Consider the following 71,930-nt stretch of genomic DNA (forward strand, 5'->3'; position numbering starts at 1 on the left):
AACAAAAAAATGGCATGTTTTTATTTTTTGTTTAAAAATTAAATTATTTCATTATATTCTCATTTTTAAATTTCATTACATTTTAATATGCTTTATTATATTATAACATTTCATTATTCTACTCATTGGCAATATGGGTTACATATAGTCATAAATAAATATTAAATTCTGCATGCAGCCCTTAACAAGTTTTTATTGGGAAATAAAGCCCAGAAGAGCTAAAAAGATGGACACCTATGTTCTGGAGGGTAGTAATCAGATAAATGCAATGCTTTCTTTTGACATAATATTTTCTAATTCTTATCTATCATCTCAATCTCATTCTCTTTCTCTGAGATTTAACCCATTTTAAACAAAACTCTGATGAGAGACTATACTTTCCATCTTTGGTCTGCCATTTCTTGTCCCTGACATGAGCATTCCCATTCCCATTAGCCTTGCTTCTTTTACTTGTGCTGTTACCATCAGCTGCCCTTCTATTGCCCTCCTTGGAAGTCCTTAAAAATAAAAATTTGTCTCTAGCTATTATTGGATCAAATTATTCTCATTTTTCTCACTATAGTAATATAATCTCTCTAGGACAATTAATGATAACCAGACCAGTTTGACCTGGTGCTATCTTTGTCCTCCTTCTGAGTGTTCTTTGCCTCCTTATATAATCCTATAAGGGGAAAAAATGGATTTTTAATGAAATGAGGGACTTATAAGCATTACTGATAAGAAGACTACAGTTGATTAGAAATTTTGAAGTTCAAAGACAAGAGATAAGAAAAACAACCAAAAAATTAAACAGGAATGAATAATAAAAAGGGACTAAACAAGGACAAACATATTCTAAAGTAGGGAAATATTACATGTGATGCCTCTAAACTATATCATCACCAGACCTGAGAGAGGGAGTCTAATTAGACAAGGTCTATATGTGATTCTTTTTTGTCTTGAAGATCTTATGAAAAGAATAGAAAGACTAGGGAAGTGAAATCCACTAGACAGGGAAGGAAAGAAAGGTTAGAGAAAGTAATCTTATATAATCATGGTGTACAAGAAGACATTATGCAAATAAGGCTGAGAGTATGTTGGGCAATCGAACCTTATTCTCCTCTGAACAAGTAAAAAGAGGAAATAATACACATACATACACAGATATAGTCACAGATGTAGATACACATACATATACACATATACACATGAAAAGTTGGGTACAGAAATGCATTTCACTCAAAAGGAAAATAGAAGGGAAAGGAAGAAGTAGGAAGAAATGGAGGAGTTATTGGAAAGGTAGATTAAGCAAAATGAACTCTAAAGATGTACAAAAATACAGCTCCTTTTGAGGTGTCAAAGAAGAAGAATCTGAGGGAGTGCTCATCAACTGGGAAATAGCTTAATCAGTTATGAGATATAAATGTCATGGAATACTATTGTGCGGCAAGAAGTGATAAAAGGGATAGTTGCAGAGAAATTTGGGAAGACTTGTATGAACCGATAGCTGATACAGAGTGAAGTGAGCAGACAAGGAGAACAATTTACATAATGACAACATATGGAAAAGACAAATAACTTTGAAAAAATAGACCCTCTGATTACCATAATGACAAGTTATGAGTCCAACTATGATGAAATATGCTGTCCATTCCCTTATAGAGAAATAAAGAATTTTGAGAGCAGAATGAGGCATTTTTGTGACAGATGTAGAAAATTGTTTTATTTGATTATTAATATTTGTAATGAGGGTCTTGAGTTTCATTTGTTCTCAATTATAGTGGAGTGGGAAAGTTAAGGTGAAAGCAAGAGAAGATAAAGTTTTGTTCAGATGCAATAATGAATTATAATTTATAAAAAAGGAAAAGTATGATGCCTGGAGAGAAAATGTGTGTGAGGATTAGCAAGAACAATGTCACTTACTAATAGAGAACATAAAGAGAAAATGTAAGAGGCCTTAAAAAGTAGAAGAAAGTCAAGATGTGAAATGCTTTAGAAGTCAGAGTATTTTATATTTGATGCAATAGGGAGTCATTCGAATTTACAAAGTAGGAAGATAATGAGCAGAGGTCTCCTTCTGGTCACTATTATGTTCTCACACAACCTTGTCAGTTAAAACCTGGGGTTTAGGGAGGGGGAGGATTTGGCTGAAGGATGTAGAAAGGAAGGAGAGGATCTGTGTTGATAAATAAACCTGGAAACTGACCTGGAAATGTGTACCATTTGTCTTCCAAATTAAGGCAAAAACATGGCTATGATTTTTCCTCAATGATTCATTATATTGCATAGAATCAGAGAAACCTGGAGAGAACACCAGATTTGAAGTCTGAGGAAAGGGTTCCTCTTGAATTTCTGCTAGGTACTTCTCCATTTGATTTAAGACAAATCACTTAACTTACTGGGCTTCCTCCTTTCCTCATTTGAAAATGAGAACATTGGAATAGATGACCTCCAAATTTCATCAAATAGATGACCTCCTTACATTTCTATATCTATGATCCTATGATTCTTTATCTTTAACCTAGTGAAGAGCGGTTATTATAATTGCACAGAATTGTTGTCAGAATCATTTTATAAATGCTTTGCTGGCATTTTTCTTCCTGATAATACTACCTTGTTCCTACTTTGAAGTAACCAACCAACTTAACCAGCTTTGGTGCTCCATTTGCTTGATTGTTGTCCTTCATCCCAAAGAGGATCAAAATGACATCAGTATGTTAGGGCTGGTGATGATGTCTATCCTTTGATCCCAAAGAATACCATGAATGACATCAGAGAGGTGATACCATGACTAGCACATGCATTGGATTTGAGTGAGGGGATGCTGTACTAAGACACCAACATCACTTTCTCCTCTGGGCCCATCTGGGGCCAGTGACCACAAATGGATCAGAATGCCTAGAGATGGCCCTGGATGAGGGACAACTATGGTTAAATGACTTGTCCAAGGTCACACTGCTAGTAAGTATCAAATGTCTGAGACCAGGTTTGAACTCTCATCCTCCTAATTCCCAGGACAGTTAAGTCACAGTGTATGTGAGCATGGCTAATTAGATCAATATGAGTCAGAATGCTCTCTCACAGGACGAGCACAAATAGTCCATGTGAATATCTAGAATGTATAAATCTGTGCATCTACCTTTGTTTGTGAGCCACTTCAATTGTGCTTTGCCCATAGAGCACAACAGCTGCTCTGCTGAGGGTATGCCATGCTGTTTGTCCTGTGCCAGTGTCTCCCCTATCACACAATCTATTAAGAAAGACCCAAGGGGCAGCTAGGTAGTGCAATGGATAGAGCACCAGCCCTGGAGTCAGGAGGACCTAAGTTCAAATTTGGCCTAAGAGACTTAATAAGTACCTAGCTGTGTGTGACCTTGGGCAAGTCACTTTAACCCCATTGCCTTAAAATAAAGAGAGAGAGAGAGAGAGAGAGAGAGACTCTGAGGGGGTCCTTGTATTGCTTCTTCTGATTGGGTATAAACACTTGTCCTGTATGAGTTCTCCATAAAATAGTCTTTATATATATATATATATATACACATATATATATATGTATATATACATATATATATATGTATATATATATATGTATATTGGCCGGAAGAGTGTTAGGCACCCCTCCTGCTACTATGCTGAATACTGGGACAAAGTATTTGACTTCAAATAGTGAAACTTAGCTTGCTGAAGAGGACGAATTTATTAATGTTTCTTGCAAGATATGGGTGCCCTCTAGTGAGAGCCGCCCCAAATTATATATATGTGTGTGTGTGTGTGTGTGTGTGTGTGTGTGTGTGTGTGTGTGTATGGTTGAGAACAGGGTTGTCCAACCTTAGGTTATCTTAGGGCAGCATTAAAATAAAATAATTATTCAAGGGCTGCACCTAGAATTAAAAAATACAGTACACTAATAGAATTAATTCATAGTCTTACCTTAGGTTTAGCAAGCACTCCAAAAAGGCATGGTACCTTTAACTTCTTAGAAAGTTGGGGAATGGGCATAATCAATAAGAAAGGCAAAGGAGCCAAGAGTGAAGGCAAGCATGAAACAACAAAGTGACAACACAACAGTATAAAGGTAAGCTGCATAAAATCACACCGTGGATCGAATGCGCCCCCTGGGCCTTATTTTGGACAGTCCTGGGATAGGAGACATTTTCCCCTCCCTTCTGAGACCTGATAGGCTTTCTTTATTCAGAGTACAATCTAAAAGATACCCCCACCCCATGACACCCCTAAATATATTTGCCCCATCCTGGTCCTATGAGGCATGTTATGCTGATGAGCCTCAATCATCACAGTATAGTAATATGCATAGACCTCAGTAAGCAAATGCACTTGAAAAATCAGAGACCCATAGTCAACTTCTGACTGGTTGGAGCTGGCTAAGGTACCTTCATGTCAAGTTAAGGGACCTCTTTCAGCTCTGTGATTGGCCTAGGTCATTTCTTTGATCACCCTCCCCTTTGTTTCACCTCCACATTCCTAAGGGTAGTTTGTATCCTTTTGGTCTAATCAATAATCAGACTTTCCTGCTTTTGTAATGTATAGCTTTTACAGATATCTGTGAAATACTAGCAACTCCCTCTCCTAAGGAAAACAAAAACACTCAATAATTTATCTCAATAGCAAATGTACATTTGACATTCATTGGTCAGTCCACTGGAGTTGCAATACCCTGATGAAAATTAGTAGGTAAACCAAAATGACAGAATAAATTTTGAGGGGATGAAAACACTTTTCTTCAAAAACAAGTAAATGAAGCATTTAATATTGATTGGCTATGATACTGCCACTGTGAAAAGCTAGCAAATAATATTCATTACAACTTGGGTCTGTACTCATTAAAATGACTGAAAATTCCATATTTATCACTTTCCTTATTCTTATAGATATATAGATATTCTTGTAAATAAATAAAACATTTTGTCTCATAAAGTAAACATAAGAAAAGATGTTGACATTTTTTCTTCAACTCTTTTGTCCTGTTAGAAATTCACTGACTTCATAAGGCAGATAAAGGATTTAAAAAAATCATGGCTCACAATTATTTCAAATGAAGTCAGAAAATATTTAATGGTATATATTGGTATATGGCACACTATATATATATATATATATATATATACACACATATAATCTATAATATATTCATACATAACCATGTATCCAATTGACTGAAATTCCTGTAATCTGTAACATTAGTATTTATTAAATGCCTGCAATCTATAATACTAATGCAATACTAATCAGAGCCAGATTAGATTGAAGATGCCAAGGCCATTCTCTGTATGCTGGACAATTGCCAGTCATCCTGACTTTTGTCTTTTATAAATTACTTTTTTACTTTTATAAACTAGAAACTGAAACAAACAGGGCTAAGTTTGCCATAGTCACACAGCAGGTTAGTGTCTGAAAACATATTTGAACCAAGGAAGATGTCTTCCTCTCTATCCACTGCACCATCTAGCTGCCATGTTTATGAACATGTATGTTATCAAACCCTGAGGGAGTTATGATGATGAATGAGACACAGTTTTTGAGCCCCAGGAAACTCTCAGTCCACCAAGGGGATGAATAAACTCTAACCATAATATAAAGTAGAATAAAATGTATCACAGGGGAGAGAAATATAAAAGGATCAGCAGAGGGATGGTCCAGGGGCTCTACAGAGCCCATCTTTCCCCAGTACCTAGGACTGAAATACTCAAAAGACTGAGGATATGGAACATCAGGGAAGAGAAAGGCAGAAGGTGAGAGGGAGTAGAGTTTCATTTCCCTTATATTTCTTGGCTTTATTGTGGAGTTTGTTGATGAACACAATTTTCATAATGAAGAACCCTAATAGGAGCAGGAAGGATAGGGCAATAGTCAAAATGACGAATTTATCCTTTTCTGAGACAGAGACAAAAAGACAGACAGAGAGAAAGGAAGCTGAGAGAGAGAGAGAAGAGAAGAGGAGAGGAGAGGAGAGGAGAGAGGAGGAGAGGAGAGGGGAGGGGAGGAGAGGAGAGGGGAGGAGAGGAGAGGAGAGGAGAGGAGAGGAGAGGAGAGGGAGAGGGGAGGAGAGGGGGGAGGGGAGGGGAGGAGAGGAGAGGGGAGGAGAGGAGAGGAGAGGAGAGGAGAGGAGAGGAGAGAGAGGGGAGGAGAGGGGAGGGGAGGGGGAGGAGAGGGGAGGAGAGGGGAGGAGAGGGGAGGGGAGGGGAGGAGAGGGGAGGGGAGGGGAGGGGAGGGGAGGGGAGGGGAGGAGAGGGGAGGGAGGGGAGGGGAGGAGAGGGGAGGAGAGGGAGGAGAGGGGAGGAGAGGGGGGAGAGGGGAGGAGAGGGGAGGAGAGGGGAGGAGAGGGGAGGAGAGGGAGGAGGGGAGGGGAGGGGGAGGGAGGAGAGGGGAGGGGAGGGGAGGGGGAGGGGAGGAGAGGAGAGGGAGGAGAGGGGAGGAGAGGGGAGGAGAGGGGAGGGGAGGGGAGGGGAGGAGAGGAGAGGGGAGGGGAGGGGAGGAGAGGAGAGGGGAGGGAGAGGGGAGGAGAGGGGAGGAGAGGGAGGAGAGGAGAGGAGAGGAGAGGGAGGGGAGGAGAGGGGAGGGGAGGGGGAGGAGAGGGAGGAGGAGGAGAGGAGAGGAGGAGAGGAGAGGAGAGGAGAGGAGAGGAGAGGGGAGGAGAGGGAGGGGAGGGGAGGAGAGGGGAGGAGAGGGAGGAGGAGGGGAGGGGAGGGGAGGAGAGGGGAGGGGAGGGGAGGGGAGGGGAGGAGAGGGGAGGAGAGGGGAGGGGAGGGGGAGGGGAGGAGAGGGGAGGAGAGGGGAGGAGAGGGGAGGAGAGGGGAGGAGAGGGGAGGGGGAGAGGGGGAGGAGAGGGGAGGGGGAGGAGAGGGGAGGGGAGGGGGAGGAGAGGGGAGGGGGGGAGGGGGGGGAGGAGAGGAGAGGGAGGGGAGGGGAGGGGAGGGAGAGGAGAGGGGAGGAGAGGGGAGGGAGAGGGGGAGGAGAGGGGAGGGGAGGGGAGGGGAGAGGAGAGGAGAGGGAGGGGAGGGGAGGAGAGGAGAGGGGAGGAGAGGGGGAGGAGAGGGGAGGAGAGGGGAGGAGAGGAGAGGAGAGAGAGGAGAGGAGGAGGGAGAGGAGAGGGGAGGAGAGGGGAGGAGAGGAGAGGGGAGGGGAGGAGAGGGGAGGAGAGGGAGGGAGGAGAGGGAGGAGGGGAGGAGAGGAGAGGGGAGGAGAGGGGAGGGGAGGGAGAGGGGAGGGGAGGGAGAGGGAGAGGAGAGGGAGAGGGAGGAAGGAGGAGGGAGGAGAGGGGAGGGGAGGAGGAGGGGAGGGGCGGGGAGGGGGAGGCGGGGACGGGGCGGGGCAGGAGCGGAGAGGGGCGGCGCGGGCGCGGGGAGGAGCGGGGCGGGGGCGGTGGCGGGGCGGGCGGCGGCGCGGCCAGCGGGGCTCGGCTCTGCACGGGGCGGCGCGGCTCGGCTCGGGGCCGCGCGGCGCGGTGCGGGTCGCGGCGGGTCGGGGCGGCGAGGGGGCTGCACGGTTCGGGGCCTGGAGCGGCACGTTGGGCGGCGGCACGTGCACGGGCCGCGCGTCGCTTGCGGGGGGCTGGTCTGGGCGAGCGCTTGCTGGTGCGCTGCGCGGCACTTTGCTTCTCTGCTCTTTCTTGCCTTGTCTGTTCGGTGGCGTGGGCTGGGCGGGGCGGGGCGGCCCGCCCCCACCCCCCCAGAGAAGGCTCACCCATGTGGAAGCAGTGGATGCTGTGACTTCTGAGCTGGGTGGCATTTTGGCTTTAAGAGTCTCCTCTCCTCTCCTCTCCTCTCCACTCCTCTCCTCTCCTCTCCACTCCTCTCCACTCCTCTCCTCTCCTCTCCTCCCCTCCCCACCCCTCCCCTCCCCTCCCCTCCCCTCCCCTCCCCTCCCCTCCCCCCTCCCTCTTTTTTTGCATTTTGCTGTGTGTGGAAATTTTTTTTAAGTTTTTTAGAAATCATTTGAATGAATTTCATACTAGAAAATGTCATAGGGAGACTCTAAGATTTTAGGAAAAGGGGAGATGAAGAAATCATTGAAGAAGTGTTTCTTGATCCCTTTCTCATCTTTTCCTTTCTCATTGTTCCATTAGCTGCCATTACACTGAAGTTATATATTTCACTCGAGCCCCAAACCAAGGTCAAATACAAGATTCCTGTCTCTTTTTGCCATGGGTTTTCTGGTAGTCTTCACATCTAACATGAGAGATGCCAGAGTATGAGAAGAAAAGTCACTTCCTCTAACAGCCCATTGCAAGTGAGGAACTCTTGCACCACATCTCAGAGAATTCACAAATATAGGTTTTTTAGTAGGAGTTCTTCCCCTCCTCTCCTTCCCTCCTCTCCTTCCCTCTATTTCTCCCACAAGGACTCTCAGAGAATAAGATATAGCAAGGGAAGATTCAGTATCTTATCCCTCCCACCACCTTCCCAGGTTGCAGACTGAGATGTGAGGTACAATGAGCTCAGCCCCTAGTGCTTGAAGAGGTCTAGGATGGTCAGCGAAGCCCCACTGCTGCTGATCCTGCTGTCACTGGGGATGTTAACAGCAAGTATGGAAAATAGATCTATCTAATAGGGAAGAGTTACAAAAGATAACTAAGCTGAAGAAGAGTTTTCTGTTACAAGCCCCAGTAACAGGCTCTGTCTAATCAAGGGATATCACATCCCCTCTTTCTACCTTGCATGCTCCCAGGATACTTTTCATAAGAATATGGGTTCCAATATAATGAAAATGCATTAATAGGTGCCACATTTAAGTATAACTGAAAGCTCAAGAATAGTATAAACAACTGTACTGAATAATCATTTTAGAACTACACTTGTCCAGTAAGTAATTTGCAACAAAATTTTGTATTTTAACTTTAGTCATATTTAGATTGAACAAAAATCCCAGCTGAAGGATGGATCTCTCCTTTAAAGCAGTTTAAAAAAAATAGATCAATAGGCTTTATCCTGATATAAACAGCCATATGGATATTTCTTTTCCCTAAAGTAACTTGTGATCAAGAGTCACATTCTATGTTAAAAAAGAAGCCAAGATGAAATACTTGTCAATTAATAAAGATACAGAAGATAAGAGTTCCAATGGCTCACTTTCATACTTGATTATTGTATACCTGGCATGATTATGGCAATTTGCTATTAAAGAGCAGAGAGGGACATGAGGACATGTTCCCTTGGGTATTAAATGTCCTTTACAGAGGTTCCAGACAATCCTTTTCATTGAGTCAGAGTCTAGTCTGTCAGGTTAGGTCTTCCCTTAAAAGAATCCTATCTCAATTGAAGTTGAGATTGTTCTCTCAAAGGGCATTCACTCCATCTGCAGTATTAAAATCAAGCCTCATAGGTTTAATGGCTTCACTGGCATGTTGTCTTTCTATTTTAAAATACCTGATGTCAGACAGATCAATTATCAATATATTGTAATATAGCAATTACCTATAACCAGAACAAAAGAAATCAAGAGTGTGCCAGGCTGTAATCTGGTATAAGAGAGCCAGAGAAAAACCATAATTCAATTGTTGCTTGTGTACATAAGGACAGTGCTGTAAATGAAATACTAAAAACAGAATTTGAGATGTAAAAATACAAGAAATCCTAATTCACATTTAGACCTGGATTTTTATAAAAACAACTTTTTGCAATGAATCCATTTAGCTATTAACTAAGTTTAAAATAGGTACATACATATCATTGCTTTCAGAATTCTTTCAATCCATTAGAACATCTTAGGTGACTTTAAATTTTCAACATGTGTAATAAATACAACAACTTCCAAAATTTACAAAACAATATTTCCATTATTATATTATACATTATTTAGTAATATTTTGGAATCCTAGTGGTGGCCTTGGTTTTGATATTTCCCTTTCATAATCTTTACAATACTATTACAGTATTCAAATAGCTTATATGTGCATAAGAGATAACCAAATAATTGTAAGACTACAAAAGCATTTCACATAACTGATATTTTTCCACATCTTACTTATAGACACCCCCCACATCAGCAAAACATCCCATAATCAGGATATCCTTTCCAATTTCCTGTTCCTCTGTCTGTGATTTACATGAGGAAAAAAATCTACAATTTTGACTTCTTTAAATTTATACATATAACTGCTAATTTACATAAATTTACATTAAATCCACATAAAGTACTTAGGCCACACATTTCATTCCCTTAGAACAAAATCAAACAATGAAAAGGTTTTTTTTAACTTAAGGCAGATCTTATAACTCAATATCTTTTACAATTTGTTTTATATGCGTATAGACTGTGTCACAAATAGCCTTCTATTTATTTTTTTAAAAAAGAAAAGAGAATGAGAATTCCCAACGATTCAGTCTTATACATGTGATAATTTTTAAACCCTCAATTAACTCTAATTTACCACAAACTGATACTTTTTATTTTCAAATAACAGATGTTAAGTACATTTTACTTTTAGTCTTTATACACGAACATACACACACACACACACACACATAAACATGTGATGAGAGACAAAATCATTACAAAATTTATTCACCAACAAAAAGCCTTGTGAGCTTTGACAATGTATTGTCAATATTAATTTAACAGCAAAATAAGTCAGTTTACAACATTTAGTACAGTATTTCTCTTTCCCAAAAGACTCTCCAATTTAGTAGTTTTGGTATTTAAGCACAAGGTGGCAACCTTTCCTATCAAAAGACTTCCAGTCCCTTTTAAAGTATCTTGTAGGAAGGATGTACGAAAAGAATTTAGCACTTATTTCCAGGACAAATGAAACAATAAGTCGACAATTAGCTACATTTTTCTAAAGCCAAGAGAATGTTTAATTAATTAACATAGGTTAAATACAGCCATCAATCACTATTAGACTAACAAAAACTTAACTTACACATTTTCAATGTAAACACAGATTGTGGTATTTTTTCCTAATTTAAACTTGATTTAAAGGAAAAAGATAGTCTTTGCAATTTCTAACTGAGGTCAAATAGTATTAAGATACTCCAGTAAGGAGGTTGGCTCATATCTTATTGATTACTTAATTTTAAATTAGCCTTTTTAAAAAAACAATTAAAGCTGAAAATCCAAAATAAAAGGAATAACATTTAACTCAGATGTCAATAAAGAGCCATTTCAGATCTGAATTACACACACACAGAGGAGTTTTAGACATAGTGACAGAGACAATACTTTTGCAAAAAGGTTATATATTTACCAAAGTGAGATTTCAATGAAGGCTCGGGCCAGCTTTACCAAAATCTCAAATATAGAAATATTTTCCCATCTCTATAGATACGTGAAGAGGTGTGAAAACATCCTATTGATTTTTTTTAATATACACCTAGGTGCATATATACAAATATTTATATTATTAATTTTTGAATCATACTAATTAAGACCAGTCAAAAAATAATTTTTAGACTCAATTAGAATTTCTTGAAGAACCACATTTGTATATTAAAATTTTAAATAGCCAATCGATAGTTAAGATTATTTAATATAGTTGAATGCATTCTTAAGTTACTTTACAAAGTTCAAATTCAATTACTCTATTACAGAGAACTTAGTTATTAGCACAGGCTTGTGTAAGATGAATCTACCTACTTAAATAAAATTCAGAGATTTCTCAAGGTATGAAGAGAAAAGTTTCACTCAATTCTTGAGAACTGGACCCCTTACCCCCCCCCCCCCCCCCCCCCCCAAGGAGGGGGAGGTAGGGGTCCAATTCTTGAGAACTGAATAAAACTTTTCTCTTCATACCTTGAGAAATGTCTGAATTTTATTTAAGGGGGTAGATTCATCTCACAGCTGGGGACTTGTCTTGGAGATTGCATGCCCATTGAGGGCCATTGCCCTCTCAGAACCTGGCAAAAAGGCGCCCCTGCCCAAATTCATCAGTTTGCCATTTTGGGGGAATCTTGGTTTCCCCTCTGTGCAAGTGACCCGAAGCAGAGACTTGGTAAGAAGAGAATAGCAAATCCACAGCAAAACTGACCAGTCAGTGGAGACATCAGCCAGTAACTTTGTGTATGAGACCCAAAAATAAGGTAAGACCTTGGAATCTGCTAGATTCCTGGAGTATCGGGGTTGGGGGTGACCCCGCCATATTGGTGTAACGGACTTGGATCTAAAGGCACTTAATCCTGGGAGGTCTGTCAATATTTAAAATGGGAAGAGCTCAGTCCCAGCCTTCCCCTGCAGTAAATAAGCCTAAAATATAAAGGGAAAAGTAAGAAGGAAATGATTTAGCATTGTTGTCTTGTATGGGGAAATAAGGATATAGGAGAAGGAACTCATTTGATCTGCCTTTGGGAGGGAGAGATTATCAGACACTATGCTGAAATCTCCCCTTGTGGCATTCCTGAGACGGCAGGAATTTGCCATTGGACTGTGTTTGTTGATATATGTTGAAATTGTCAGTCAGAAATTTTGTTGCATTTGTGAGATCTCAGTGCCTTGTCTGTCTTTATGTGTTTAGATTGCCTATTTACTTGTGTTAGATTCCTCTAATTGATTTGTTAAATGGGGGGGAAAGTTCCCCTAAAAATTTTCTTGGGTTGACTCATTTAAATTGCTGCTCTTTATTTTTAGGCAGTATTCATCTAATGCCCTTACTAGCTCTCAAGACTCAAGGAGTCTGCTTTTCTGCCTGTGAGTAATATGATCCCTCCCTCCTCCCCCTTGCATTGTCTATTGAGAACTTCCAAGAAGAATTTAAAAAAAAAATTATTTAAAAAGGGAATGGATTTTGGTTAAATTAACTGAGACCAAACTACTCACCCTATTATTTTACTATTATGAGAAGCCCCCCCCCATCCTTGTTTATGTTCCCTTTTCTTCCCCATTCTCCATGATTCTGTGCTGCTAGAATGTTTCCCCCTCCCCCTTTCAGAAGAGAGAGTTACTTCAGGAAGAATTAGTAAAGTAAGTGTTAAAAGGGACCTTATTTTGAAATTAAAGAAACAGGAAAGAGACAGTGAATATTACCAAATATGTTAAACAAAGAAATTATAGAAAGAAATGCTATTTTAATTTGAAAAAAGGTTGTGGGAAAATAAATTTCAGAAATACAAGAGAGTCAGGTTAATCCTAAAGTATATAATGTGGTTAGCAAGATATGCCAGTATAGGGGAAACTAAATAGTTAATTTTTTCCAGAATGATATGGTAACATTAGAGCTTCAGGAGTTTATCAATATAGATTCTGATAATGTTAGTTATTACAAAAAATTATGCCACATGTAAGGATTTAAGAATAGAAGATCAACCCCCCCCCCCAGGATTGTCCCTCTATAAAAGTTATTCTGTTTACTCTATTTGAAGAAGGGGGTCAGGGAATATTCTAATTAGGCTAAGGGATTTTTGAATTATTGTTTGCCTTCTCTAAGGTTTTAGCAACTATAATCAAGAAGTGTTAAATATTAAAACCTTGAAATGGAAAATGTATTGTGAAAAGTGGAATCATATCTGTGGTTTATATAGCTGTATAAGCTATGTGATCCTAGTTCAGAATAGTATGAATTGAACTCAAAAAGAACTAATGAAAAGGAATGGTGGAAAAGTATATTGAGGGAAAATGTGAGCTGTATAGTCTGGATCAGAGGTTTGGAAAGAACTGGAAAGAAAATCCAGACATAGAGACAATTGGGGTTTTTGAACTATTTGTTAAGTATGGAAATTGGTAAAAGTATGTTTGGTAAATTGGTAAAAGTATGAGCAGGTTTGACTTTGTATACAAAAGATAGAATTTGGGAACTTTGGAAACTTGTGATTTAGAAATGATTAGAAATCATTGTAAAACAAGAGAAAGTATAGAACTGTAAGTCTATAGGGTGATATGTGTTTATATGAGGTTGGGGTGATTTAAAAATTGCATTAAGCTGGTACTTTTTGCAAGTTTGGCAGTGAATTGATTGGAGAAGTAATAAATTCCATAAAGTGAAAAGTTTAATACGAAAGCAGTTGCTAGGTATATGTTAATTTTATTATGTTATTATTGATTCATCTAAAGATACATGTAAATTGAATTAAGGGGTTTGTAAAAAAAGTTTTTGATTCTGATGTGTTATGGCCCCTCCAGAGTCATGGGAGTCAGGACAGACTTGTGAGTTACAGGCTTAATCAAGCTTTAGAATAACTAAAAAAGGGGAAGGTAATATTTTACAATGATTGGGTTGTAATCCATGTCTTTGGGAAAAATCTGGAGTGAGTGAGTAATGATAAACACTAAAGGTAAAGAATTAGGACATATTACTTTGATATCTCAAATTGTGGGGAATCTCCAATTCCCAGAACATAGAACATTCTAATATTAAGAAATGTTGGACAGTGAGAATAGAAAGCTCTTACAAGTGAAAACATTGAGAAGTTAGAATTGCCTTGATGAAGATAAGAAGAATTTGCAAACTTTTTAGGCTTTGAAAAGAAAATGATTTAAAGCTTGCTCGGGGACCTGTCCCGAGCCTTCGCCTGGATACATACCTTTCCCCGGTCTTCGCACGTCACGGACCCGTCGGTCTTCGGACGCACGGACCCTCCTTTGGGGAAGGAGGGCAATAACTGGACAGAACACCCGGTTTCAGTCAAACAAGCAGGTCTTTATTCCTTACATAGCAGCGAAAAAAGCCTCTCCTCTTCCCCAGTCCCCTCCCTTATCTAGTCTTCTGTTCCTCCCCTGTTCCTCCCTCATGGGCGGAGCCACTCCTGTTACTGGGGCGTTCCCAGCACCCATGTGGGCGGGTTCACACCCCCAGGCGTCTCCTAACCCATAGGTGGCCAAGGTCCAGAGCTGGGTCCAGAGCAAAAGCTAATTAGACAGCTAGGTGGCGCAGAGGATAAAGCCCGGGCCCTGGAGTCAGGAGTACCTGTGTTCAAATCCTAGTCTTAAACACTTAATAATTACCTAGCTGTGTGGCCTTGGGCAAGCCACTTAACCCCATTTGCCTTGTAAAAACCTAAAAAACAAAAAAACAAAAAAAAATTGAAGCTAATTAGAATATGACTTTTGGAATTTAAGAGAAGTATAAAGAAAATCTTGTAGTTATAAGAAGGGGTTTTTTTTTTTTAGCAACAATTGGTCTTAAGAATTCTTTGTATTTTAGGGGTGGTTAGGTGGTGCAGTAGATAGAGCACCGACCCTGGAGTCAGGAGTACCTGAGTTCAAATCTGGCCTCAGACACTTAATAATTACTTAGCTGTGTGGCCTTGGGCAAGCCACTTAACCCATTGCCTTGCAAAAAAAAAAAAAACAACTAAAAAAATAATTCTTTGTATTTTAAAGTTTTAGGGAGTAAAGAAAACATACATGTAATTGAAATATGCTATGTATAATCAGTAAACTTTGTATGAGGACTTTTTGAGACTTTAAAATTATTTTTGTAATAACAAGTTATGAATGAATTGAAGTTTCATCTATCACATTTGTAAAGATTTGTTATGAAAAACAAACAAAAAAACTAGAGAACATCTTGCCAACAAGGTTATATCTCTCAAGGTCTTTTTGGCCCAGAAAATTTGTGAAAGGCTTTTTTTTTCACCTCATGTTTAAAGGGAATGTAGATATGTGAGATCAATGTAGATTATTCATTATCCGTTAAAAAGAGGAAATTATACATATAACTGTAACACTCATGAGTAATAAGTGTACCTTGGGCTCTTGAAATTATTGTGTAAAACTAATGTTGATAAAGGATATTATTTTCTTTGAAAATAGAAGTGTATTTGGAAGAAGAGATAAAATAAGCTTATAAAGCAAAAAAATTCAGAAGTTGGTGTGCAAAATACTTAATTATAAGGTTAACTTTAAGCCTGTTTTTTTATGTTGCTTTAAGAGAATGAGATATCAGCATATTTCATGTAGGTTAAGAATTTAATGGTTACATTATATCTTAACTGCAAGATACCCTTTCCAATGATGTGGAATAAATGTGAGGGGCTTTGGAAAATGATTAGGAAATTAAAAATTATGTAATCCTAATTATATGACTTATCAATGAGTAAGATGTTGAAGGGTGTTATCAAACATGTGATCTACTTTTGGAAATATAAACTATTTTACTGTAATGACATCAAAACTGGAATTAATGATTGTTAATGAGGGAAATTATCAAAGGTCATGATGCTCTGGGTTCCCTGAAATTTAAAATGATGTGTTGGACCTTGCTTTAGATCTGTTGGTCCAGGTATAAATGTAATAATGGAAAGATTATTTTGTGAAAGCCAGTTCTTAATGTGTTACACTTATTACTGTTTGTAAGTTTAGAGATCTCAGCCCCTGAATTCTCAAACCCCATTCCCCACCCCTGTCACCAGGGTCCTGTCTGTTCCCCCTCAGAAGTTTCTTTGCTGAATAAAAGGGGGAGAAGAAGGCAGCAGGAGGATGGTGGAGAATTGGCAGAAAAATTCTTATCCCAGAAACAATAGAAATGCCTGCATGAAAATGTCAGCAACAGGTTTTGAGTATCTCTTGGTTTTTGTTGACACATTTTTCAGAATGGGTAGAAGCTAATGAAACATCCTTGGAAGTAGTTTTAAAAAATTCTGAATTTCTCAATTTGGCCTCCTGCTAGGAATCAGGTCAGACAATGGCCCTGCCTTTACAGCTAAAATCTCTCAAGGAATACTCCAGATGCTAGGAAAACTTGACTACTTTTTGAATGTTTAGAAAGTTACCCTATTTAATGTATTCTGATGAGATGATAGGAACACTCAGAATAGATAAAGGTGATATATGTGTAGGGAAGGGAGCTGATTGATTGTTACACCCCCCCCCCCCCAAATTTATATTGTGAAGTGGATTCACTTGGAGGTCTAATTAGATTAAAAACAACTATTTTAGATCACAGGACTTTTAATCAGATACCAGGATGGTCATCAAAAGAAATTGCTCCTGGGTAAATGTAATGTTCCTGCAGCCAAGGAAGCCAAGGTGTCAGGTGACAGGGATGTGCAGCCAAAGAGGCAGCTTCTCAGTATGGCCTGAGGTTGGACCCTTTTGACTTGATTTCCCAAAGTGACATTTGGATAATGTCTCACCTGGAAGAATAAATCTGGCCTAAGACATTTGACTACCCACATGACATCTGCCTGGACACTGATATTCAATACTTAATATCTATAAGGGAATTTTCCTTTGATGTCCTGGATATATATGGCTACTAAGCAAACCAGAAAAAGAAGTTTTAGGTGAATTGGATCTAATAGCCAGAGATAGGTTAGGTGTGTTAGGTGTGTGGCTCTGACACCTGCTATATGTTAAGATAGGAATTAAGTTTCTTTAACTATAATTTTAAGGTCTAGTTTAAGGAAAGGAATGTGAGTCAGATAAGTATATCAGGAAAAGGAAAATCAATGGTATATGTGGGAATATTTTGAAAATTTTCATTTTGGTTAAGGATGTTTGAGCCATTATTGTAATAAGAGCAAAGGCTAAGATTGTTTTACTTTTAAATCATATGTTGGGCACTCTGAACTAACATGATTGTTGAATATATGTTACAAGCTTAAGTCAGTATGATAATTTTCATTGGGAGTTTGCTCATATAGTAAAACACTAATGAAAGTTTATTGTGTTGAAGTGAAGCATGTACATTAATATAGCAATAAGGCAAAATATGAATTGTAATAAGCTCCAAAATCTCATTGTCTTATGATGAAAACATGTGTTTTGATCTAAGTAAAATGTTAAGCAATTTCTTTATCAGAAGACAAAGTCTTAACTAGTCACCTGAACTGGAGAAGACTTTTTGGAACAGATTCAGAAGATGCAGAAGGATATCTGATGTCTACAAGAGAGAAGAGAAGAGAAGAAAGACACTGGACCAGTTCATCTCTATCATTTCTCACCTATGTATACAATGTGTAGCTGGGGATCTGTTTTTGTATTGTTTTTGATTCTTTAAATATTGACACCCCTATTTATGCCCTTTTCCTTATGAAAAGAAGGAGGAGAGGCACGGTGCAGATGTTCTACACTGAAAGAAAAAGAGGGAGATAGTTGGGTGGCATGATTATATCCTATCTAAAGAGAGTCTTATCTCTGATTTAACTGGTAGTCATTGATCCTTAGGGATATAGTTCAGTCTTCTCATTTAACTAATGAGGAAATTGAATCCAACTGTAAATGACTTAAAGCTATGTCACCTAATACCAGTGTAATGTATAATTACTGGCCTCGGAGTCAAAAAGAACTGAATTCAAAACCCACCTTAAACAAATATTAGTTCTATTACTTTGAGCAAATCATTGAAATATTCTGATCCTTAATTTCCTCATCTGTAAAATGGGTAGTGCTTACCTCACAGGTTGTTATTAAAATGAAATCAAATAATGTTCATAATTCATTCTGTATACATAGTATCATATAAACATAGAATATTATTAGCATGATCTGATACTTGAAGTCTGCTGCTTAAAAAAATTAAAATAAGGAAGGAAGGGGGAAGAGGAAAAATAAGATTGGAAGACTTAAAATTCTCCTGTTTTCAGTGTTATGTAGTACACTGAAGTTAGTAGTCTTTGATGGATCAAGAAAAAATGATGAGGACTGTTTAGTGCTCCTCAGTAGCTTCCTGTGTCCTGAGCTACTATGATTTGTGATTAGATTCATTTCTGACCTCTAATTAGGAAGATTATGTTCCTTATTCTCACATTCTACAGCTCTTTAATCCCTCACCCCTATGTCTAAGGGAAAAGTTGTAATTATGATTTGGAGCTAGCCCCACCTCCCCCCAGAAGTAGGGGGAGTCAGGAGAATATAATGACATTCATTATAGAAGCATAAATTAGATGGATATGAGATAAATAGTTGATTTCTATGGAGAAACAAAATGCTAAACATGGAAGAATCAAAGTATGTAAAAACAGAATGACTGAAACATCTCTCAGCTATTTAACTATTGTCACAATTGACTGGGAGGTTAATAGTCAAGTCTCATCAGAAGATAAAGTAGTTTTATGAGACTACTTATATAGCCATTTTAAATCAACTTGGCTTGTGAATTTATTAATTTTTGTTTTCAGTTTTGTTTATCTCGTCTTTGATTTTTAAAATATCTATTTTGGTGTTTATTTTGGATTTTGAAATGTGCTTTCTCTAGCTTTTTAAAAAAAGATGTCTAATTCATTTCTATTTCCTTTGCTCTTTTGCCTATGAAACTATACAGTGATATAAATTTTACCTTTGGGATTGCCTTGACTACATAACACAAGTTTTTAGTATGTTGTCTTATTGTTTTTATTTAGTTTAATGGAATTATCTACTGTTGTTTAATATCTGTTATTGTTCAGATCCAAACCCAGGTTAGGAACTTGCAGCTTTCAAACTGGGGGAACTCTAGAGAAAAAGTACAAGACTTTGCCTTGGATCAGACCACTTTGAGATCGCTGAAAGTTTGTGGATCCCTAGCTTGAGCTGGTCTTGAGATCTTAGATCAGAATAACACTCAATACCCCAAGAGAGCAGAAATAATACTAGCCTAGAGATTCCCTCCAGAAGCCTAGAGTTCATCAAGGCAAAATATATGCAAAAGTTTTATAAAAATATACCCCCCCCACACACACAGACACACACAGAGTCCCAAAGAAAAACACAACATAACCAAAAATTCAAAATAGAATTAGTGGAATGATGAAGTTAGAATTTTTTAAAAAAAGAGTTTAAATGATTTAAACAATGAATGCAATTAATAAAGAAAAAACTTGGAAAAAATGTGAGATATGAAGGACAGCAATGGAAAAGGAATTAATAACTTGGCACAAAATATATAAAACCTTGTTCAAGTGACTGAAAATTCCAAGCATATTTTTAAGCCATTGGGTCAATAAGAAGCTCGACCAAAATCATATTAGTGTACTTCTTTCGAACATTGCTCAATTCCAATATTGATTGTTTTGATGTTTATTTTTCTTCATATGGCTATTGACAGATTAAAGTTTATCTTTGAAAATTGATAGGTAATTTGACTACATGTCTATTTGAAAATAGCTCTGAACTTTACCTGTTTGTTATAAGACTAAGATAATTCTTTTTTATCTTGGATGTATGACATATATGTAATTTGCAAGAAAATTCCCTATATATTTTGAATATGAAACTTCTATCAGACATGTGGCAAGCAAATTTTTCCAATTCAGTAGCTTCTATTTCTTGTTGAAGCTAAATTTCCTTTTCCCCTGCTTATCAATTTTACAAATCATAATTGTCTCTTTTATGTTTTGAGATCACCCTGTTTCTCTGTTTCCTTATGGATTCTCCTTTTGAAACACAGTTTTTTTTGGTTCTAGTCACTCTGACTGAAGTTTATTGTGATATGTGGTGCAAGAAACTAACAAATGTGTTTTCTGCCAAACTACTTCCTAATTTTCTCCAAAGTTCTTATTTGGCCAAAATGTTACATTATAATAGAACTTATTATTATTATTATTAATAATTATTATTATTTTACCCAAAACTGTGATTTTTTATAGGAACAGAGAGGTCCTGACTATGAAGCTTTCCCTATTTTTACACAGATCAGCAACAGTTCTGTAAAAATTTAGAATGTTTCCTAGGGAACCTGAAAGGTTAAGTCATTTAATAATCATAATCAGCATGCATTAAAGATAAGATCTGAATAAAGGTCATACTGAATGACCATCTATTCACTAGCTGACACTGACTCTTAGAACATCACTGCTAAGTCTCAGTACTTGGTACTCACATATTACGGGGTTGGTTATACCAGCTGCATAATTTTGGACAATTTACTATCCCCCTTTTCCTCCGTTTGACTTCAGTATAGTCAAAGATCAACACATTTGTTACAAATTATTACAATAATTATACTTAATTGATACTTAATGGTTCCCCAATATTCTATTCCTTATGGTAGGGAAAGCTTTCACTTCAGGGAATCTAAGACTTAGGCATTAAGGTCTTGGTTGGGGAAAAGAGTCTGAACCTTAGCCAGATTGAGATACCTCCTCCCTACCATATAAAAGAGTGGGGCATAATAAAAAGAATAGTATATTAGAAGTCAGACCTCTTGGGTTTTATTTCCAGCTTTATCACTAATCAAAGTTATAACAAATTGATATGTCTGTTTGCTGTAACCTGTCTGTTTTCAGGTACTTGTAAAATGAGGAGTGAAAAGATCTCTTTCAACTTTAACACTCTAAAAATATGTGTTTCCATAGACAACTATAATGGCAGTGGAATTTGATGGTGGTGTTGTGGTGGGTTCTGACTCCTGAGTTTCTGCAGGGTAAGTATCAGGGGAGGATTAGGGATTGGGGACTCACCTCAAATGGACATGTGGTCTGGCCCAGGCATAAGAAACTTTTTTGAAAAAATGGAGGTCAACATGAATAATAAATATTGTTGAATAAGAAATTAGAAGTGGTCTATGAAAGGAAATTTGAAGAGATGAGGACTCTTGTTTAGGGTATACTTAGGTGAAATAGAGATACTAGGAAAGATATCTTTGCTAAAAGTGAAAACTCTAGGATCATTGAGAAGTATAACTGGAAAGGATGGGCAGATAAATATCAGGTCTTTGTTCCTCAATATTTCTTAACATCCTCTCCCTCATCATCTTTTTCCTTCCCCTTTCAGAATAGCTGTAGTGAACAGAGTGTTTAACAAGCTGGCCCCTCTGCACCATCACATCTATTGTGCACTGTCTGGTTCAGCTGCTGATGCCCAGGCCATAGCTGACATGGCCACCTACCAGCTGGAGCTTCATGGGTATGAATCAGGAATGGTCTTAGGATTGTTTATTCTCTTCTTCATATAGTCCTCAACCAAACTACTGCATCTAGATATTTCCCTCTTCATTACATTGCCCTACCTCAGAGTAGGAAGACTGTGATGAGTTAGTGAATGATGTGGTAGGATGATTAGACCTCTTTAGACACAATGAGAAAGATTCCAGCACCCATCAAAAGAATTTGCAGTTTGTTTTGGAGTGGGGAGGGGAAAACAAAGGAGAGATAGTGAAGTCAGAAATGTAGTGAAATTGGAGTTTGGAGTATAATAGATGAATGTTTTCTGTTTGGTTTATGAGGACTTGAGAGAGGGGCAAGAGAATGGTACTTCAGTGTACAATGACTGTCAATCTCCCTAGGGTGGAGCTTGAAGAACCCCTCCTTGTTCTGTCTGCTTCAAATGTGGTGAGGAATATCACTTACAAATACCAGGAAGAGCTTTCAGCCCATCTAATGGTGGCTGGCTGGGATCTGTACCAAGGAGGCCAGGTGAGACTCTCGCAAAAGGATCACTACCCTTTTAATTAGCTTGAGGGAGGGGATTACTAATCATCCTGCCAATGGAATTTGGAGTTATTCTTGCTGTAGATTAATGAGGTTTCACTGTGAGACTTGAAATGGTGAAACTAAGGCATAGGGAACTGAGGATCTCTCCTATGGGGCCCCAAAATAGGAGAACTGTAGTCATGAAAACCTGAATTCAAATCTGGTCTCAGACACTTACTAGATGTGTGATCCTGGACAAGTAACTTAATCTCTTTTTGCCTCAGATTCCTCATCTATAAAATGGGAATAATAATAACATCTACTTCCCAAGGCTGTTGTGAAGATATATAAGATGCTAATTGAAAAGTGCTTAGCACTTCAACATCATCATCACCATCATCTTACTTTATAGTGACCTTATCTCAGATGTATGGAACCCTAGAAGGGATGCTGACTCATCAGCCATTTGCTATAGGGGGCTCTGGGAGTACCTACATTTATGGCTATGTGGATGCCACCTACAAACCAGGCATGTCCCCAGAGTGTCAACAGTTCACTATCAATGGTAACTATCCTTTGCGGAAAGGGGGGGGGGACAAGTACTAGAACAGTGGTTCTTGGGGAGGGATCAACAAAAAAGGGGGGAGATAAATCTTCCAAAGGGATGGATATCCTGGATTTTGAGAATAGCCTAGAGAGATAGACAAGAGGGTCTTGAGCCAGGATAAACTTGCCTCTTCCCCTGCCTGTTCAAATCTCTCAACAGCTATTGCTCTAGCCATGGGCAGGGATGGCTCTAGTGGAGGGGTCATCTATTTGGTTATCATTACAGTCACTGGCACCAAACAGGAAATCATCCTGGGGAAGGAGCTATCCCAGTTCTTTGATGAGTGAAGTATTCTCACGTATTATGTAAATTCTTAATTTTATAATAAATTTCTTGTATTCAGTCTGATGAAGTCATTGAGAACAACTCAGAGAATTTGGAAAGAGGGGGAGGCAATGTGGAATATAGACAAAAACCTGGACTGAGTCTCAAAAGAGTATAACTCTAATACCTATTCTTTCATGATTTTTTGTATGACTTTGGGTAAATGACTTCCTTTCTCTGGGACTTGGTTTCCACATTTAGCATCAGAAGGGGTTAGTCTATACGACCTCTAAGATCAATAAGATCTCTAAGATTCATTCCTGTTTAACAATCTATGAATTTAATGGTCAGGTTGATGAAGAAGGTGGCACCTTTCCAGTGAGGTATCAATCTCTTCCTTCTCCTTCTCAGTCCCAGGCTTTGGTTTCTCAGAACAGAAGAGACAAATAGGACCCCAGTTTTGAAAAGATCCGTCTCGCTAGGTCTTGTGAAGTGTATGGTAATATCTATCTATCTATCTATCTATCTATCTATCTATCTATCTATCTACACACACACACACACACACACACACACACACACACACATATATATATGTAGCCACTATGTATGTGATTCTATGGATGTGTGTGTACATGTGTAATGTGTAGTCATAACTCTGATAGCTTTTAAGTCTAATAGTGTTTGGAAGAGACAAGATAAATATGAATTACAATGAATTTAACTGTAGCTTCAAAATGCTTTATTTCTTTTTTATTCAAATTTTTTATTTATTTCTTTTCCCAACTACATGCCAAAATGCTTTATTTCTGAAATAACCATCAATTAGTTGTAGAAGAGTCTAGATACTCCAGGGAAATGAACGTGAAAGGGTTGGGAGTCGCGTCTTCTCCGGACTCTGCCACGGAGTCTGGACGACCCTCTTGGCCCCTCTCCGGATGACTTCAGAGTTCATTCACACTCCACATCCTATCCTGCCTTTCCCAGGTTAAGACTTCTTTTGTCTTGGGCTGACTGAGGAGGGGCGAGGAAGGGCTGCTCCCACTTAACCTCTCCGACTCGGTCCTTGATGCCGGACTTCCGAAGCCTTACCCTTCTTTGCTGTCCCTTGAGCCTCTTGCCCCGGTATAGCCTTCTCCGACTCCAGAAAAGCCCGCTAAATAAGAGCTCCGGCGCATCTTGCCAGCAGCAGGCATCGCTCCTCTCCGTCTCTGCCTCTGCTCTGCGCCCCAGGATCGGACCCAAGCCCACCCCTCCTGGCCTTGCTTCCCTCCAGGGGGCGCCTCCAGTCCAACTCCTAACCTGTTCGGGACTGATCTGCTCAGTGACTGGTGACGCTTCAGCCCTGGAGGGGAGTGGGAGGGAGCGGTTCTCCTGAGCAACTTGGGGGGTGGGAGGGGTGAGACTGCAGTTGGCAGGTGGGGTTAGGGCCAGGGCAAGGCGGCTTTCCGGCCCCATTCATTTCGAATCCCAGACCCAGGCCAGAATCTCCCGGGTGGGCGGTCTTAGGGGAGGATCCGAGGAACCGCGGTCGCTTTCGATTGCTTTTCCGGGAAACGGCCCGGCTTCTCGCTGCGGAGCAGCCTGGCGCGGCTCGCCGCCTGGAGTTCCCCGAGAGTCCGGCCGCGGCCCGCCCCTGTCCCGGCGCGCCCCAGGAGCCGGCTCCGGACCGACACCGGCCCCCCGGACCCCGAGACGTAGAGGAGCCCGGCTCAGGACCCCGGACAGCGCCGGGAGCATGGCTGGCTCCGGGTCTCCCGGGTCACTCCAAAGCCCCCGATCCCCTTCTGGGGGACTGCAGGCGCTGCCGCTGCTGCTGCTGCTGTCCGTGGACTGGGCGCTGCTCCGTCCGGCGCTGCCTCGGCTCCTGCTCTTCCTCCTGCCCACTGGGCCTCCGCTGCTCCGGGTCTGGGTGGCCGGCCTGGGCCGGTGGGGCACGCTGCGGCTGGGGCTGCGCTGGACCGTGAAGCTGGAAGGGCCCGGCGACAGCCGCTGGAGGGCTGCGCTGGGGCCCCTGGCGGCGGCCTTGGGGCTGGCGCTGCCCGGGCTCGCCTCGTTCAGGGCTCTGCGCGGTGGGGCGGCTCCGGGCGGCGCTGGCCGGGCAGGGCCGCTGCACTGGGGCAGCCGGCTCGACGCTTTCGCTCTCAGCTACGCCGCGGCGCTGCCGGCGCTCGCCCTGTGGCTGAAACTTGCAAGTCTCTGGGTGCCTGGGGGTCCCCTGGGCTCGGGGTCCATCGTGCACCGGCTGCTGGGCTTTCTGGGCCCAGAGCTGCGTCGCTTCCCACTCGTGATGTTCTTCCTCCTGTTGTCCTGCCTAGGTGAGGAGGGGGAGGATGCAAGGGACTGGGTGCATCTGGGAGAACTGATGAATACAGGCCGTGAGTCGGGGAGGTTCAGAGCCAGAGAGCCTCTGACTCCAAATCTAGTAGTCTTGCCTTTGCACCGCAGTCCCAAGGAGCCAGGATGACTGGGAAATTCATCTTACCTCTGTGCTTCCACACTACTTGTGGAAATAAATAGTGAGAGTACTGGGGTGTAACTGTGTTATAAAGATGAGGGCATTATCTTACTATCTCTGTATCAGGGAAAATGGGAATGTAGTCTAACTGGAAGTTCCAGCCTTGATAGAGTAATCCTCCAATAAGCATCTATTAACTGATTAACTAATAATGCACACTCTCTTTCCCTAATGCTACCTCAACACTACCAGGAGAGATGGCTATCCCATTCTATACTGGACGATTCACAGATTGGATCCTGCAGGATGATCCAGCTGCTATCTTCACCCGCAATATTGCTTTCATGTCGATATTCACACTATCCAGGTCTGGTAACTGGGCTTGGAAATTCTGAGAATGGGGAACTAGGAAACTGAGGAAATTAGAAGCCAGGGCTGCCCTGGGCATATTGAGACACTAGAAAGACTTCCTAACCTCCAAATATTATCTCCCTTCCTCTTTGTTTCTTTCCAGTGCTTTGTTAGAGTTCTTGGGTGATGGAATCTATAATTACACAATGGGCAGAGCACACAGCAACCTTCAAAGGCAAGTGTTCCAGGCTGTGATGTCCCAGGAAACTGACTTTTTTCAACAGAACCAAATAGGTGAGTCCTTGTATCCATACACAAGACATTCTTAAAGTCCTTTCCTTTCTATTCACTTACAACAAAAGCATCATTCATTAAGCACTAACTTCATTTAGAGAGTTATGCCTGGAGCAGTAGGTTTTTAGGGGCAATGCTCTTTGATTCCAAATGTATATACTTTTCTGTGATATCATCTTTCAGAAGATGGAGGAGATATTTTTGGCTGATTAGAAGAGTGATAACAAAAAATATTAAGAAGTAACTATGAATACCTAGGTATACAGGATAGTTTGTCAATAACTATTTATTAAGCACCTACTTGGAGATACAAAATTTAAGCTAGATCTAGTCCCCATCATTTTGAACCTTATATTTAATAAGGGTGAAGAGAGACCACTCACTACTAAAATTTGAATGTGAGATCACTGAGTTCAAGGAGTTTTAAAATGAGAAGATTTGATCAGTTGCTGGAACATTTGACCCTTAAAGCCTCCTCAAATCAATGATCATGTGATAATTCCAGGAACTCACACCAAGGAACAAAGATACAACCATATACAAGAATTCTGTCTCTAAAGGACATATGTCAAAGAATAGTCAATAAAACTGAATGTAATCTTAAAATTGCTGGAGACAGGACCTGCTCTGATCTGTAAAGGAAGGGTAGCAAAGCATAGTGGATACAGTCCTAAACTGGAAGTCAAGAAGAACACAATCAGGCAGTTATTAGCTGTATGGTCCTGGGCAAGTCTTTAAACTTTTGTTTCTTCATGTGTAAAAAGACAAGGTTGGACTTGTAATCCTCTTAGGTCCCTTCCAGTTTTGTTGTCTGTATCTGAAATGGGCTGATGTTGTGACAGTTTCAAATATGACTTCCTAGCTTCTCCTTTTTGCACAGGAAAAAGATATATCTCTAATTTAGTATTAAAATGACTTTTTGGGGGGGGGGAGAAGGGCAGGGCTTCTAAATGGGAAATGATGGGAACAAAGTATTATCTGTAACCTTTGCTTCCAAATTTCAGCTTTTAGGTTTTTTGAACAAAATTGTTGATTAAAGGGAGATGAAAATGCTTCCCAATCTACTCTTGGCTCATAAACGGAGATAATGGAGTATTTGGTCTAAGATTCTAGTTGCCATGGGGCAATGCTTTTTGAGCTCAGAGGTATACTTTTCTGTGAGGTCATCTTTCAGAAGATGGAGATCTTTTTGGGCCAATTATAAGGGTGATAGCAAAAAATATTAAGAAGTAACTATGAGTACCTAGGTATACAGGATAATTTGTCAATAACTTTTTATTAAGCACCTAGTATGTGCTAGGTGAGATAACTAGGTGTTTCCAGTGGATGGAGTCAGGAAACCCTGAGTTCAAATGACCAATTGTGTGACTCTGGAGGAATCACTTAATCATATTTGCCTCAATTTCTTCATCTGAAAAATGAGCTAGAAAAGGAAATAGCAAACCACTCCAGTAACTTTGCCAAAAGAACCCCAAATGGGCTCACAAATGGACATAACTAATTAACAAAACAACAGCAGTGATGTCTAGGGCTAAGCACAAAAAAGGGAAGGAACATCTCTTGCCCTGGAGGAGTTTATTATTTAATGAAGGGGGAAAAGATACAAAAGGAGGCTTAAAAGGTGGGGGAGGGCAGAGGGGTGACTCCCAGCTCAGGGGCATCCTGGGAATATCCAAAAGAGTGGAATGAAGATGGAATGGAAATGAGATGGATGGTCTGGACACCCTTCTTAAAAAGGAGACTCTAGGAGAAACTCTTCTCTATTCAATCAGTTGGAGAAAGTGACCCCGGGGCAGAGGGTGCTGATGCAATGTCAGTTCCAGATTTAAAGTGATTTTGCAGGAAAAAGAGATTCCCCATGATGGGTAGTACATCTGGGTGGAATAGGAGTGGAGTAATATGGGTAAGGGTTCCTATGGAGTTCTGCCTCAACATTGCTCAGTCAGTAAGAGTAGAATGACTAAGCTACTTTTCCAAGTGAAAATTAAAGCTTTTCTGATGAAGGAGTTTAGAATTTTTTTCCTAAAGAGTCTATATATGAGGAAGGAGAAATATGTTTTATGAGTGATTTTTCTCCAGCCTCAAAGAGACTATTTTTGAGACATAGTGATAATATGAGAGAAGGGAAACAATCCATTTTTTTTTTAAGGTGGAGAAGAGAAGTTTATTTGTTGTCCCTCCAAACTGAAGTAGAACCAAAGACTGGCATCTTCTTTTAGGAGGATCAGGTAAACTCCCATGTTGATATTTTGTGCACCAGTAAGGTAGATAGAGTGTAACTTTTTAACTTTAACTAGCCCAAAGCATGTAGTCTGGAAAAATCTCTCTCTAAAAGCAGCAATAAAAAGAGAGGACAGAGCTTCAGGAGATGGCCAACTAAAAAGCTCAGGAAACTGTGGTAGAATGTCACTATTTTGAACAACATATCCTCATAATTATCTCTACATGAATTATTGCCAAGACTGATATTTCCTATGAGAGAAAAAAAGAGTTAAATACTTGTAGTCTATTGTAGTGTTAAAGAAAATGAAGTAGTGTTTTACAAGGAGTTCTGATAAATAAAGCATAACCAACTTGCCATGCTTTAACATTGTTCTCTCTTTGGATAGAAATATTCTTTATTTAAATTTAATTTAATTTTTAAAACTATATAAATATTTGTTTTCCAATTATATACAATAGTATTTTATACCAATCTTTTTTTTCAAGGTTTTGAAATTTACAATTTTTTCCCTTTTTAAAAATTGAAGATAATAATCTTTGATCTTCATTTAAACTCCATAGTTCCTTCTCTGGATACAGATAGTATTCTCTATCATGGATCCCCTATAATTGTCCTTGATCATTGCACTGATGGAATGAGCATGTCCATCAAGATCGAAAATCACCCTATGTTGTTGTTAAGGTAAACAATGTTCTTCTGGTTCTGCTCATCTCACTCAATGCCAATTCATGCAAGTTTTTCCAGGTTTCTCTGAAATCCCATCCCTCCTAATTTATAATTGAACAATAGTGTTCCATCACATACATATTTCAGTTTATTAAGCCATTCCCCAATTGATGGACATCCCCTCAATTTCCAATTCTTTGTCACTACAAACAGAGCTGCTATAATTATTTTTGTATATGTGGGGATTTTATCCTTTTTCATGATCTCTTCAGGATATAGACCCAGTAGTGCTATTGCTGGATCAAAGGATATTCATATTTTTATTGCCCTTTGGGCATAATTTCAAATTACTTTCCAGAACGGTTGGATCTGTTCTCAACTTCTGAGAGTTGTGAGGTGGTACCTCAGAGATATTTTAATTTGCATTTCTCTAATCAATAATGATTTAGAGCAGTTTTTCATGTGATTATAGATAGTTTTCATTTCTTTGTCTGAAAATTGCCTTTGCATATTGGATAGAAATAGTTTTACAGCATAACTTTATCAAAGATGTGGTCATGGCATATCCCATCTTGATGGAAAGATCCCTTGAGAATTTATTTTTTCAAAATCTTTTCTCACTAATCAAACTTTTGTTTCTTTGTAATTCAGTGTTATGAGTGAATTTTTTCAGCCTGAGGCTGTCCTGTCAAAACAATGTGCCAGCACTCAAAAGATATGTCTAGTTTTGTCAAATAAATTGGCATTTTGGTTGAAAAATAGATTCTATATATGAATGTTACTTCAAATTCTATAAGGTAGGAGGGAATTCAACATGTATGTTAACAGGCATGAAGCCTTCAACATTTATATTTACATATCATTTATAACTGTGCATATGCATTTATATATTTTCTGGCAATGATGTCAATTAACTTCTATTCCTGAGAATAGTGGTGCTACTTGAAGTTACAAAATCCCAAGAAGAAAATATATCTATATGCACAATTTAAAAAGGTAACAAAATTGACACTGATATGAATCATATCAATCATAGTTTAGTGGGCCATACTGTATCTAAGGAATAGAACACTAACATATCTAGCTACAATATACTTATAACAAAGGATAAGCATGATAGAAAGTTATGAGAAAGAAAAATGCTTCTTGCATTCTGAGGGATAAGAGAAAATTAGGATGGGCTTCTTGGGAGGAAGTAGTACAGAAATTAAACTTAAAAGAATGTAGGACTTCACTGGCAAAGATAGTAAAAGTAGACATTACAGGCATAAGGAACTGTTAAGCAAGAGAATGCAGTTTATGAAGACAGGGAGTACATTGTATAGAGGTGAGGATTATGAAATGAATGAAAGAATTAGGTGGATTGGAGAGTCCCTTGAATGACAGATAGAAGGAATGTGAATACTATTTAGTCAACAAAGGAAACTTGTGAAAATTGTGTAGAGGATTTGATATAATAAAATCTACATAAGAATGATTCTTCTAGCAGCTGTATGAAAGATAGACTGAAGGGAGAAGAGAGTAGGGGCAAAAAACCTCTTGCATTCAGTCAAATGCATGGAAATTGGGGGAAGGTCAATCCCAGGATGGTGGCAGCAGGAATGGAATAGGCCTCTCCCCAACAATCCTCTCTTTCTTTATGAATTTTATATAACATTACATTGTACCATCATAACATCTTTAACCTTTTAAGTCAAAAATTAGAAAGGACACACTAATATATATTCCATTTACACAAAAACATTAATCCTTCACTCCCTTTATTCTCAGAATCAGAAAGATTTGCTTATAATACTTTTCCAGTGCCCCCATTTGAACCCTTGGTCTTCTGGCTACATGACTGCACAACTGTCACCACTGGCAAACTTGTCAGCTATGATTCCCTTCCAGCACCCAACCTCACAACCCCTCTCCCATCTTCTAGGGACTTTGTAAGTCCTTTAGGGGCACTTAGACAGTTGCTGAATTAATGTGCCCCTACCCCATTCCATAATTTTCCCAGACATTTTCCTATCTGCCTTAGCCTCTCTTCTTTGTTTCCATTTCCCCTCCCAACTTTATTAGTCCCCCAACTCTTGCCATACCCTCAACTTCTTTCTTCCTCTTTAGGTGCTATCACCTCTCGGGTGTCAGATGATACAGCTGTGCTGAGTGAATCCCTAAGTGAGCAGCTAAGCCTGCTTTTGTGGTACTTGTTTCGAGGACTGTGTCTGCTGGGACTTATGCTCTGGGGGTCCCCAAACCTCACCCTGGTCACACTGTTTGCTCTGCCTTTGCTCTTCTTTCTGCCCAAGAAGCTGGGCAAGTGGTACCAGGTAAGTCCAGGGAATCTCTCCTCTCTAGTGTCTCTCCCCATTTTTGACTTGACTTTCATGGGCCCTAGTCTGTTCTTTACATTTAGCTTTGACAAACCTAGTTCCGTTGGCCCTTCTTTACCTCTTTATTGAAAAAGACTATTGTGCACATAGTCTTTGCCCTGTGGTCCTGAAGCTCCCTTGCCTAAACTCTTCCCCTTTCCAACTGTAGTCTCTCTGTCTAGGTCATTCTCTAGCCATTTTTATTTCCCATTTTTTTTACACTCCTTTCTACACTCCCTTTGCCTCTATTCTACTCTCTTCTCCATGTACCCAAATTCTGGAATCCTTATGTTCCAGTAGTTTCTAAGGGGATTGGTATATCCCTTACCTTCTTTTCTTTCTGAGTCTTTATATTCCTTGACTCTAGTACTAGTGCCTCTGGCCTCACATCATGAAATAATAACAACAATAGCAATAATGATTATAATAATATTTTCTAACATTTATATAGTACTTGAGCATATGCAAAGCAAATCTTATTTGATCCTCACAAAAATCCCTGAGATGTAGGGGGCTATTATTATCTCCAATTTATAAATGATGAAACTGAGGCTGGGAGAGGTTAAATGATTTGTCCAGGGTCACACAGCAGGTGTCTGAGGAATGATTTAATCTTGAGTCTCCTTAGCTCTAAATTCAATTATCTACTATAGTAACCAGCATGTTATGTAAAGTGATATTTAATGGCACACCCACAAAGTACTTTACAGATTGCAAAGTTCTTTCCTCACACCTAGTCATGAGTTAGCTAGTACAAGTACTATTTCTATTTTTCAGATAAGGAAAGTGAAGATCAAAGAACATAGATAACATGCCAGATCCCATAGCTAACCAGCCAATAGTGGAACTGACACCTGGATTCTGGCTTCCTAAATCCATATAAGCAGAGCATTTAGCACTCTCTGCTTTCACTGCCTCCCTTCTCCCTGGGTAAATGTCCCCTTCTGTGAACTAGGGACACAGAGAATGGTTAGATCAACAGTACCACCTTTACTGTCACCATTAATTTCTCTACAATCATATGAAAGTGTACTAAGAAAATTTTCTCTGCACAACACTGCATTGCTATCTTCTGTCCACATAGTCCCTGGCAGCCCAAGTGCAGGCATCCCTGGCAGAGTCAAGTCAGGTGGCTGTGGAGGCACTGTCTGCAATGCCTACAGTCAGAAGTTTTGCCAATGAAGAAGGAGAGAAACTGAGATTTGCCCATCAACTCCAGAAGACACAGAAACTTAATCAGAAGGAGGCACTGGCCTATACTATCAAAATGTGGACCACCAATGTGAGTACCTGGGGATAGATCCACTTCCTAAGACTGATAGATCCTAGTCTCCAACCAGGGTCTTCTGGGCCAAATTTCCCTTTTTAAGATGCTTGAGTAAAACATTTATTCTCATGATTGGTCTTATAACTTTAATTAAGAGTCTATATAGTTGCCTTCATCAAGTGGATCTAGAGCAGTATCTCCTTTAAGAGAAATAACCTACTTTCTAGTCTGAGGTTCTTCTTTTCCTAGCACTCATAGAATTATCTGAGGACCATGTATCTTGCCCTCTCCCTTTTTTGAGGGGGTCTCATGCATCAGGGGTCAGGGACTTGGGAATAAGGGAACAAATTTTTGTTCAATGTGTATGGATAACATGAAAATTCAGAGAGGATCCTTAGTTCTTTCCCTAGACCCACACCTGTTGTGACTTGCTTTTACTAGAAGCAGGAAAATGCTGATCCTAGATATCCAGGGCTTTAAGTATTTGATGATACATAACTATGACTATACTTGAGTCTCCAATGCCATTATTTCTATAAATGTGATATAGTTTTGCTTATAGTCTTCTGCTTCCTCAACTTGTATTTTTTAATCTATCCCTAGTTCTTAGGACTTCTGCTGAAGGTGGGAATTCTGTACATGGGGGGAATGATGGTGATGAAAGGGTATATGAACAGAGGAGAGCTTGTCACCTTCATCCTTTACCAGATGCAGTTTACCAGTGCTGTTGAGGTGAGATCTCTCTTAACCATTGCTCCTTATTCCTCCTCTTCCATCACTTTGTCTCCTCTTTCCAGTTTTCCTGTGAGATATACCAGACAAAACATGATGTCCCTTCACCATTCTCACAGCTCATCCCTCTACCTTCAGGTACTACTCTCCACCTTTCCCAATGTACAGAAGGCTATGGGATCTTCAGAGAAAATCTTTGAGTATTTAGACCGGATACCTCAATGTCCTTCCAGTGGTTCCCTGGCACCTCCTACCTTGAATGGCCTTGTGGAGCTCAAAGATATCTTTTTTGCTTACCCCAGCCGGCCAGATGTCTTGGTCCTACAGGTATCATCTCTTTCCTCTCACACTCCACTTTTCCATTTCCAACCTACCAGATGTTCTCAACTCATCTCTCCTCTTCTCTGAGTTAGATGAGATGCTTTTGCTTTAGATTTCAATCTTTCCGGGGAAGGAAGAGAAAGGATCAGAGGGAACACATCTACAGGGTCATCCCAAACCAAATCAGTTTGAATGTCTCAAAGAAACTATTAAAAAACCCTTCTCTCATGGGTATTCCCACTTTCTTCCTACTCTGGCAATGGGGTCCTATTTTTCATCTCAACTCTCTTCTATTCTCTCTTCACTCTACTCATCCCTTTTATGCTGGAATTACACTAGTCTCATGATGTGAGGATGTTCCTGTATGCATGTATGTGGGCTTGTGGTGGCACTGATGGTTATATTGTGTATGCACTTGCTTGACCAGGGAGTAAACTTTCTCTCTCTGTCTTTCCCTGAAGCCTTCCCTTTCTTGTTCCTTTAGGGAGTTACATTCAGTCTACATCCTGGGAAGGTGACAGCCCTAGTGGGGCCCAATGGGGCTGGGAAGAGCTCAGTGGCTGCATTGCTGCAGAATCTATATCAACCTACAAAGGGCCAGCTGCTGCTTGATGGGGAGCCATTGCCCCAATACCAACACCGATACCTGCACTCACAGGTGAGAGTAGGAAGATCACATAGGACCTGGGAGAATAAGTCAAGGAAGAGGCGAAAGGAAAGCAGGCAGGCCCTAGTCCAGAATCTTTATTGGTGGGTGTAATAGAGTTGAGGAATTTATCATGACGAATGGATATAACCAATCCCTGACCTGGGTTGCCTCTCTTCCTGCCTTCACCTTCCCTTATTCCTGGCTCCTCTCAGGTGGTGGCAGTATCACAAGAGCCACAGCTGTTTGGGCGGAGTCTATATGAAAACATAACCTATGGACTGGACCAGAAACCTGAGCTGGGTGAGATCATAAAGGCTGCCAAGGAGGCTGGAGCTCATGGTTTTATTGCTCAGTTGCCTCAGGGCTACTACACAGGTACTGTGAATATTCATTCTCTGAGTGGAGTTATTCCTTAACCATCAATATCTGGCTTTGTCTATATCATCTTTAACCACCCTATACCACAGACAAGCAGGGAATGAATGAATTGGTAAAAAAGCATTTAATCAATAGTAGAAGAATGGAGCAAGGAAAAGAGAACAATAATCATTTTTTAAATTTGAAATTGATATTTTCTTTTATTTTTCCAAATTACATTATGAAAGTTTCATTCACTTGCATAAGTTACACATTTTTCTATTACCCTCCCTTCCCAACCTCCCTCCCTTCAGTGGCATGTATTTACAGTCTGGTAAAAGTTGTACATGTATTTTTATGTTTAACATATTTATATATTAGTCATTTTTTATATGAGGAATTAAGACTAAGGGAAAAGAAAGAAAACCATGGGATAGAAGGTAAAACATGAGAAGTGTTAAAAAGGTGGAGATAGCATCTGTTCAGATTTTGTGAGGTTTTTTTCCCCCTCTGAATGTGGATGACATTATCCATAACTGGTCTCCCAGAGTTATCCTAGACCTCTGAGCTGCTTAGAGGATCTTCATACATCATAGTTGATCAGTTCATAATTGACCATTTATCACTTGGGACATGAATTATAACCTTTTAAATTTAATCCAATTCTCTATATATTTTAGAAATGAGACATTTATCAGAATTACCAGCTATGAAAATTATTTACCAACTTTGTTTTCCTTCTAATCTTGGATGCATTGGTTTTATTAGTGCAAAAACATTTTAATTTGATTTAGTCAAAATCAACCATTTTGCAATTCATAATGTACTTTATATCTTGTTTGGTCATAAATTTTTCCCCTTTCCATAGATCCAACAGATAGAGTATTTCTTGTTCTCTTAATTGATCTAGGCATTGCCCTTTATGTCTAAATCTTGAACTCATTTTGACCCTATTTTGGTATAGGTTGTGAGATGCGGTTTCTAAGACTAGTTTTTGCCACATAATTTTCCAGTTTCCCCATAAGTTTTTGTTAAATAGTGAGTTTTGATCCCAGAAAATAATGTCTTTGGATTTGTCAAACAGAAGATCACTATAGTTATTTTCTACTGGTTCTTTTGTAGCTATTCTTAACCACTAGTCCACTACTTTATTTCTTAACCGGTACCAGGTATTAGATATGGCATAGATAGGTCATTCCTTTGCATCAATTGCCTTGATATCCCTATCTTTTGTTGTTCTAGATGAATTTTGTTACTTTTTCCCAGCTTTGTAAAACAGTTTTTTGATAGTTTGATGGGTATAACACTGAATAATTTAATTTGGGTAGAATTGTCATTTTTATTATGTTAACTTGACCTAACATGAGCAATTGATATTTGTCCAATTATTTATATTTGATGTATTTGTTTGAAAATCATTTGTAATTGTGTTTATACAATTTCTGGGTTTGTCTTGGGAAGTAGATTCTTAAGTATTTTATGTAGACTACTTTAAATAGAATTTCTCTTTTTATTTCATACCTTTGGGTTTTATTATATATACATATATATACATATATATATATATATATATGAATGTTGATGATTTGAGTTTATTTTATATCCTGTTACTTTGCTGAAGTTAATTGTTTCAAGTAGTTTTTTAGTTGATTTTTTAGGATTCTCTAAGTATATCATCATATCATTTACAAAGAGTGAAAGTTTTGCTTCCTCTTTGTCAATTCTAATTCCTTCAAATTCTATTTTTTCTGTTATTGCTAAAATTAGCATTTTAATACTATATTGAATAGTATTGGTGATGATGGATATACTTGTTTCATTCCCTAATCTTACTGGAAATGCTTCTAGTTTATTCCCACTACATATAATGTTTGTTGATGGTTTTAAATTTTTATTTTAAGGCAAACTCAATTTATTCCTATACTCGGTTGTCTTTTTAATAGGAGTGGGTGTTATATTTTGTCAAAGGCTTTTTCAGTATCTGATTTCAGCATACGATTAAGATAATCATATGATTTCTGTTGGTTTTGATTTTGATATGAGAACAATCATTTATTCAGTCATTTAATAAGTGCCTAATATGTGTGTCAGTGCTAAGTTATCTTTACAAATGTTTTCTTCAGTCCTCATAACAACCCTGGGAGGTAGTTTCTATTAAAAACTCCATTTTTGCTATTGAGAAAACTGAGGCAAGTTTGCTAATATCACATTGCTAGTTAAGTGTCAAAGGCCTTATTTGAATTCAGGTCTTCCTGACTCCATGCTCAGCCTCTATCCACAATGATACCTGTCTCTTAATGTAATTGCTCAAATGCAACCTTGGACATTACTAACTCTGTGACAGTGGGAAAGTAACTTAATCTCTGCTTGCCTCAGTTTTCTCATCTGTAAATAAATATTCCTCCAAGGGTTTCTGGGGGAATCAAGTGAAATAATGATTGTAAAGAGCTTAGAATAGTCTCTGGCACATAGCAAGTGCTATATAAATATTAGCTAATATTGTTAAATGCTAACTATGTGCCAAAGCACTATGCCAAGTGCCAGGGATACAAATATCACAGTGAGACAGTCCCTGCCCTCAACTAGCTCACAGTCTAATAAAGGGAGATGCACTTATAGATGAGCAATAGCCAAGGAAAGAGTTTTAGTCTGTAGAATCACAGGGATGATGAGTAATTGAAAGAACAGTCTGATGACAGGTCTTTTTCAGAAGCAATGGTACTACTGATAGCATGACTGTGTCTAACAAAGCGGTGGAAAGGGAAGGCACATGTTCACATACAGTGGCAGGGTCCATAGCAAGACATTATATAGGTGACTGGATGGTATATGGAACATGATCTTGGTCTGACTAGATATACTGGGCTAGGTGAGTTTACACCATTGATTCAAGACCCTAGCTAGTTCAGACTCCTGCTTTCCAGGATAGGAGTTACAAAGATTAGTGGATAAAGGCTATTGGAATCTCATTCCATGGTTTCCATGGAGTCTCCTAGCATATCTACCATCCTATTACTGGGCTGAAGAATTGATTTCAGTCCTATCCACTCCACTTGAGTTCAAGGAAGAAAAGTTATTGCTGTATTGGTCCTGCTCTCAATGCATCCAATTCTGTCTCCAGAGATAGGAGAGTCTGGGAGTCAGCTGTCAGGTGGTCAGCGGCAGTCTGTGGCCCTGGCTCGGGCTCTGATCCGCAATCCACGAGTCCTCATCTTAGATGATGCCACCAGTGCCCTGGATACAGACAACCAATTATGGGTAAGTTAACAACTTCTCCAACTCTCCTAACTCCCAAATCCTATTAAAGCTGAAGGCAACTCTAGTTCCTCCCTGTTATCTCTAGAGAATTTTCTATTTGAGTAAACTTATACTATATAAATCTTCTAGATAAAATCCTTCAGTTTAACTTTTCTTTATTTGTCATCATTGTCACCATTAACAACATCAACAAATCTTGAACTATTCCTAGGGATGGACTGGGTTTATTCTTCTTTCCCTAGAACTTGTAAGATTCTTACAATCAGTTCTTTGGGATGAGAGGGCAGCAAGAGGTCCCTCTAGATGAGACAGTTATGTCAATGGCATGAATGCTAAGATTTATGCATGAGGTTTTGTGAACTTCTAACAATATCTGTGCCTTCTTCCTACAGGTGGAGCAGCTCCTGTATGTGGCTCCGAGGAGGGTCTCTCAAGCAGTACTCCTCATCACCCAGCGTCTCAGCTCTGTGGAAAGGGCTGATCACATACTCTTTCTGGAGGATGGAGTCATTCAGGAGAGTGGGACCCACAGGCAGCTTATGGAGCAAAGGGGCAGATACTGGACCATGGTGGAGACCACATGTGGGAACTCAGCTCCTCAGGAATGAAAGACATGCTTGAATCCCTATTATGAGAGAAGTTACAGCTTTTCTCTTTTCTCCTGAAAATGGAGAGACAGAGGAAGAATTTCAGTCTCTTTTTGCCACCTGTTGTAGGAATAATTTCCGCACCCAAATTAGACTCCTACTAATTATATTCCCATAATCAACATTAATTCCTCTGGTTTAAGGTTTCTTCTTAGTGGGAATTCATTAATTCATTCAATAAGCTTTATTAAGTACCAGCTATGTGCCAGCACTCTTCTAGACACTGGAAACTTGAAAACAGAAGCAAAACAATCCTTGTTATCTTCAAGGAGATTATCTTTTTTACTGCCTAGATCTTGAGTTTATAAAGGATAGATAATAACAATAGTTATTTTATAGAGTTAGAGCTCAAGGTCTAGGAGTTGAAGAGGCACAGGAAGTGAGGGAGAGAGTGACCAGAGAGGTTGATTGGGGTTTGTCTATGTACAAAGCATGAGAGGGACATTGGAGGATCAATTCTCTCATCAACTGACACAGAAGTATTGTAGAAATGCTTGGTGTTCAGAATAAATTTGGTATTTTCTTAGGTTCCTCTCATTTTCCAGCTGCCTCTGTTTTCATGATATTGCTCTTTCCTAGTTCTCTTCCTACTTATCTGACCATTCTTTCTGAGCTTCTTAGGTCATCAACCTTGTCTTGCTCCCTAAGCAACCTTGTCTTGTCCCTAAGCAACTTTGCTTTATCCCCTAAATCTCTTCTGGGCTCTTTTTTCTCCTTTTTTTTTTTTTTTAGAATTCAGTGATTTCATTAGCTCCCATGTGGTTAAATTACTTCTCTTCAGAATTTTATATAGCCTATTCTCATCTTTCTGTCATGAGTTCCAGTCCCCCATCTTTAACTGTCTGCACACCACCTATTTGATTGTCCCATGGGCATCTCAAACTCAACATGTTCAGAAATAGAACTTTCTTCCATCTTTAAGCTACCCCTATTCCAAACTTTTAAAAAAATCTCTATTTAGGGGTCTACAATCCTTGTAGTCACCCAGATTTGTCACCAACCTCATAGTCATCCCCAAGGCTTCAGTCTCATTCACCCATTCTATCATTTGTCAATTCATTGTTTGTTACATCCACCCTTTTTTCTTCAAGTCATTATCCTGTTTCCATCTTTTCTCCCCTTTTACCCCAACTATTTTTTGCAGTAGCTGCTAGTCTTACTGCCTATATACTGCCTTATTTTTACAAACTATATTCCACTATATTCCTCACAACTATTAAAATAATATCTTTTAACAATAATATCTTATTTCTATAGTACTTTAAGGTCTTCAAAATGCATTCCTTACAACAACTCTGTGGGGTAGGTAGTATATTATAACCCCCATTTTACAGAAAATGAGTGAGACAACAAAGTACATGTTTAGAAGATGGAGTGCTTTCATAGATCCTGGGAAATTTTTAAAAAACATATTGAAGAAATTAGGAAAGTTAAGATTTGTGTGTGTGAAGAACTTGTATTTTTAATTTTATGAATAAATTTGTATTTTAAAATTCAGTAACACTTTCTCCACATTTATTTCTTTTTTATAATCTGAAATTAGTTTTAAAATTTCCTGTAAGTTGGCATAAGGGTTCCTGTAGGTGCTGGGTTTTTCTTGAACAGGATCTGAATGAGGACCCTTGGATCCACTTGATTCATACCACTCATTGGACGTCTGATTGGTGACTGCCAGACAGAGAGTGAAGCATACAAGTAAGAAATAAAATAGAGTAATAAATCTGAACATGGAGACAATTCTTGGAAAGGTCAAGAACAGATGCTATATAAGAAAGGCAGTATCAATGGGTTGTTTCTGTCCATGGTCATCAAAATATTTTCCCAATGATATATCTGATTTGAGTACTAAATCAATCAGAAATGTTGTAGTTATAATGGTAACATCTGCAGCCATTGAAGTCAATGCTAAGAGGTAGATTAAAAAGTATCTTGCATTTAAGGTACTGATGCAATTCTTCACACAAATAAAGTGATGATCAAAAAGATACACACAAGTGGTACACATACTCCAGTGCTTTGACCTGGCTGGTTTCCTCTGGTTGCAGGCAGGACAATTTGTGTTTTTCAAGATCATCTCATCATATTCATAAATTTGAAGAAATGATGCTTCATTTGATTTTGTTACTAATGTTTGTCCTTCATTCTGGAAGAAGACCATGACATCAGGGAAGTGATGCCATGACAAGCACCATGATAAGAATTGGATTTGAGTGAAAGGGGGTCGTACTATGTCACCAGCCTCACTTTCTCCTCCAGTACCATCTAGGTCCAGGGACCAGATATGAATCAAGATGAATAGAGATGACCATGGATACAAGTCATTTAGGGTCAAGTGACTTGCCCAAGGTTGCACTAGTTAGAAAGTATCAAGTGTCTGAGGCCAGATGCAATCTCCCTAGGGACTCCAGGGCCAGTGCTTTATCCACTGAGCCACCTAGCAGAAGAAGTAAGTCAGGCAAACTTGTTTGGAGACTATCCCGTGTATGGAAGAAGCGACAAATGCTCTGTTTTGCATTGCCTTACCAAAAAAAGAAGAAATTGGGTATGAGAAGTAGTCTCTATCTGAGAAGCATTGGGGTGAGGACTCTGATACCTTGAGTGTCTTCCCCATCCCCCACCTCAGACCTGGTGGGAGCAGAACAACAATAAGACCAACCCTGCAGGGGTCTCCATTATATATATTTTTGTATCCTCTGGTCATACATGTTCCTTGCATAGCCCCATTATCCATATTCCCTCAGTTGTCCAGTCCAAACAGTCATGTGAATTTGTAGGCTAGCACACTCAAGTTTATACCAGAACTGTTTTGCTGCCATATTTCTTAATGTGTCATATCATTAAATGTATTTAATTTGAAATTATTATTTCCTCTGACTATTAAAGTTAATGAACTCTGGTATTGAGAAATGTAGACTTTCAGAAAAGTTTAAAATTGGAAAATAGTTATTCTCTGGGGAAAACCAGACTTGTGAATTGGAGGGAATGCTGAAAATAATGCCCAGAGGCACTCTTACAAAACTCCTCAAGTTTGAGTTCTGAATTAGGGGCACTGCTTTGGTATTTAAAAGAGTTCAAAGTTTGTTCTCTCTGGGCCTTAGTTTCCTCTTCTGTAAAATGAGGATATTAAACTTCGCTGTATGATCATTGGATGCTAACCTACACTGCAAGAAGTGGGCTTCTGGCCATGTCAAAATTTGATGATCCTCAGCTGTAAAGGGGAAGTCTGGGAAATCAGGATAAATTTCTGGATTTTCAGACAGCAAATGTGGATTAAAATCACAATTTGCCACTTACACAAAGCATGACCTTGAATGGGTCAATTTTATCTCTCTAGGCCTCAGTTTCCTAACCTGTAAAATAAAGTGGTTGGATTAATTGGTCACTAACATCCTTAACTCTATGATCCCATGAAAGAATCAACTAGGAAACTATAGATAAAGCTCCTTGCCAGCCTCAAAGAACTAAAGGCTGAATACTGGTGCTTCTCTAAAGGGCAAATCAATGTATGCAATACAAATATAATGTATCATTATCAGCTCTAAGACTGCCGTTTTCTGCCTTCCTAACAACTCCTTAGCGATCCTGCTTCTAATCTCTTCTGCCATCCCTCTTTCTCCCATCCCAATTCTTTTCCTTCCACCATTTGTTACAAGATGAGTGGCACCTGGGGTGGGGAGGGGGGAAATTGAGAGCAATACAACTGTCTAGGTAGGTCTATTAAACAAGGGCTTTCCTATGTTGGAAGTGAAAGGTGGAAGTAGCTGGGCTGAGCAAAGGGAACAAATACTTTGAGGAACAGGCTTCACAGCACTCTCCACTGAATCCCTCACCCCTCCTCTACTTTTTCTCCCTCACTTCTTTGGATCATATTTCCCAATGCATTGCCCTTCTTCACTTTCCTACTCATGCCTATTGCATGAGTTTCCCAAGATACTATATATATATATATATATATATATATATATATGTATATATATATATATATATATATATACACACAAAATGACTAAAGTTTGAGTGTTGAATTGGGGGCACTACTGTGGGAATTAAAGGACTTTAGTTCAAATTTGTACTCTCTAGGCCTTGATTTTTTTTTTTTGTATATTGAAGATGTTAAACTTCAAGGGATGACGTGGCTCCTGCTGATGTCAATTAATGATCCAAAACTTTAAACATCAAGTAGTAAATTTCTGAATTTGCAGACAACAGGCCTGGATTAACATCCCAAATACTACCAGTGTGATTTGAAATGGGTCATTTCACATCTTTGGGCCTCAGGTTCCCCACTTGTAAAAATAAAGAGTTTGGATTAATTAGTTATTTATATTACTAACTCTATCATCCTATGAAAGGACCAACTAGCAAAATATAGGTAAAACTCTTTGCCAACCTCGAGGTACTAAATGCAGAATGCATCTGTAGCTGTAATCTGGCGGCAAATCAAGGCACGTAAAAAATGGAAACTGCTCTCCTATCAGCCCCGTAGCCATCCTGCTTCTAATCTCTTCTACCCTACCTCTTCTCTGATTTTCTCTTGACCTATCCCTCTCCTCTCCACTCTCTGTTACAGTGTGAGTGGTATCTGGTGACCATGGCTGGGGGAGGGGTAAAGGAAGCAACTGCCCCTGCTTTCTCCTATATTGGAAATGAAAGGTGGAAATAGCGGGTCGGAACAAGGAGAACCACGACTTTCCGCAACAGGTTTCACTGAACTCTCCACTGAATCCCTCACTCCTTCTCTCCATTCCCTCCCTCACCTCTCTGGACCATCTTTCCGAACCAATCGCCTTCTTTGCTTTCCAAGGTTTCCCAGGTGCCTCTTGCATAGCTTTTTGGATTCAGGCTCTCTAGTACAAGAGTGCCGAGAATCTAGTGCAATCAGAAAGAACTCTGTTTAGTGACGTATTTAGTTGTAGGGTAGATTCGGCTCTCACAGGTTGCGGCAAGGGGCTGGATTTAGGGTGTTAGAAGGAGCTAACCGTGGGTGTGTAGGATCCGGAAAGGAGAGACAACTGCTCATGAGTTGCAGCGAGTTGAGTTAAGAAAACAGATGGACCGGGAGGGCGTTTCTTCCCTCTAGTATGCTCTTGTATCTCCCCAAGTCTGACTGGACACTGCCAAAGAAGCCGGGGGTTAAGGGGGCGGGGAAGTGGAGAGGCCAGACTGAGTAAGGTCTCCCTGGACTCATTTCTCCCGCTCCCCACAGCACTGCCGCACTCCGGATTCCTAGTCAGTCCGTGTAGAGGATGTTTCATTCACTCAATGCTCATTCCCATCTCTGCGACTCCCCTAGCACAGAACAGTTCATCGGACCCGAGCCCGCCCCACCCCCGCAGGTTCCAGCTTCTCTGATGCTGCCCAACGCTCAGATATCCCTCGATAGAAAGATGCTCTCCCTGAAATCCAGAGCCTTACATGTGGTCCACGCATTACCCTTTTGACAACCCATCTTTAAACCGTCTACGCTTTCTCCCCCTTGTGAGGCCTCAGAGATGCCCCTCTACGATGCTGTGGTAGCACTGGTTCTCCCAGGCCGGGAGGCATTTGTGCAGTGAGGGGATGGGGGTGGGCAGGGGAAGTGCTGGGAGGAGGGGAGGTAGATGGCTGGGGAAGGAAGGCTCTGACTCCCGCCCCCCTCCCCGTACCAGGCTTTCGCTTTCACTTACAAGAGGCTGAGAAGGGAAGGAGCGTGAAGAGTGAAGCTCAATCATGGCGCTAATCGAAGTGTGCGGGGCTCCCTGGGGGCGTCAGGTTTCTCATGGCAAGAGTGGGCACCGCCGAGATCCCGGGCACTACAGCTTCTCTCTGAGGACTCCGGAACTGGCAGTCCCACGAGGGTTGCAGGTTAGTTAGCGCCAGACTGGAAAGGGACCAATGAGTTAAAAGTTGATATGCATAAAGGGGTGAAGGTGGCTAAGGCTAGATAGGCAACCTTTCCGCCCCCAAATATCACAGATGTCAACGGCCATGTGGAAAATAAATCACTGAAATGCGAGATTGACTCAAAGATTGGGAGTAGGGAGAAGGGATTCTTTCCAAGTTCAGAGTGAGTTGTTGGCAATTCTCTCCTTTCTATTTCCTCCCAGCCTGCAGGGGACAGGTGTTCTTGTGGAAGGTGAAGGACTTGTCTTATCCTTGTTCCCTTGGGTCAGTCCCCAACCTGTTATTTACATGGGTTGTTTTTGTCCCCTTTGAAACCTTCCTGCCCTCCCATTATTCAATCCTTCCACTTCTTTTGTCCTGATGGGCGAATTTCTATTTTCCTCTTTTTTTTTCTCACATGTTCAAATCCCTTTACCTGGTCCACTAAATACTGAGAATTTCACTGGCTCTCTTTTTGCTGTTTCTTTCTCATTCCTCCTTCTACGCTCCTCCCCCTCAGCCTCCTGAGTTCCTTCGTTCCCTAGCGGCAGATGCTTCCCGTCAAGTCCGAATTGAGATGGCCCATGGTACCACCACGTTAGCCTTCAAGTTTCAACACGGTGTGATTGTGGCAGTAGATTCTCGGGCTTCAGCTGGGAATTATATTAGTGAGTTTGACTTGTTGGGGTTTGGAGTTTGGATACCTCCCCCAAAGGAGGAATTTTCAAACTACAACTTTGATTGGGACTGGGGGAGGGGAGAAAATTTGGGACTGAGTCAGACTTTGGGTCAGGCTTTTTGCTTTCTATTTAAACCAGTGTTTCATCGCTCTCACAGGCACTCTACATGTGAACAAAGTAATTGAGATTAATCCTTACCTCCTGGGCACCATGTCAGGCTGTGCAGCTGACTGTCAATACTGGGAACGTCTGTTGGCCAAGGAGTGCAGGTAAGGGAGCCACTAAACCTCTGGAATGCTCAGGAATCCTCATGCTAAGCTTCTTGATTCTTTGCTTTCCACTCCTGCCAAGATGGAATTCCTCGACTTTTCTTAATTGTTCCTCATCCTGCATTGTGTCCACAAGAAACCTCTGCATCACAAACCTTATTTTTTCAGAGGACACTAGTTTTCCCAATCCCACAACACATTGCACAGATTAGAAAAAATCTGTAAAGGGGAGAAATGCAAACTACATGGACCTTTAAAAACTGTAAAAAGTTGATTGTATATAATTGTTAATTTTTTAGTCTTTTCTAACACAGAAACTTTTTAAATAAAGTTTAAATGGTTTGGGAGTTTCAGGGTCCCTTTTGAAAATACTTCATCTTCAGCTGCTATGGTTTGAAGCCTTAGATCCTTCAAAATCTAACTTCCAATTTCCCCCTTTTAGGCAAACTCCTCACTGTCTCTGAGCTCTCCTTCTGAAATAGACCATTCTGGCCTGTTTTTTCTCCTTCTCCCCATTTCCTTCTTCCATGTGCTTGGCATATGGTAGGCAATTAACAATTGCTTATTGACTTGATTAAAAATCATCTCCAATGACCCCTTCCTCCTCAGGTTATACCGCCTTAGGAATGGGGAGCGCATCTCTGTGTCTGCTGCTTCCAAGTTACTGTCCAACATGATGTGCCAGTATCGAGGCATGGGGCTGTCCATGGGCAGTATGATCTGTGGTTGGGACAAAAAGGTGTGTTCTTTTCACTGTACTACAAGTGTGTACTGCCTGAGTTTCATTCTTCCAGTTATTCCATTTCATCAGATATGTTAGATAGTCCATGTTAGTTGTATTATTTGAAGGAAACTCTCCTATTCTCCTGCTCCCAAAGCAGATGCTGTTGAAGCAGAACTATATGATTCAGAAGGCCCTTTTCTCACAGAAATGTCTTTTGAGCATTATTAGCCTATATTTCAGATAAGTAAAACAAGAATCAGAGAGTTTAAGTGACTGCTCCTATGTGGCTAGTAAGTGACATCCGGGATTTAAATCCAGGTTTTCTGATACCAGGTCCATTCTCTTTCTCCTATGCCAACTGATTCTAGAACTCCTTTCAAGATCCCTTGCTTCTGTTGAAACTTCTACAAGAATCCCCCAGGTTCTATGATCATTGCCTGGTTTTAGACTCATTTTATGACTTCTCCTGAATTCTTTGCTGTCTGCTTCTAAGTCTGACTTTATTTTTTTCCTTCAGGGCCCTGGACTGTACTATGTGGATGAAAATGGCACAAGACTCTCAGGGACTATGTTTTCCACAGGCAGTGGAAATAGTTATGCCTATGGAGTTCTGGACAGTGGCTACAGGTCTGACCTCAGCCCTGAGGAAGCTTATGACCTTGGCCGGCGGGCCATTGTCCAGGCTACCCACCGGGATTGCTACTCTGGGGGTTTTGTCAATAGTAAGAGACTAACTCCAATTCCCTTTTCTGGTCCCCTTTGAGTAGGGATTAGGAGAATAGGAGGAAATGGGAGATGGGTATTGCCAGGATGGCAGTGGGGGTTAGCTAAGAGATATCCAGGTTACTGAATATACTGAATAGAAACCCAAGTGGAAAAGTAGGCACTCATACTTCTAATTTAAGGGTAGTGAGATAAGGGATTTGGAAATTAAAGGGAATAAGAGCAGTGGTAAAGAATTCTATTTCTTTTACATTTTCCCACAGTGTACCACATGAAGGAGGATGGATGGGTGAAGGTGGAGAGTTCTGATGTCAGTAACCTGTTCCATAAGTACCTGGAGACCCGGGGTGACCTTGGAAACTTGCAGGATTGACCCCACTGGGAAGACTCAGGTAGCTGAGCCAGCTGATACCCAGGATTTACCAGGAAAAGAAAGGGCAGCAACTGGAGCCCAACTGAGACAAAACAGACTAGAAGGCACAATTCAATTTTCCATTGATTTTCTAACTTTGAAGCATTTTCTGTGTTCAGCCTTCTAAAATAAAACAAATGCTTCAAAAAGAACTCTGCTATGATTGAGTGGATATATGACTATAAGGAGGGCTGTGAGATGAGGAAAGAATGGGGGGCAGAAATCAGGAGGTATTAGGATTTCTGTTAAGTATGCACTCTGTGGGGCAAAGCCAAGATGGTGACAGGAGAAGAGCTTCTCCTAGGTGTTCTCTCCATAATATTTCAAAAATCTTAAAACTATGGCTCTAACTGAATTTTCAAGAGACAGAATCCACAAAAAGATCCAGTGAGACAATTCTCCAGACCAAGGTAATCTGGAAAATAGTGGAAAGGCTCCACTCCACGGGGTTAGAGGGGCGACCTGCCAGAGTGAAGAAACTTTAGCTTCCTGGAGGCAACCCCAGGGTGCCTGGGAGCCATGGCTCACAGCAATGGGGGTAGTTTCCTGACCTACACCCTGGGGAGCACTGAGCACAAATTGGAGGATCAATGGAGGGGATCTCTGCCAGAGCAAGCACACAAAGGCCAGGCCCTCGGGGCAATTGTGGGAGTCAGCAAGGTCAGCTCAGCAGCAGTGGCCACAGGGCAGCCCAGATCCACGAAATGGAAGCAGGCGTGGAGCCAGTAAGCAGGAGTGGAGCCGGTAAGCAGGAGCCTCCAGGCAACTGAGTGCTCAGCCCACCGAAGGTAGGGGAGTGGAGAGAGACTTCAGAGGTCTGTCCTCTGTGCCTGGAACAAGACTCTGGGGTTCTGACCACATTCAGATCCTGATTGCAGTCTAGGCCCCCTATAGAACAGCAGCCCCCCACCTCAGCCCCATGGCAGAGGGGTGCACTTGTGGTCATTCACAGACAGGAGGGAAGTCAGAGCTTCACACACTGAGATCCCTGTGTGTGTGTGGGAGGGTGTCCCAATAATACTGAACAGAAAGTTTGACCTTCAAATATAGGACTCAGGTGAAGCATAGAGAGTGGAGGAGAAGGGTAAAATATGAGCAACTTAATGATGATTTCTATTCCTGCATAGAAAAATGATAGTGATAATATTTATATAAAACTTCTCATTTAATAGAGCAGGTAGAAGGACCTTTTATAGATGAACAGGAGAGAGCTGAATTTAAAGATATGATATATTGTAAAAATGGAATCAATGGCTAAAAGGGAAATGTAATGGGAGTAAGAGAAAGGAGAGGTGGAATAAGCTAAGATAGTTCGTATGATAAGATATTTTTCATTGTAATGAGCTATTGCAATGATATAGAAGGGGAGAAGGCGAGGGGAAATGAGGGAACCTTCATTCTCATCAGAGGTGGCTTGGAAAGGAAACATCATATACACTCAATGGAGTATAGACATCTAGAGTAAAAAGGAGAGAAGGGGGACGGGGGAAGGTGGAGATGTGAGTGATGGAGGAGAGGGTGGATCATGGGGAAGAGTGGTCAGATATAACACATTTTCTTTTTTACTTCTTGCCAGGGGCTGGAATTGGATGATCTGTCCCGGACCACAAGTCGGGCTGGTTGCTGGGCCTTAGGGGTGGTATGCGGGCCTCTTGGCCCCAGGGCTGGTGATCAAGGCTGCCCCACTCAGCTACCCTACAGCACATTTTAGACGAGGGACAGAGTGAAAGGAGAGAGAAAATATAGTATATGGTAGTAGGGAAGTATGAATGGAGGGAGTTGCAATCAGCAACTGTGAAAAAATAAGGAAGTAGCTTTTGTGATGGACTTATAAAGAATATGATCCACCACAGACAGAGCTGATGGTGTTGGAACACAGACTGTAGCCCATTTTTTTCTCTTTCCTTTACTTTATTTCTCATGAGGGTCTATATTTTTTTGGAGGGGAGGGGGTATTATGCTCACTCTTAAACAATATTTTAATAATGTATAAAAAACAACATTTGCACAAAAATAAAAATAAATAAATAAATAAATGAAGTATGCACTCTGGAGTTCTGATCTTGATCCTCAATCTTCTAAGACATATGTTCTCATTCCTTTTCAGAGTCTTCTATCTTCCTTCTTATCTCTAGGCCTACAGAGAGTTGGACTTTCTCTATTTAGTGGTAGCACTGAGAAATATCTCTTTTTGTTAAACTCATCTTAGAGGTTTTTATCAAAAGCCTTCTGTCCAAGGGGTCCTCTGGGAAGCCTCTCTTCTTTTGAGAAAGAGGGTCATTTTGAGCCAAGTAGCAGGTAGAAAAGAAAGTCAGATATTTGAAAACATAACAGTATGGAGTTTTCCTCAGGAACAGAGGGTTAGGGAAGGGAGAAAGCTCTCCAAGGTGTAGAATATAGGGGAACTAGGGCATTGAGATTTGGAGGACTTCAGAAACTGAAGCTACAACTTGGCCTTGAAGATTTTCCCTGGGATCCATCACAAGCCAGACATCTAAGAGACCCTAAAGAGTGGCACTGGCTCTAGAGTTAAGATAGCCAATATTTTGAGCTTTGTCACTTACCTGAGCCTTCTCATACCTAACAGGAGGATGGGAGAGCTCAGAATGAGTGGTCCTTAAGGTCTCTTGATTCATTCACTTAATATCTTTAATCATGGTTCAACCTAAGACTGTAAAATGCTACATTTGTAATCTTTTTTTGTTTGTTTGCATTAAAGGATTTATTTCCCCACTCCCATCCATTCCAGCAATTTTTGCACCTTAAAAAGTTGACTAAGCTTGGTTGTAATAATAGTATACTATGGAGAATGATTATCACAACACAAAGTAAAGGGTGTGATGCTAAGGTCCAAGTAGACTCTACCTTACCTGTTTCCCTCTTAAACCACCAAAATTCAGTTGAAAGAAGTGGAAGTCAGTGGAAATTTCAGTTTGAGTGAGTTTGAGTGTATCTTCTTTTATTGGTCATAAAGAAACCTTTGATTTGTACTCAGACAGATATTGGAAGTGGCTGAGATTAGGAGAGATGTACGGTTAGGTTCAGTACTAGGTGAGTGACTTCTAAACATTCTTTAAAAATTTTCTAAATGACGATTCATTTTCATTCTCTTTATATGATCCACAGTGCCTTCCTTGGAGGACTGAAGGAAAAGTATAATGGAAAAGTAATGCTAACTGATTGTTTTGGTTACAAAATTGAGGAAACCTTGAATTAAGTCTCTATCCTGCTTATTGTCTTGTATGGGGTGCCTCCACATGGCAGTTAAGGAGAGATAACTCAGTTATCAGTGGCCCACCCGGAATCCTGCTATTGGCATGGCTGAGGTCTGAGGGGATTGAAGGAAGCTGTTAGGTTGGTCAGAGTGAAAGTGAAAGTGCTGGAATCCTGGACTAGAAGGGAAAGGGGGGAAAAGTACAATGGGAGCTCAGGCTAGAGGAGCTGGAACTGCACAGAGACAGTTGCTCTTCGCTGTTAAGTGAGATGCTTATGCTCATCCTATGCTCCTCCCCAATCCCACCTCCCTAGACCCAGTCTCCAGGGAATTTACTATTAATTGGCAAATTTTCTAGAGAAAACTGATCACATTTTCCCTTATGACTCTCTTAGGAGCTCTCCCTTCCTCATTAACAAATTTTGGGAAATGATTCTTCCTATTCTGATTTTTTTCCTTTAAGAGTCTGTGTGTATGTGTGTGTGTGTGTGTGTGTGTGTGTGTGTGTGTGTGTGTGTGTGTGTGTGTGTGTAGCAGGGCAGGGGTAGGTGATGGAGAATGCTCCACAGAAGAAAACAAACTGATCAATTCCAACTTGCAAGGTTGGTTCTTGGAATGGTATCTTGGGGACCTGGAAAGGACTTTCACTGAATGTAGAGCCAGAGAGGTCCAAACATACTCTGTCACTGGTCAAGGCACCAGGTTCCATTTATAAAGTAGGCCCTTCATCTGTAAAATTATGAACTAGGGGAGCAGAATATACATTTTGAAGAGATCTTAAAGATTTCCTCATGAAGAACCCAGAGAGGTTAAGTAATTTGGTCAAGGTCACATAAGCAGTAAGTAGCAGTCATGATTTGAAAAATCAGTTCTTTTGGACTCTGAATTCAGTTCTCTTTCCACTTTAACAGATGATTTTCAAGGCACTAAATCTTTGGTCTAGTTGAGAAATCAGTGAAAGACCTAGGCAACAGATCATAAAGAGTATCACTTCCCTCAGACCAGAGATGAGACTACTAAAACAGAATCCTATACATGCCAAGATTTTTGTCAGATTGCTCTCGTTTGTTATAATTGATTCTTTAATCTAGTGAGAAGGGATGCAAAATGTCTAAAGGTGAAAAAAATCAATAAAAATGATAATAAAATTAATGTCCCTTGACTGAGACCTTGATGAAGAGGATAAAGTCCTAGAAAAGGCAGATCTGGTTGGAATCTTATTGTAGCCAAGATAACATTGATGTGGGACTTAGAAGCTCTCTCCCCTAATAATCCCTATTCATAAAGAACTCACAGGCAAGACTGACCTGCATAAGGCCAAGTAGTCTGGTGCTGTTATGACAACCACAGGTGGAACTCAAAATTCAATAAATCTAGGAGCTTTTTTGGGGTGAATTAATTAAATGTTTGACCAAATAATAGTAGGTGAATGATGTTAGAAATATCCAAATGACTTGGCAGAAAAAAGTTTCTCCACTGTATCTAGTGGAAAGTGGAGAGAGGCAAAGACATATACTAACATCGAAAAGATAAATTGAATAACTATGAAATGCAGAGGAAGGGCACTAGCAGTTGAAGGATTATGAAACACCTATTACAAGGTTTCCTTTTTCTGCACCTTGGTTTCTGCAATTCTATTTTCACTTGGAGGTTTGTTTTTGTTTTGTTTTAGTTTAGTTTTTTTTAAGAGGAATATTTTTGGGGGCAGCTAGCACTGGCCCTGGAGTAAGGAGTACCTGGGTTGAAATCTGGTCTCAGACACTTAATAATTACTTAGCTGCGTGGCCTTGGGAAAGCCACTTAACCCCATTTGCCTTGCAAAAAAAACCTTAAAAAAAAGAGGATTATTTTTGTTGAAGGTGAGAAGTTGGAGACTGTGAAGCTGAGTCAAGCCTGGGGGCAATAGTGGAGAGAGAGTGCACACAGTACAATTCAATGAAGTTAATATTGGTGGTTTTTTGGAAGGTGGATTTCTTTCAGAATTCTTTATGTAAAGTCCAATTTGAATGCTTCAATTTTATGTAAAACAGGGCATTTGGAGCACATTCTCCCCTGGAACATACCTTCCCATTGGAGCACACCCTTCCTCATAAATAAACCCATGTCTTTGTGCTTCCCATTGCAGTGCTGCTCTTATGTGAGTGATTATATTTGTGTATGTCCAGGCTGGAAATTGGGGTCCCTTCCCCTTTTTGTCATCATCACTCTTCTTCATTTGCCAATTAAACTTCGCACTGAACTGATTTCCATTGTTTTACATGTCATTCTTAGCATCTGAACTTATGAAAGAGCTATTTGAAGCCTCTGGTTGATTCATGGGCCTCTTTTTAGACATTTTTGGGGAACCTGGAAAGGACTTAATTTACTGACAGCCACCACTCTACTGGGAAATATGCCCTGTGACTTCAGTCATAAAAAGCAAAGGTCAAGGAGGAACCCTATTTCCTCCCACATAGGACTCCTTTATCTTAGAGGACATCTCTAAACAGAGATGCAAGACCTGGCAAGAGTAAAGAGATGAATCATATCTCTGGAACAAGACTCTGGGGTTCTGACCACATTCAGATCCTGATTGCAGTCTAGGCCCCCTATAGAACAGCAGCCCCCCACCTCAGCCCCATGGCAGAGGGGTGCACTTGTGGTCATTCACAGACAGGAGGGAAGTCAGAGCTTCACACACTGAGATCCCTGTGTGTGTGTGGGACCTGGCAAGAGTAAAGAGATGAATCATATCTCATAGAAAAATGATAGTGATAATATTTATATAAAACTTCTCATTTAATAGAGCAGGTAGAAGGACCTTTTATAGATGAACAGGAGAGAGCTGAATTTAAAGATATGATATATTGTAAAAATGGAATCAATGGCTAAAAGGGAAATGTAATGGGAGTAAGAGAAAGGAGAGGTGGAATAAGCTAAGATAGTTCGTATGATAAGATATTTTTCATTGTAATGAGCTATTGCAATGATATAGAAGGGGAGAAGGCGAGGGGAAATGAGGGAACCTTCATTCTCATCAGAGGTGGCTTGGAAAGAAAACATCATATACACTCAATGGAGTATAGACATCTAGAGTAAAAAGGAGAGAAGGGGGACAGGGGGAAGGTGGAGATGTGAGTGATGGAGGAGAGGGTGGATCATGGGGAAGAGTGGTCAGATATAACACATTTTCTTTTTTACTTCTTGCCAGGGGCTGGAATTGGATGATCTGTCCCGGACCACAAGTCGGGCTGGTTGCTGGGCCTTAGGGGTGGTATGCGGGCCTCTTGGCCCCAGGGCTGGTGATCAAGGCTGCCCCACTCAGCTACCCTACAGCACATTTTAGACGAGGGACAGAGTGAAAGGAGAGAGAAAATATAGTATATGGTAGTAGGGAAGTATGAATGGAGGGAGTTGCAATCAGCAACTGTGAAAAAATAAGGAAGTAGCTTTTGTGATGGACTTATAAAGAATATGATCCACCACAGACAGAGCTGATGGTGTTGGAACACAGACTGTAGCCCATTTTTTTCTCTTTCCTTTACTTTATTTCTCATGAGGGTCTATATTTTTTTGGAGGGGAGGGGGTATTATGCTCACTCTTAAACAATATTTTAATAATGTATAAAAAACAACATTTGCACAAAAATAAAAATAAATAAATAAATAAATGAAGTATGCACTCTGGAGTTCTGATCTTGATCCTCAATCTTCTAAGACATATGTTCTCATTCCTTTTCAGAGTCTTCTATCTTCCTTCTTATCTCTAGGCCTACAGAGAGTTGGACTTTCTCTATTTAGTGGTAGCACTGAGAAATATCTCTTTTTGTTAAACTCATCTTAGAGGTTTTTATCAAAAGCCTTCTGTCCAAGGGGTCCTCTGGGAAGCCTCTCTTCTTTTGAGAAAGAGGGTCATTTTGAGCCAAGTAGCAGGTAGAAAAGAAAGTCAGATATTTGAAAACATAACAGTATGGAATTTTCCTCAGGAACAGAGGGTTAGGGAAGGGAGAAAGCTCTCCAAGGTGTAGAATATAGGGGAACTAGGGCATTGAGATTTGGAGGACTTCAGAAACTGAAGCTACAACTTGGCCTTGAAGATTTTCCCTGGGATCCATCACAAGCCAGACATCTAAGAGACCCTAAAGAGTGGCACTGGCTCTAGAGTTAAGATAGCCAATATTTTGAGCTTTGTCACTTACCTGAGCCTTCTCATACCTAACAGGAGGATGGGAGAGCTCAGAATGAGTGGTCCTTAAGGTCTCTTGATTCATTCACTTAATATCTTTAATCATGGTTCAACCTAAGACTGTAAAATGCTACATTTGTAATCTTTTTTTGTTTGTTTGCATTAAAGGATTTATTTCCCCACTCCCATCCATTCCAGCAATTTTTGCACCTTAAAAAAGTTGACTAAGCTTGGTTGTAATAATAGTATACTATGGAGAATGATTATCACAACACAAAGTAAAGGGTGTGATGCTAAGGTCCAAGTAGACTCTACCTTACCTGTTTCCCTCTTAAACCACCAAAATTCAGTTGAAAGAAGTGGAAGTCAGTGGAAATTTCAGTTTGAGTGAGTTTGAGTGTATCTTCTTTTATTGGTCATAAAGAAACCTTTGATTTGTACTCAGACAGATATTGGAAGTGGCTGAGATTAGGAGAGATGTACGGTTAGGTTCAGTACTAGGTGAGTGACTTCTAAACATTCTTTAAAAATTTTCTAAATGACGATTCATTTTCATTCTCTTTATATGATCCACAGTGCCTTCCTTGGAGGACTGAAGGAAAAGTATAATGGAAAAGTAATGCTAACTGATTGTTTTGGTTACAAAATTGAGGAAACCTTGAATTAAGTCTCTATCCTGCTTATTGTCTTGTATGGGGAATCCCACAACACATCTGCACAGATTTAGAAAAAAATCTGTAAAGGGGAGAAATGCAAAACTACATGGACCTTTAAAAAACTGTAAAAAGTTGATTGTATATAATTTGTTAATTTTTTAGTCTCTTTTCTAACACAGAAACTTTTTAAGATAAAGTTTAAATGTTTTGGGAGTTTCAGGGTCCCTTTTGAAAATACTTCATGCTTCAGCTGCTATGGTTTGAAGCCTTAGATCCTTCAAAATCTAACTTCCAATTTCCCCCTTTTAGGCAAAACTCCTCACTGTCTCTGAGCTCTCACTTCTGAAATAGACCATTCTGGCCTGTGTTTTTCTCCTTCTCCCCATTTTCCTTCTTCCATGTGCTTGGCATATGGTAGGCAATATAACAAATTGCTTATTGACTTGATTAAAAATATCATCTCCAATGACCCCCTTCCTCCTCAGGTATATACCGCCCTTAGGAATGGGGAGCGCATCTCTGTGTCTGCTGCTTCCAAGATACTGTCCCAACATGATGTGCCAGTATCGAGGCATGGGGCTGTCCCATAAGGGCAGTATGATCTGTGGTTGGGACAAAAAGGTGTGTTTCTTTTTCCACTGTACTACAAGTGTGTACTGCCTGAGTTTCATTCTTCCAGTTATTCCTATTTCATCAGATATGTTAGAATAGTCCATGTTAGTTGTATTATTTGAAGGAAACTCTCCTATTCTCCTGCTCCCAAACGCAGATGCTGTTGAAGCAGAAACTATATGATTCAGAAGGCCCTTTTCTCACAGAAATGTTCTTGCTTGAGCAAATTTTAGCCTATATTTCAGATAAGTAAAAACAAGAATCAGAGAGTTTAAGTGACTGCTCCTATGTGGCTAGTAAGTGACATCTGGGATTTAAATCCAGGTTTTCTGATACCAGGTCCATTCTCTTTTTCTCCTATTGCCAACTGATTCTAGAAACTCCTTTTCAAAGAGTCCCTTTGCTTCTGTTGAAAACTTCTACAAGAATCCCCCAGGTTCTATGATCATTTCCTGGTTTTAGACTCATTTTATGACTTCTCCTGAATTCTTTGCTGTCTGCTTCTAAGTCTGACTTTATATTTTTTTCCTTCAGGGCCCTGGACTGTACTATGTGGATGAAAATGGCACAAGACTCTCAGGGGACTATGTTTTCCACAGGCAGTGGTAAATAGTTATGCCTATGGAGTTCTGGACAGTGGCTACAGGTCTGACCTCAGCCCTGAGGAAGCTTATGACCTTGGCCGGACGGGCCATTGTCCAGGCTACACCACCGGGATTGCTACTCTGGGGGTTTTGTCAATAGTAAGAGACTAACTCCAATTCCCTTTTCTGGTCCCCTTTGAGTTAGGGATTAGGAGAATAGAGAGGAAATGGGAGATGGGTTATCTGCCAGGATGGCAGTGGGGGTTAGGTAAGAGATATCCAGGTTACTGAATATACTGAATAGAAACCCAAGTGGAAAAGTAGGCACTCATACTTCTAATTTAAGGGTAGTGAGATAAGGGATTTGGAAATTAAAGGGAATAAGAGCAGTGGTAAAGAATTCTATTTCTTTTACATTTTTCCCACAGTGTACCACATGAAGGAGGATGGATGGGTGAAGGTGGAGAGTTCTGATGTCAGTAACCTGTTCCATAAGTACCTGGAGACCCGGGGTGACCTTGGAAACTTGCAGGATTGACCCCACTGGGAAGACTCAGGTAGCTGAGCCAGCTGATACCCCAGGATTTACCAGGAAAAGAAAGGGCAGCAACTGGAGCCCAACTGAGACAAAACAGACTAGAAGGCACAATTCAAATTTTCCATTGATTTTCTAACTTTGAAGCATTTTCTGTGTTCAGCCTTCTAAAATAAAACAAATGCTTCAAAAAGAACTCTGCTATGATTGAGTGGATATATGACTATAAGGAGGGCTGTGAGATGAGGAAAGAATGGGGGCAGAAATCAGGAGGTATTAGGATTTCTGTTAAGTATGCACTCTGTGGGGCAAAGCCAAGATGGTGACAGGAGAAGAGCTTCTCCTAGGTGTTTCTCATCCATAATATTTCAAAAATCTTAAAACTATGGCTCTAAACTGAATTTTCAAGAGACAGAATCCACAAAAAGATCCAGTGAGACAATTCTCCAGACCAAGGTAATCTGGAAAATAGTGGAAAGGCTCCACTCCACGGGGTTAGAGGGGTGACCTGCCAGAGTGAAGAAACTTTAGCTTCCTGGAGGCAACCCCAGGGTGCCTGGGAGCCATGGCTCACAGCAATGGGGGGTAGTTTCCTGACCTACACCCTGGGGAGCACTGAGCACAAATTGGAGGATCAACGGAGGGGATCTCTGCCAGAGCAAGCACACAAAAGGCCAGGCCCTCGGGGCAATTGTGGGATGTCAGCAAGGTCAGCTCAAGCAGCAGTGGCCCACAGGGCAGCCCAGATCCACGAAATGGAAGCAGGCGTGGATGCCAGTAAGCAGGAGTGGAGCCGGTAAGCAAGGAGCCTCCAGGCAACTGAGTGCTCAGCCCACCGAAGGTAGGGGAGTGGAGAGAGACTTCAGAAGGGTCTGTCCTCTTGTGCCTGGAACAGATGACTCTGGGGTTTCTGACCTACATTCAGATCCTGATTGCAGTCTAGGCCCCCTATAGAACTAGCAGCCCCCCACCTCAGCCCCCATGGCAGAGGGGTGCACTTTGTGGTCATTCACAGACAGGAGGGAAAGTCAGAGCTTCACACACTGAGATCCCTGTGTGTGTGTGGGAGGGTGTCCCAATAATACTGAACAGAAAGTTTGACCTTCAAATTATAGGACTCAGGTGAAGCATAGAGAGTGGAGGAGAAGGGTAAAATATATGAGCAACTTAATGATGATTTCTATTCCTGCATAGAAAAAATGATAGTGATAATATTTATATAAATAAACTTCTCATTTAATAGAGCAGGTAGAAGGACCTTTTATAGATGAACAGGAGAGAGCTGAATTTAAAGATTATGATATATTGTAAAAATGGAATCAATGGCTAAAAGGGAAATGTAATGGGAGTAAGAGAAAGGAGAGGTGGAATAAGCTAAGATAGTTCGTAATGATAAAGATATTTTTCATTGTAATAGAGCTATTGCAATGATATAGAAGGGGAGAAGGCGAGGGGAAATGAGGGAACCTTCATTCTCATACAGAGGTGGCTTGGAAAGAGAAACTATCATATACACTCAATGGAGTATAGACATCTAGAGTAGTAAAAAGGAGAGAAGGGGGACAGGGGGGAAGGTGGAGATGTGAGTGATGGAGGAGAGGGTGGATCATGGTGAGAAGAAGTGGTCAGATATAACACATTTTCTTTTTTACTTCTTGCCAGGGGCTGGAATTGGATGATCTGTCCCCGGACCACAAGTCGGGCTGGTTGCTGGGCCTTAGGGGTGGTATGCGGGCCTCTTGGCCCCAGGGCTGGTGATCAAGGCTGCCCCACTCAGCTACCCTACAGCACATTTTAGACGACGGGACAGAGTGAAAGGAGAGAGAAAATATAGTATATGGTAGTAGGTGAAGTATGAATGGAGGGAGTTGCAATCAGCAACTGTGAAAAAATAAGGAAGTAGCCTTTTGTGATGTGACTTATAAAGAATATGATCCACCACAGACAGAGCTGATGGTGTTAGGAACACAGACTGTAGCCCATTTTTTTCTCTTTCCTTTACTTTTATTTCTCATGAGGGTCTATATTTTTTTGGAGGGGAGGGGGTATTATGCTCACTTCTTAAACAATATTTTAATAATGTAATAAAAAAACAACATTTGCACAAAATATAAAAATAAATAAATAAATAAATGAAGTATGCACTCTGGAGTTCTGATCTTGATCCTCAATCTTCTAAGACATATGTTCTCATTCCTTTTCAGAGTCTTCTATCTTCCTTCTTATCTCTAGGCCTACAGAGAGTTGGACTTTCTCTATTTAGTGGTAGCACTGAGAAATTATCTCTTTTTGTTTAAACTCATCTTAGAGGTTTTTTATCAAAAGCCTTCTGTCCAAGGGGTCCTCTGGGAAGCCTCTCTTCTTTTGAGAAAGAGGGTCATTTTTGAGCCAAGTAGCAGGTAGAAAAAGAAAGTCAGTATATTTGAAAACCATAACAGTATGGAGTTTTCCTCAGGATACAGAGGGTTTAGGGAAGGGAGAAAGCTCTCCAAGGTGTAGAATATAGGGGAAACTAGGGCATTGAGATTTGGAGGACTTCAGAAACTGAAGCTACAACTTGGCCTTGAAGATTTTCCCCTGGGATCCATCACAAGCCAGACATCTAAGAGACCCTAAAGAGTGGCACTGGCTCTAGAGTTTAAGATAGCCAATATTTTGAGCTTTGTCACTTACCTGAGCCTTCTCATACCTAACAGGAGGATGGGGAGAGCTCAGAATGAGTGGTCCTTAAGGTCTCTTGATTCATTCACTTAATATCTTTAATCATGGTTCAACCTAAGACTGTAAAATGCTACATTTGTAATCTTTTTTTGTTTGTTTGCATTAAAGGATTTATTTCCCCACTCCCATCCATTCCAGCAATTTTTTGCACCTTAAAAAGTTGACTAAGCTTGGTTGTAATAATAGTATACTATGGAGAATGATTATCACAACAACAAAGTAAAGGGTGTGATGCTAAGGTCCAAGTAGACTCTACCTTACCTGTTTCCCTCTTAAAACCACCAAAATTCAGTTGAAAGAAGTGGAAGTCAGTGGAAATTTCAGTTTGAGTGAGTTTGAGTGTATCTTCTTTTATTGGTCATAAAGAAACCTTTGATTTGTACTCAGACAGATATTGGAAGTGGCTGAGATTAGGAGAGATGTATGGTTAGGTTCGAGTACTAGGTGAGTGACTTCTAAACATTCTTTAAAAATTTTCTAAATGACGATTCATTTTCATTCTCTTTATATGATCCACAGTGCCTTCCTTGGAGGACTGAAGGAAAAGTATAATGGAAAAGTAATGCTAACTGATTGTTTTGGTTACAAAATTGAGGAAACCTTGAATTAAGTCTCTATCCTGCTTATTGTCTTGTATGGGGTGCCTCCACATGGCAGTTAAGGAGAGATAACTCAGTTATCAGTGGCCCACCCGGAATCCTGCTAATTGGCATGGCTGAGGTCTGAGGGGATTGAAGGAAGCTGTTAGGTTGGTCAGAGTGAAAGTGAAAGTGCTGGAATCCTGGACTAGAAGGGAAAGGGGGAAAAAGTACAATGGGAGCTCAGGCTAGAGGAGCTGGAACTGCACAGAGACAGTTGCTCTTCGCTGTTAAGTGAGATGCTTATGCTCATCCCTATGCTCCTCCCCAATCCCACCTTCCCTAGACCCAGTCTCCAGGGAATTTACTATTAATTGGCAAAATTTTCTAGAGAAAACTGATCACATTTTCCTTTATGACTCTCTTAGGAGCTCTCTCCCTTCCTCATTAACAAAATTTTGGGAAATGATTCTTCCTATTCTGATTTTTTTCCTTTAAGAGTCTGTGTGTATGTGTGTGTGTGTGTGTGTGTGTGTGTGTGTGTGTGTGTGTAGCAGGGCAGGGGTGGGTGATGGAGAATGCTCCACAGAAGAAAACAAACTGATCAATTCCAACTTGCAAGGTTGGTTCTTGGAATGGTATCTTGGGGACCTGGAAAGGACTTTCACTGAATGTAGAGCCAGAGAGGTCCAAACATACTCTGTCACTGGTCAAGGCACCAGGTTCCTATTTATAAAGTAGGCCCTTCATCTGTAAAATTATGAACTAGGGGAGCAGAATATACATTTTGAAGAGATCTTAAAGATTTCCTCATGAAGAACCCAGAGAGGTTAAAGTAATTTTGGTCAAGGTCACATAAGCAGTAAGTAGCAGTCATGATTTGAAAAAATCAGTTCTTTTGGACTCTGAATTCAGTTCTCTTTCCACTTTTAACAGATGATTTTCAAGGCACTAAATCTTTGGTCTAGTTGAGAAAATCAGTGAAAGACCTAGGCAACAGATCATTAAAGAGTATCACTTCCCTCAGACCAGAGATGAGACTACTAAAACAGAATCCTATACATGCCAAGATTTTTGTCAGATTGCTCTCGTTTGTTATAATTGATTCTTTAATCTAGTGAGAAGGGATGCAGAATGTCTAAAGGTGAAAAAAATCAATAAAAATGATAATAAAATTAATGTCCCTTGACTGAGACCTTGATGAAGAGGATAAAGTCCTAGAAAAGGCAGATCTGGTTGGAATCTTATTGTAGCCAAGATAACATTGATGTGGGACTTAGAAGCTCTCTCCCCTAATAATCCCTATTCATAAAGAACTCACAGGCAGTACTGACCTGCATAAGGCCAAGTAGTCTGGTGCTGTTATGACAACCACAGGTGGAACTCAAAATTCAATAAATCTAGGAGCTTTTTTGGGGTGAATTAATTAAATGTTTGACCAAAATAATAGTAGGTGAATGATGTTAGAAATATCCAAATGACTTGGCAGAAAAAAGTTTCTCCACTGTATCTAGTGGAAAGTGGAGAGAGGCAAAGACACTATACTAACATCGAAAAGATAAATTGAATAACTATGAAATGCAGAGGAAGGGCACTAGCAGTTGAAGGATTATGAAACACCTATTACAAGGTTTCCTTTTTCTGCACCTTGGTTTCTGCAATTCTATTTTCACTTGGAGGTTTGTTTTTGTTTTGTTTTTAGTTTAGTTTTTTTTAAGAGGAATATTTTTTGGGAGGCAGCTAGCACTGGCCCTGGAGTAAGGAGTACCTGGGTTGAAATCTGGTCCAGACACTTAATAATTACTTAGCTGAGTGGCCTTGGGAAAGCCACTTAACCCCATTTGCCTTGCAAAAAAAAACCTTAAAAAAAAGAGGATTATTTTTGGTGAAGGTGAGAAGTTGGAGACTGTGAAGCTGAGTCAAGCCTGGGGGCAATAGTGGAGAGAGAGTGCACACAGTACAATTTCAAATGAAGTTAATATTGGTGGTTTTTTGGAAGGTGGATTTCTTTCAGAATTCTTTATGTAAAGTCCAATTTGAATGCTTCAACTTTTATGTAAAACAGGGCATTTTGGAGCACATTCTCCCCTGGAACATACCTTCCCATTGGAGCACACCCTTCCTCATAAATAAACCCATGTCTTTGTGCTTCCCATTGCAGTGCTGCTCTTATGTGAGTGATTATATTTGTGTATGTCCAGGCTGGAAATTGGGGTCCCTTCCCCTTTTTGTCATCATCACTCTTCTTCATTTGCCAATTAAACTTCGCACTGAACTGATTTCCATTGTTTTACATGTCATTCTTAGCATCTGAACTTATGAAAGAGCTATTTGAAGCCTCTGGTTGATTCATGGGCCTCTTTTTAGACATTTTTGGGGAACCTGGAAAGGACTTAATTTACTGACAGCCACCACTCTACTGGGAAATATGCCCTGTGACTTCAGTCATAAAAAGCAAAGGTCAAGGAGGAACCCTATTTCCTCCCACATAGGACTCCTTTATCTTAGAGGACATCTCTAAACAGAGATGCAAGACCTGGCAAGAGTAAAGAGATGAATCATATCTCTATTTTATCATGGAAAACTGGATCTCTGCCTTAATCAGACTACATGGAGAAGAATGTGTTCATGGGGGTAGGGTAGGGTGGAAGAAAGAGCTCTGACTTGCTTCCAAATCAGGAACTCTGTATATTAGATTCCCACAAACATGAGCATGGACATGGACAAGCTAAGATATATTTCAAAGGAGGTGAACAAAATGGTGATAGACTTGGAAACCAAGCTACAGGAGAAGCAGTTGAAAGTATAGATGATAAATAGGATGCAGAAGAAACCTGTGGAGAATGTGGAGGTGCAAGATGATAGTGATTATGGTTTTCAAATATTTTAAGGAACTCTTATGAGAAAGAGGGGATTTCATATCCATGGTGGCTTCTGTCACTACTTCAAATATGAGAACTTCAGAACTGGATGAGATGGAACTCAACTCTCATCCTTTAATGGGTAAATGGAGGCTCAGAGGAGCAGCAAGACAACCAGAGACTAAGGAAGACATACGTGGAATAATAGAGTTACAAATGTTCTAGCTAGAAGGGGATGCTAAGATCCAGTCTAAGCCATTGTTTTCAGATGAAGAAATTGTCTCTCAAGAGAGGGAAAGTCATTTGTCTGAGGTCACCCAATAGGTCAGCAACAGCACTGGGACTGGAGCCTCTGTCTTTTGTATCCTAACTCAGGATTTTTTCATTACCCCACATTGGGAGATGATGCTATTGATGACAAAAAAAATCAAACAATTAGAGATTGGGAGACAGAGCTGGAGGATTAAAGGGACAGAAGGGCAGGGATGGAGAGGCAAATAAATTCTCTTTTCTTCTTACAGCAGTTTTGCCTAAGCCCTGGTTAGTGGCAATGACAGGTCCCAATTGGGGTAGCAAGCACAAATGTAAGACTGTATTGCCAAGGTCAGCTAGGGAGAATGAGCTTTGTTCTTCATCCTATAAGTTTTTCAAGTCACCTTCTGTCCCTAAGCTCTACCCAGTCCCTTTAGGGTCACTGGGTCCTAGGCACCCAGAATTGCTCCATAGCTCTTGTCTTAGAAAGAAGCAGGGCACAGAGAAAATGATGTAATTTTTTGAAATTTTTATGGCGGGTGTTCTCCATTCTGTATTGACTATCTAGGATCTTCATTTCCTAAGACAGTTTGAACTTTTGATCATGCCCTTTGGGGCAGAAGAAAGCTTAGCACTTGGCACATAGTACATACAACACTGCTCATGTGCAATGAGTGCTATCTTAACTACTCCTTAGGGATAACCCCTGTGGCATACACATTGGAGAATAACTGGACCCACTTGCTAAACCACTCTTTAGGCATCACCTGCTACAGAAATGCATTTAAACAAAATCCAAGGGGTGGAGGGTGCTTCTGTTTCTTCTTCTCTCCCATTCTCCCAGCTGCTGTTCTCTTTCTTTTCTGAACACAATATGGTCCCAGCTCCATATGGCTATGATGATCTAAACTTCTCTTCTCTTTTCTTTCTTTTTTTCCCCTTTACAAGCACTTACTTTTCAAATTCAGTTTCTGCTTATCTGCCTGTCCACCTGAGAACTTTTTCTGTAGTTACCTGAGAACTTTATGTCATATCCTTTGAACTTTCTGTAAAAACCTGTGAATTTGTAGTAGCCTGAGTCTGAGATTAGTGAGTTTTTCACCCCAATGAACATAATCATTAAGTACCTTCCCTGAATCCCATATCCTCCTGTTTACAATAGGTGTGACTCTTTTATCTTTAACTGATCAGATAAGGGAACCAGGAACTTGAATGATATCCCTTTAATCTTTTGTCCCATAGACTTCTTAGGGACCCATAGACATTCATCTTCTGGCTTTAGACTTCTTTTGGTATCTAGGTATCTTATCCTCTATCAATTCTTTCCTCTTTACATCTCTCCTGTAGCTAGATATTCTAGATAATGAACTTTGGGGGAAACTCATTACACTTTTAAGTTCCAATATTTTAAAAAAATATCCTGGTATTCAATTTTATTATTTAATAAAATTGAAATAGATCCAGGAATCCACTCTTCTCTTGATCCCAGCTTATATCCCTTAGAAATTCATGTAACCAGCTTCCCAGTTTCCCTGGTATTCTTGGAATCATATCCACTGATCTGAGCAGTTCTGTCTGTGCCTCTAGCCTTCATTCTCCAGAATTCTACTATTGCCAGATGATTCGTGTTGCTAGTTGAAGACTGAGAGACCTTTGAAATGGTGAAATAATTCACATAAAGCCCTGGGATTTTGAAGGTGGTCAGGATTTATTTTACAGGCCATCAAATTGTACAGATTAAAACCTCTTTTGCCTCCTGGAGAAGCAACAAGCACTTAGTTACTTTGAGGACAGGTAGTTAGGGGAGAGAGAGAGAGAGAGAGAGAGAGAGAGAGAGAGAGAGAGAGAGGATAAACATAAGGACTGGCTTAGTCCAATCACATGGCAAAGGGGTCCATGGTTCTCCAGTGGGCTTAGGCCAGAAGTACGTGGCCTAAGAAAGAAAGACAGGGAGAGCCATCCTTGCAAGGTGACTTCTCTTGCAGGTGACTTAAATGTACTTCTGTAGTGGGTTGGACAAGGGTATGGCACTTGGAAAATGTACCTGTCTCAGGTATTCTCCAATAGACAAGCTACATATTGGATCCTCCCTGTCCCAAGGTTCTTGACCTCTAAGTCCAACATGTCATTTCCTGTCACACTAGTACAAACTTGACCCATCAATGGCCACAATCAGGTAGCTAGAAATTGGGAAGCAGGAAGAAGGGGAACAAGCCAAGGCCACTCCCATCCTGACAAATTCATGTTCAACAGCAGAGTCACTTTGAACAGCAGAGTTCCCCAGATAAGCATAGACAATATTTTTCATGTTTATATTTAAATCATATACCTCTTTTGAACTTATGGTATGTGATATAAGATGTTAATCTGTGCCTAGTTTTTGCAAGACTACTTTTAAAATTTTCTCAAAAGTTTTTATTAAATAGTATGTTAATGGTTGGTATCTTTGAGTTTATTAAATACTATTACTATAGTAATTCAATTCTGAATACGATCAAATTTTGTTTCTTGCCCAAATTGTTTTGACAATTATAGTTTTGTTGTACAGTTTGAAATCTCACAGTCCTAGGCCTTCTTACTTTCCTCTATCCCTCTATTCTTTTGGTACTTCAGACCTTTTTTTGTTCTTCCAGATGAATTTATTTTTTTTTCAGGGCTATAAAAGAATTCTTTAATAGTTTTATTGATTTGACCCTGAATAAATAAGTCAATTTATGTACTATTGTCAATTTTATTGGCCTTAGATCCATGAGCCTAGATGCAAAAAGGATTTTACAATTTTGTTCCTATAGGTGAGGAATCAGAGATAGCTATAAATGACTTATCTAGGGATACACACTAGTAAATGATTATGGTCATATTTCAGTTCAGGTCTTCCTGACTCCAAGGACAGAATTCTATCCACTGTACCACCACAGCTATAAAATGGTTTTTAGTCTGACTTCCAAGCATGAAATCATAGTACCTCTTGGAATCTGTTACCTCATGCAACTAATTCCTATTAAGATTAAGCACTGAAATTCATAGGTTTAACCTCTCCCCTCTAGCTGGGCTAATCTCCTCTGCATTTAAAGATGCTCCCCACCCCTCATCTCCAGAACATGCTCTTGTACAGTCCTTCCCAGCTGGAATGTCCTTTCCCACTTTCATCCCTAGACTAAAACTTCCCAGACAGCTTTCTTCTCTTAAGAAAAATGGTATCAAGAGTATTTTTGAAGAGAATTCTGTGGTGGACACTGAGAACAGAGACATAATAAGTTCTTCTACTCCCTCATCCCTCTCTAAGGAATTCTCTATGACTCCAGGGCAAGTCCTCCCATGTCATGTCCATTGCTCACAAAGATCATACACTCATGACTCAATGATTTTATTTGAACTCCATTTCTCAAGTTGGGGATCTATAGGTTCTGTCTTGGCTGCCTCTCCATCAATGTCAGTCTAGAAACACCAGTACCTCCAAGGTAAGCTGTCTCAGTCAGGTCCATTTGAATGAAATGGTGTAGTAGTGATGCAGGGAGTTATAAGAATATGATGTAGGGAATTACGGACATAGGAGACGTGATAAGAAACAAATTTTGTAGAAGGAAAAATATTGACTTATCATTTTAAGGACAACTCCATTTATTTCTGTGCTCCCTAGTGTTTTTAATAGGAATGGGTGCTATATATTTTGTCAAAAGCTTTTTTTAGCATCTACTGAAATAATCATGTCACTTGTTAGTTTTGTTATTGATACAGTCAATAGTGCTCATGAATTCAAAATCTTACCAAAAAAATGAATGCTGAAAACAATTTTGCATGTAGTTGGAATAATAAATAAATATAATTAATTAATTAATTCTGAGGTACTACTACTACCTCACACCTTTCAGATTGACCAATATGACCAAAAAGAAAAATGATCAATGTTGGAGGGCATGAGGGAAAACTGGCACACAAGTGCACAGTTGGTGAAGTTGTGAACTGATTCAACCTTTCTGGAGAGCAATTTGGAACTATGGCCAAAGAGCAATAAAACTTCACATGGAACTATGGAGTCTGAATGCAGACCAAGTATATTATTTTGTCAAAATTAATTCAACATTTTTCTCCCTCCTTTTTTTCTCTCCTCTTTCCCCTTGACAATGAGTACTCTGATATAGGTTAAACATGTATGACTATGTTAAACATATTTTTATATTTCATGTTGTGATAGTTGAATAAGAATAAAAAGTAGAAAATAAAATTTTAAAAAGGAAAATAGTAGCCCCATTACATATAATGCTCACTAGATACTACTTATTATTTTAAGGACAAATCCATTTATTTCTGTGCTCCCTAGTGTTTTTAATAGGAATGGGTGCTATATATTTTGTCAAAAGCTTTTTTAACATCTACTGAAATAATCATGTCACTTGTTAGTTTTGTTATTGATACAGTCAATAATGCTCATGGTTTTCCTATAATTGAACCAACTGTGAATTTCTGGTTTAAATCCTCTCTGATCACAGTGTATTAGCCTAGTGATAATTTGTTATAATCTCTTTGCTAATATATTATTTAAAATTTTTGCATCAGTATTCATTAGGAAAATTGGTCTATAATTTTCTTTCTCTGTTTTAACTCTTCCTAATTTGTGTGTCAGCACCATGTTGATGTCAAAGAAGGAATTTGGCAGAACTCTATCTTTGTAATTAATTGTTCTTTAGATGTTTGATAGAATTCACTTATCTATCCGGCCCTGGAAATTTTTTCTTAGGGAGTTCATTCATGGCTTGCTCAATTTTTTTTTTTTCTGAAAGGGGTTTATTTAAGTATTTTATTTCCTCTTCTGCTCATCTGGGCAATTTATATATTTTGCAAATATTCATCGATTTCACTTAGAGTGTCAAAGTTGTTAGTTTACAATTGGGCAAAATAGATCTGAATTTTCATTTTAATTTCCTCCTCATTGGAGGTTTTCTTCCTTTTTAAAAAATTACGTTGATCAAAGGCTTATTATATATTTTATTGTTTTTTAATAAAACCAACTTATGGTTTTATTTATTAGTTCAATGGTCTTTTTACTGTCAATTTTATTTATTTCTCATTTGATTTTCAGAATTTCAAATTTAGCATTTAATTTAGGATTTTTAATTTGTTCTTTTTCTAGCTTTTTTGGTTGCACATCCAATTCATTGATCTCCTCTTTATTTTATTTATGTAATCATTTAGAGATATAAAATTTTCCCTAAGAATTGCTTTGGCTGTATCACACAAGTTTTGGTATGTTGTCTCATTATTGTCATTATCTTGGAGAAAATTATTAATTATTTCTATGATTTGTTGATTCACTCTTTAAAATTAGGCTATTTAATTTCCAATTAATTTTAGTCTAGCTTTTCATAATCCTTTATTACTTTTGATTTTTATTGCATCATGATCAGAAAAAATGCATTTAATATTTCTGATTTTCTACATTGGATTGCAAGGCTTTTATGCCCTGATACATGTTCAGTTTTTGTTTAAGTCCCATATATCACAGAGAATATTCCTCCCATTCCCATTCAATTTTCTCCAGAATTATTTCAAATTTAACTTTTATAAAATTCTATTCACCTCCTTTCCTTTTTTTCTTGCTTAGTTTATGGTCAGTTTTATCCAGTTTTGAGAGAGAGGGGTTGAGGCTCCCCACTAGAATAGTTTTGCTGGCTATGTCTTTCTGTAACTCATTTAGCTTCTCCTCTAAGAATCTGGATGCTTTACTGCTTGGTGCATATATGTTTAGTACTGAAATTACTTCATTGTCTATGGTACTTTTTAGGAGGATGAGGCTTCCTGCCTTAATCCTTTTAATGAGATCTATTTTTTCTTTTGCTTTGTCTGAGATCAGGAATGCTTATCCTGATTTATTTTACCTTTTGTTGAAGCATAATATATTATGCTCCATTCTTTTACCTTTATCCTTTGTGTAACTCTCTGCTTCAAATGTGTTTCTTGTAAATAACAGATTGTAGGATTCTGGTTTTTAATCCACTCTGCTATCCATTTCAGTTCTGTGGGAGAATTCATCCCATTTACATTCATAGTTATAATTACCAATTCTGTATTACCTTCTATCCTATCTTTCCTCCATTTGTACTTTCTCTCTCCTTTCACTCTAACCCTTCTCACCAGTGTCTTGCTTCTAATTGCCATCTCCCTCAATCTGTCCTCTCTTCTATCAACCCTGCCTTTTCTTTCCCCTTTCCCTTTTTAACTATTCCCCTCCTTTCCCCCCTCTCTTTTATCAGTCCCTCCTTCCCTTCCCCCAGTCTCTCCTTTTTTGTTTTTTGGGGGAGGGTTGCAAGGAGTGGGTTAAGTGACTTGCCCAAGGTCACACAGCTAGGTAATTATTAACTGTCTGAGGTCAGATTTAAACTCAGGTCCTCCTGACTCCAGGGCTGGTGCTCTATCCACTGCACCGTCTAGCTGCTCCCCACCCCATTTCTCCTTCTAAATCCCTGTAGAATAAGACAAGTTTCTAAGCCCAGTTGAGTTATCTCCTTGAGCCATAAAACTGAATTTTGTCTGCCTTCTTACTGAGCCAAGAATCCTACATCTCTCTAAGTTTCACTTGTACTTCACTTTTTTGTTTTGCAAGGCAATGGATAAGTGACTTGCCCAAGGTCATACACCTAGGTAATTATTAAGTGTCTGAGGTCACATTTGAATTCAAGTCCTCCTGACTCCAGGATCACTACTCTATCCCCTTGTACTTCACTTTTGATGGAATTAAGTACTGCCTTCTTAGAGATGGATGGACTATCCTGCTAGTAAACCCTGTGGAATTCTCATTGAGCTAATAGTAACAATCCAACGTGCTTTAATGTCCTGAAGGCTATTTATGGACCAAAGTCTTATGGTGCATCTCAACTACTCAGTGTTGATAGAACCACATTGATTAGTGATAGGGACATGATCCTAGAGAGATAGACTGAAAACTTCCATAGACCATCATCAATTAATGCAGAAACCACTGATCATTTGCCTCTGGTTGAAGTCATTCCATCCCTAGCTAAAGTTCCAACTGAAGTGGGGGCAGAGCCAAGATGGAGACAAGAAGGGATCAAGTCTTAGGAGCTCTCTGATAAAATTCATCAGCTAAGGACTCTAACTAAACTTTCGAGAGACAGAACCCACAAAGGGACCCAGTGAGGCAGTTCTCCTACTCAAGGTAACCTGGAAAAGAGCAGAAAGGCTCTGCTCCCCGGGGTCGGAGAGGCGGCCAGCCAGAGGGGTGGCCCACTAGAGCCAAAGAACCTCAGCCTCCATGAGGCAGCCCCAGGGCGCTTGGGGTCTCAGCTCACAGCAGCGGGGGAGTCTCCTGAGCTGCACCCCGAGGAGCACGGGTCACAAAGTGGGGGAACAGCGGGGGACCTCTGCCAGAGCGAGCACGTGGAGCCCAGCCCTCAGGGCACACAGCAAGCAGCATCATCTTTCCCCAGCCCTGATCCAGGAAACAGAAGCAGGCAGAGCGGGTAAGCAAGAGCCCCCAGGGTATGAGCCCTTTGAGCTGAGGGAGGGGAGTGAAGAGAGACTGCCTAGCTCTGTCCTCTGCCCCTGAAACAGGACTCTGGGGCTCTGACCACATTCAGATCCTGACCACAGTCTAGGCCTCCCCATAGAACAGCAGCCCCCCCCCCCCCACATCAGCCCCTTGGCAGAGGGGGGGCATATATGGTCATTCACAGACCAGGAGGGAGGACAGAACCTCACACACTGAGACCCTTGTGGGAGTGTCCCATAAGCTCAAGAAACACCCCAAACCAGGCCCAGGCTGGGAAAATGAGCAAGCAGAGAAACAAAAAGAAGACTATTGAGAAATATTTTGCAAATGAGCCCAAGAAGGACCAAAATACTCAGTCTGAAGATGAGGAAGCACAAGCTCCTGCATCTAAAGACTCCAAGAAAAAAACAGAAATTGGGCTCAGGCTATGATAGAGCTCAAAAAAGACATTGAAAATCAAATGAGGGAGTTGGAAGAAAAACTGGGAAAAGAAAGGAGAGAGATGCAGGAAAAACATGAAAATGAAGTCAGCAGCCTAGTCAAGGAAAGCCAAAAAAATGCTGAAGAAAATAGCATGCTAAAAACCAGCTTAGGTCAAATGGATAGAACAGTTCAAAAAGTTATTGAGGAGAAGAATGCTTTAAAAAGCAAAATTGGCCAGATGGAAAAAGAGATAAGAAAACTCTCTGAGGAGAACAAATCCTTCAGACAAAGAACAGAATTCAGGGAGATTGATGAATTCAACAGAAATCAGGAATCAATACTTCAAAACCAAAAAAATGAAAAATTAGAACAAAATGTGAAATATCTCATTGAAAAAACAACTGATATGGAAAACAGACTTAGGAAAGATAATTTAAAAATTATTGGAATACCTGAAAGTCATGATCAGGAAAAGAGCCTTGACATCATTTTCAAAGAATTACT

The 71,930-nt window shown here is 40.1% G+C and overlaps 2 protein-coding genes, 1 long non-coding RNA gene and 2 pseudogenes across 3 annotated transcripts; 3 read left to right on the plus strand and 2 right to left on the minus strand.

Annotated features, from left to right (window-relative positions):
* The first annotated feature begins 24,491 nt into the window (after positions 1-24,491).
* On the plus strand, positions 24,492-40,118 carry TAP1 (transporter 1, ATP binding cassette subfamily B member). Its single transcript, XM_074236607.1, has 11 exons — positions 24,492-25,385; positions 25,778-25,892; positions 26,040-26,170; positions 31,170-31,375; positions 32,502-32,699; positions 33,288-33,416; positions 33,555-33,743; positions 34,222-34,395; positions 34,599-34,761; positions 37,865-38,001; positions 38,394-40,118. Exons 1-11 carry the CDS (start codon positions 24,806-24,808, stop codon positions 38,607-38,609), a joined length of 2,238 nt encoding a protein of 745 aa, XP_074092708.1. The 5' UTR covers positions 24,492-24,805; the 3' UTR covers positions 38,610-40,118.
* LOC141523427 (uncharacterized) lies at positions 34,931-44,973 on the minus strand. The gene is made up of 3 exons (XR_012478485.1): positions 44,820-44,973; positions 44,315-44,508; positions 34,931-37,977 (listed from the first exon to the last, which is right to left on the minus strand). It is a non-coding gene; the product is annotated as an uncharacterized LOC141523427 (long non-coding RNA).
* Positions 38,966-41,017, minus strand: LOC141523425 (palmitoyltransferase ZDHHC4 pseudogene; annotated as a pseudogene).
* Positions 44,351-48,741, plus strand: LOC141523426 (proteasome subunit beta type-8-like). The gene is made up of 6 exons (XM_074236608.1): positions 44,351-44,492; positions 45,031-45,178; positions 45,348-45,459; positions 46,069-46,198; positions 46,701-46,905; positions 47,170-48,741. The coding sequence occupies exons 1-6, from the start codon at positions 44,358-44,360 to the stop codon at positions 47,277-47,279; spliced, it is 840 nt and encodes a 279-aa protein (XP_074092709.1). The 5' UTR covers positions 44,351-44,357; the 3' UTR covers positions 47,280-48,741.
* LOC141488365 (proteasome subunit beta type-8-like) lies at positions 47,909-57,116 on the plus strand (annotated as a pseudogene).
* The last annotated feature ends 14,814 nt before the right edge of the window (positions 57,117-71,930 follow it).

Source organism: Macrotis lagotis, chromosome 5 (assembly GCF_037893015.1).
Source record: "Macrotis lagotis isolate mMagLag1 chromosome 5, bilby.v1.9.chrom.fasta, whole genome shotgun sequence".
Classification (NCBI taxonomy): domain Eukaryota; kingdom Metazoa; phylum Chordata; class Mammalia; order Peramelemorphia; family Peramelidae; genus Macrotis; species Macrotis lagotis.

Excerpts from the sequence above, each read along its gene's own strand:
- TAP1 (XM_074236607.1), top strand. The coding sequence starts at position 24,806 with ATGGCTGGCTCCGGGTCTCCCGGGTCACTCCAAAGCCCCCGATCCCCT. Across the intron at positions 32,700-33,287 it reads TCAAAATGTGGACCACCAAT|TTCTTAGGACTTCTGCTGAA; the intron begins GTGAGTACCTGG and ends ATCTATCCCTAG. Across the intron at positions 33,744-34,221 it reads CAGATGTCTTGGTCCTACAG|GGAGTTACATTCAGTCTACA; the intron begins GTATCATCTCTT and ends TTGTTCCTTTAG.
- LOC141523426 (XM_074236608.1), top strand. The coding sequence starts at position 44,358 with ATGGCGCTAATCGAAGTGTGCGGGGCTCCCTGGGGGCGTCAGGTTTCT. Across the intron at positions 44,493-45,030 it reads CAGTCCCACGAGGGTTGCAG|CCTCCTGAGTTCCTTCGTTC; the intron begins GTTAGTTAGCGC and ends CCTCCCCCTCAG. Across the intron at positions 46,906-47,169 it reads CTCTGGGGGTTTTGTCAATA|TGTACCACATGAAGGAGGAT; the intron begins GTAAGAGACTAA and ends ATTTTCCCACAG.